This window comes from Artemia franciscana, chromosome 17 (assembly GCF_032884065.1).
Source record: "Artemia franciscana chromosome 17, ASM3288406v1, whole genome shotgun sequence".
Lineage (NCBI taxonomy): Eukaryota > Metazoa > Arthropoda > Branchiopoda > Anostraca > Artemiidae > Artemia > Artemia franciscana.
The window spans coordinates 39,476,998-39,549,086 of record NC_088879.1 but is presented as its reverse complement, the minus strand read 5'-3'; the positions used below and the strand labels follow the sequence as shown (position 1 = coordinate 39,549,086).

General features: G+C 35.1%; 2 protein-coding genes across 7 annotated transcripts in view; both read left to right on the top strand.

Annotated features, from left to right (window-relative positions):
* The window catches only part of LOC136038230 (KICSTOR complex protein SZT2-like), a 330,409-nt gene extending 326,319 nt beyond the window's left edge, over positions 1-4,090 (top strand). For all 4 annotated transcript variants that reach the window (XM_065721331.1, XM_065721332.1, XM_065721333.1 and 1 more), the window contains 2 exons: positions 996-1,256; positions 3,870-4,090. In XM_065721331.1, the coding sequence (XP_065577403.1) occupies positions 996-1,256; positions 3,870-4,013 (405 nt within the window). In that variant the 3' untranslated portion in view covers positions 4,014-4,090. The remainder of the gene's footprint in view (positions 1-995; positions 1,257-3,869) is intronic.
* Positions 4,091-21,001: 16,911 nt separating this feature from the next.
* On the top strand, positions 21,002-62,510 carry LOC136038229 (uncharacterized). 3 transcript variants are annotated; one of them, XM_065721327.1, is made up of 6 exons: positions 21,002-21,147; positions 48,642-48,842; positions 50,935-51,214; positions 53,389-53,617; positions 57,851-59,180; positions 61,598-62,510. In XM_065721327.1, the coding sequence occupies exons 1-6, from the start codon at positions 21,111-21,113 to the stop codon at positions 61,771-61,773; spliced, it is 2,253 nt and encodes a 750-aa protein (XP_065577399.1). In that variant the 5' UTR covers positions 21,002-21,110; the 3' UTR covers positions 61,774-62,510. The 3 variants fall into 3 exon arrangements, with proteins under 3 accessions (XP_065577399.1, XP_065577400.1, XP_065577398.1); XM_065721326.1 differs by lacking the exon at positions 21,002-21,147 and adding an exon at positions 21,271-21,403; XM_065721328.1 differs by lacking the exon at positions 48,642-48,842 and having other exon boundaries at positions 21,049-21,147.
* The last annotated feature ends 9,579 nt before the right edge of the window (positions 62,511-72,089 follow it).

The following is a 72,089-nucleotide window of genomic DNA, read 5'->3' as shown; positions in this document are numbered from 1 at the left end:
CAGATTTTCCCCATGAAGAAAAAGTCGGAGGGGGATGAAATTTGGCAGGTTTCTTAGTTGGAGCTCGGGCTACGAAATGCATCCCTCCCCATCCCTCTGCGACCACTGGAACCGAAGATCGCTTAACATTGTCGTGGTTCGCCTCTTTATAGAGGCACGAGTGTGCCTCCTTGATTGGTCTGAATGCAGTGGCGTATAATTCAAACAGCCCATCACACTGCTTTAGATCCGTGGTTTGATCCCGGGTTTCGGTATTTTTTTTTTTCTGTGGTGGCGCAATGGGTTTGACCTTAGCTTGGTAATACGGGACCCAGAGATCGAATAATGCTGCAGTAATGCACTGCAGGGCCGACGCAGGGACCTTAGTAGTCAAGAAGCGTCGGTACTCTGATACAATACAATTTATTGGTAAGTAGCATCTATTAGTTTGTATTATATGGCTATTTACTTTTCAGGCTAAATTGATCCAGGTTCTCAAAAGAGATTCAATATTTGATACATTTTTGTCTTCATTAAAAAAAAAAAAAAAACTTTTTTGCATTCTGACCAATGGTCTGCGTAGCGCAGGTATCGATATCCAGACTCTCTGCTTTCAGCTGGGAGTGCAATGTGTGGTTGGGATCATCCAAGGTGTGTCAATGTTACCTTCACTGCGTGTTTTTTTTTCTTTTTATGAGAACTGAGAACAGCTTTTATTTTTTCCCTTCCTAAAATCATCCTCGTTTCTTTGTTGTTGTTTTTTAATATGTTTTTGTTTCTCGTTTTTGTCAAATATTCATGTATAGTCAGTGTCATCGTAAAACTTATTTATTTTGTAATCGTGAGCATCACTTAACGTTTCGAGAAACTCCCGCTGAAATTTTTACCAGTGAGCTTAGTGTTAGCCTTTGACACAAATTAGCGAAGTTTGGAATAGTCTCCAATATTTTACCTGCCTGTGAATAATCTTTTCATATATACTATATCTAAATTTAGCTTATAATTTCTTTTTTCAGTCCGGATTATCGTTCACGGAATTTCAAGAAATGATGAATCTTTCCAGTATTGTCGAAATCGATGCCTTTGACCCTAGCTTAAAACATTTCCTCACTCAGCCTTATAGCTTTTATCAAGGACTCAGTAAATTAATAACTAATCGGTATGCAGAACGATGTCGCGCTTACAGTTCTGAAACTGTCCAATATACTGTTTTGCTTAGTCAAAAAGATCAAAATTGGTTCACTTGTATGGTTGTAGCTGTGGATTTAAAAAGACCGGTAAGCAGGATTTTATCTAAACATTTCTATGTGATTGTGCTATAATCTAAGTTGTAAGACCTAGAACTCGTCATAAATTTCAGTCAATGCAATGATGGATTTTAAGATGATTGTTTCATTTATCTAAAGTAATGTTCTCATTAACATCGGGTGTAGGAAAAACTTTATCCAGCTGGGAGAAAATAATCCCTAAACAAACCTTCGAAAAACTACTTCACTATAGAAACAGCTTCTAAAAAAATTATCCTTGGCTGGGCCTTAATGGTTTTTAACCAAAAATCCTGGTGGCAAAGTTTGACCTGTCTGATACCAATTGGCGGAATTAGCTCAGTTTAACCCAAAGCTTTGCTAAAAGCCCACGCGTGTCGTTTTAGCTGAGGATTCTAAAAGACGGATAAGCCTGCTTCACGTGACTGTAACTGTCGTCTAAGCTGTAAGGCCTAGAACTGTGCATGAATTTTAGCCAATCAGTGAAAAAATCAATTTTAAGTGCCTACCTTGAAATTTCTGCCTTTACTCTATTTGGTTAAAGTTTGTAGATAGTTCTAGGTCTACAACTTGGATGGAAACTATGGTTTTATTTGGCTAAAACGATATTTGTTACAGCACATAGCAATATAGTTGCTAGAAATAAAACTCCTGTCGATTGTTTTCCCAATCTGTCTTTATATAATCCTTCCTTTTCTTATTTTCAAGTTTTTATTGTGGTATGTTCATCTCAAAAGTCTAAAGAGTTTGATTTGACTGAAACACGTTTACTACGGCTGGGACAAACGAATCCCTAAATCCGCACCTTCGTAAATTCATCACACTGGAAATACAGTTAATAGAAAATATTTACCCTAACCTAATCGAAAGCTGTCTTTGACCAAGAAGATTGGCGACGAAATTTAAGTTCTTGAAACGATCGATAGAATTAGCTCAGTTAGACACAGATTTTACAAATTCGCTCGTGCAGCGTTGCCAATTCTTTGAAATAAACCGTATCAGTTTTCTGACTAAAATCGTACTGCAAAAGATTAATTGGTTCCACCTGAACAGCCGGCTAAAATTTGCCGTGACAAGAAGAAAATTTTAGATCTGAATCAGAAAGGAGCAAATAAGAACAAAATGTACCAAAAATTTTATCGTACCAAAAAAATTCCAAATTTGTCACACAATGCCAAGACCTCTAATTTGTACCAAAAACGTTATAATTGTACCTTGTTGGCAACACTGCACTCGTGTCGTTGTATCTGTGCATTTTAAAATACTGATAAGCCTTATATTATCTAAAGAGGCATCTGCATATGATTTTAGCTATCTTTCAAGTTGTAAGGCCTATAACTGTGTGTGAGTTTCAACCTGTTGATGAATGGAAGAATTTTAGTTACCAGCCTTGAAAATTATGCTGAGTGGTTTTGCGTGCAAGACTCTCAGTCATATGTCCCTCTGGAGGGGTTTAAGTCTCAGTGTTACCCATTAATTTGTTTGAGACGGGGAGGGGTCATCGATGTGGCTCTGGGCATAGTCAAAATCGACCAAGTATCAAAAGGATGCCTGGACAAATCCAGGGAAGGTAAACAGGAAAGGTGTGTGAAATGACAGGATGGCTGACCTCTAGCCCATCATTTTAATTCCTGGATGACTGGTCATGAAAAGGAGATCAGCACCACTGGTAGGGACTCCTTTTGCATCCTTTACCTTTTACTTTCAGATTTTCTCCTTTAGTCTGATTGGTTGGAATTGGAACATAGTTCTGGGTATTACAACTTAGGTTTTTGCTATATTTGTCAGTTAAAACGCTTTACCATTTTTTTATGACCTGTTTAAAATAATATTTTCTTACTATGTAACTTGTTTAGTAGTGCTTCCCAAAAATGAAAAGAATTGGATTTGACTCGAGCAGGTTTTTCACAGCTTGGAAAACAGAATCACTAGACACAATAAACGCTTGAGGCATCCCTAAGAATCGTTTTCTGCTTTTGTTCTTTATCTGATGGTGCAATCTTGTACCATAATCCCCCAACAAGCCAAGATGCTAACGAGTTTCGACTCCAGCTGAAGCGTCTTTCAAAGGGTTGCTGTCGTTGCGAACGCTGATTATGTCATATAGGAAATCCAACCTAATAATTTGACTAGAAAAGTAGTAATGTGACTAGGACGTATCTGAAGAAAGAATTACTTAAACTGACTACTAAACATCAAAGCTAAGACTCTGGGACCAAACAACTGTTAGCACCGTTTATTAAAAATATTCTATTATGAATAAATTGACTGGTATACTATATATGTTTCTGTTTCTTCTTTTAAACAGGCTATAAAGCCTTTAAGGGATGTGTTATTAATGTAATGGTTTATTATATATTCCAGCGGAAATAAATTATAAATTCTATAAAACAGTGTCGACGCATTTGGGTATTGGAATTCGGTGACAAAATTAGAACCGTGTAAACTCAGTCGGTATGAATTATCTCAACATTCTATAAATGTTAAATATGTGAAATAAAAAATAAAATGCAAATATAAAATATAATTACAAAATACATAAAATATAAAAAATTATAATATAATTATATATATATATATATATTTATATATTATAATACTTGTCTTATTTCTAACATATTTCAGACTATTTTCAACTTGTCAAGGGACTCTGATGGTATGGTGGTCATAGCTAAGAATAAAATTGAAAGAACTTCTCAAAGAGATGCTCTGATAAAAGAGTTTGTCAATCTATGCTGTTTTCATACATGGACAGGGCTTCTCGGATGATTTATTGATGATTTACCGATGATGATTTTATTTTTGTTCAGGTTTGTTATTGCGAAATAAAATACTATATATTTTCATCTTTTGTCGTCATAATTTTGGAGTCATTATAATCTTGGAAACATAGGCTAGTTCTAAGAATTTCAACTTTTTGGAAATTAATATTTTATATTCAAAAATTATATATTTTGAAACATAGGCCAGTTCTAAGAATTTCAACTTTTTTGTATATTGTAAGCAGGGCCATATCCAGGATTTTTTTTTCGAAGGTGGGGCTACAAAAAAAAAACTTCATAAAAAGTATCAAAAATTTGTTTATATTCATTTTTGGTGGTTATTTTAGTAGTTGGACAAACATTTCGGGAGGGGGTTCAAACTGCTAACCCCCCCCCCCCCACTCCTGGATGCGGCCTTGATTTTAAGTAACTTATTATTGAACGTCATCATGTTCCAGGGCACCTTACACAACTTGTCTTAATTTTGAGAAGTGTAAGGGTAAAGTAGCCCAGTCCCGCCAGTGCAGGCAAGGGATCAATAATCCATCTAAAGTATAAACAAAAAGTGTTAATCAGCTTCTTAATGGACAGCAAGAAGTCCCGGGTACCTGCTGTCTGTTTGATACTTTCAAAGTATCAAAGAAGTCCTGGCCACTGTTTAGGTAGGACATTACAAAATGAATATTAAAACTTCTAAGTAACATTCTGTAAATAAAAGATGATTGTGATTTTTTGCAATTTAACTGGTGGGAAACAAAAGTAGTAGCGCCCGTTAAGCGGGCGGGAATATGTCATAAGAAAGATGAAAAGGAAGTGGGATTTATATTAGAGGTAGAAAAAATTGGAACTTCGAATATTGTGGGGTGGGGTAAAAGTTTAAAGGGAGTCAAACTTCTTATTACATTGTTATTGTGCTAGAGCCATAATTTTGGAAGCTTTGAGGCAAGAGGATATACTTCGGCTTAACAAAAGGGGCTGAGGGGAAGGTAGGCTATTGTGCATAGTATAATTTATGCCCGTTCTATGTTTTTACTCTTTACTCTCAATAAAAAAAAAAACGTCCTTAGGTTTAATATTTGTTTATTTTAATATCGTCTTTCGAGTTTTCCAAAGAAGGTGCCAAGGACGATTTCAAGGATGAAGCTGTTAACCAACAAATTCGAACAGATCAGTATTTAAGTGAGGATATTAATAGATTAAGTGAAATTTATCAATCACCAGGTAATATATTGACTAAAAAGTTCTGTTTAAAGCATCGGGGCAAAATTTTTAACAGAAATAAGAAAGCTGTTGCGCCAGTTATTCATTTACCAATAGCCATGACAGGCCCCTTGACATTCAAACCTTTGTATTATCTCATAATAGGGTGTTTTGTTTTTTATGTTTTTTTATCCAGGAAGGGCTCCAACTAGAAAGTTCTGTTTAAACCATTAACAACAAGAAAGCTGGTGCGTCTGTCATTCATACATCAATAATCATGACACGCCACTCGTCATCCAAACCTTTGTATTATCTTAAAATAGGTGGTATTTGTTACCCAGGAAGGGCTCCAAGTAGAAAGTTCTGTTATAACCAAGGGGTCAAAAATTTTAACAAAATAAGAAAGCTCTTGCGTCTGTTATTCCTTAATCAATAGCCATGACAGGCCCTTCGTCATTCAAACCATTGCATTATCTTGAAATAAAGTGTATTTGTTACCCTGGGAGGGCTCCAAGTAGAAAGTTCTGTTTTAAACATCGGGTCAAAATTAAAAAAAAAAACAAAAAAAAAACAAGAAAGCTGTTGCGTCTGTTATTCCTTTATCAATAGCCGTAACAGGCCCCCTGGCATCCAAACCATTTTTATATCTTGAAAAAGAGTGTCTTTTTACCACGGTAAGAGGGTTAACGGGCTTTGCAAGAAAGCCTCCAAATAGGAAGATCTTATTTAGCCTATGGGCCAAAATTTTTAGCAAAAATAGAAAATATCTTGCTTCTGTTACTCATTTATCTGTGGCGCAAATAGTAAATGGTCCCACGCAGCCTTTAAACAACTGAAAGCCATATTTTTGTACGTTTACTAATAGCAGTGATGATTCCAAACCCTTTTCATCTGTAGAGCCTTGAGAGAAATTTGATTTTATTTTTTACTAAATGAAATTAACTTTAGGAAGGATTAAAATGTTAATAACCCAGGAAGCTCTAAAAAGGAAGATTAGAAAACGCCCGGAATTTGTCTTGACAACTTCCTGTGTGGAAATGAGCCGGTAAAAGACAAATGGATTGATAAAGTTAAAAGCGAGACTGCATAATTACAACAAGCCAATGTCCTGATCAATTTTAAATATGATTTTATATGTAAATACTTATAAAAATCGTAAAAAATTTCTAAAACCCGTTTTACATTAGCTCTTATTAAATCGAGGATGTCAGACTAAGATTTTCGCCAACTGAATGGTTATTCTTTTCTTTTTTTTTTCTTTTTTTTTGGTAATATTTCTATAGTCGGCACTGTTTTGGTAGTAGATGATTTATAATATAAAATGAATTGCACAATTTACCTTGGTAATGGTTGGCAGGGTATCGTGTACCCCATCTATTTAAAATTAACAGAGATAAAGTATCGATTAATGCTTGAATAGTTTTTTTGTTTTTTTTTTACCCACAAAAAGTACAATTAATAATGTGGCACAGAAATGATAATAAAAATAAAAGAAAAGAAAAAAGAAACAAGACAAAAATGACGGAACACTATAAAACAAAGGCAGAACATCAGTTAACCAACTTTAGGAAGGAAAAAGCGCCAAAGAGCGTCATACTCAGAAGTAAGTCAACGTTCTCACATATAAAGCTTCATCAACACCCTTTAATTTTAGTGGTATAGGCTAATAATGATCGATTCACTGATATACTGTTTCGAAACCATCGTGTTAAACGAAGCAAAAATTTACTGTATCTGAAATACGCCAAACCTAGGGTACTGCAGTAGTGGGGGCTATGAAGGTCTCACCGGGGCCCTATCCCTTCGGGTCCTGTCTTGACACTTTTTTTGAAAGCTTCTTCAAGACGCAGGTGCATATTACGTCATAGGAAATGTTTTTAAAGAGATGGAGGCGTCTGTTACGTGATTGGAGTTGCTTGTTTACTTGAGGATTATCGTGATTGTCACGTCATAGCTTCTCTGAATTTCAAAAATTCTTCAGGGGTTGCAAGTGGATGACTTTCAAGACACTGGGCCCTAGCATCCAACTCCACTGGGGTCCCTTGCATCATATTTCACTGATCCCCATTGCCACCAATTTCAACGGGGAGGGGGCCTAGTAGTCAATTCCGTCGGAGCCCTTGCATTCCATTTCACCGGAGCCCCCTAACCTAACCACCTGGGCTCTAGCATCCAATTCCATCTAGGGCCCAGCCTCCAATTTGATCGGGCCCCTAACCTAACCACCGGGGGCGCTAGCGTCCAATCTCACTGGGGCCCATAGCATCCAATTTTTCCGTCAAGACATTTTTAAGACATTTTCTTTAAGACGTTTCAAGATTTCTTTTAAGATATTATTCTCAAAACCTTTTTCGAGATTTCTTTAGCTGTTATTTTATAGCGGAATGTTTGCTTGTGTCAAGGATGACGCAATTTCGTATGACTTGTTTCTTAAAGACCCGTGGGGAATCCGCGATTGTAACTGAGGAGAATACACACGTAGGGTGTTTCGTAGTGACGGTGTACATGCGTGTGTTACATGATGGCAACGCACACTTGGGTGTTACGTAAAGAAGGCGCATACGTGGGATGTTAGGTAATGACGGAGCACACGCAGGATATTACGCAATACTTTAAAGAGATTTTCTCCTTCGGAATTTCCTTTTTCTTTCAAGGTGTTTTTTTCTTCAGGATTTTATTTTCCTCCGCGGAGTTTTTTTTGTTTAAAGGCGTTTTTCATATGTTTTCGAGATTTCATTTTCTTTCAAGACGTTTTTCTTAGGGAACCTCTATATTCCAAAAATTTTATGTCCACATTAAGGTTCGAAAGGGATTCCCTCTCAATGGAATGGAGCCCTAACAAAACGAACTTGGTTCACCATATTTTGATTCGGGTAACCTTTCTACATGATAAGGTGTTTTCCGATCGAAGAATTCACTGTCTTGCATACTAGAATGTTTAAATGGATTGTGTGTTCCCACAGGGCTGCAATAACTGACACACACGGGGGAAAATCAATTACTAGAATGTGTTTACATTTGAAGTACACCTGCTTGTTAAGTAATGCTATAGAGAGTATTATCAGATAATATTGCGGGTTGCTCTTAGCTCATTTACTAATAGAGTCTTTTACTCTCTACACAACACTGAATTTAGCACTTATATTAGAGGCAATCTTGAACGAACAAAACCACAATTTGAAACGTTGATTGCATATTTTCTTAGATGTTCAAACATCAACGTCGTTACTTGGCAATCACTAAGAAGTGATTATTTTTGTTAAACAAATAATTATTGTGTTTTTAAAAGAGCTGTACGGGGTTTGAGAGAAGCTCGTGTCTTATTCCGTGTAGTTTTTTATTTACTTAACGCTCATTAAAAAGCACAGTATTTGCTAAACAAATAATTCTTTTATCTTTTTATTGTATGTACAGGTTTTATTACTAAAAACAAATTTACAAATGTTATTAAAACACAGAAAAGGCAGTTAAAGCACATCAACCGAAAAAACAAAACGTGATAAAAGACTTATAAAGGATAAAATATAAGTAAAAAAACATGAATTAAAGAAAGCTGGGAGCCATAACATCCAATTACAACGACCCCCTAGCAACCAATTCCAACGGGGCACTAGAAACCGATTCCAGCGGGGGCCCAACCAACCAATTCAAATGGGGCCCTGAGAGGCAACTCCAGCGGGGCCCCCTATCAAGTAATTCCAATGAGGGAGGGAACTAGCAAGTAATTGAAACAGGGACGGGACAGCTATTAGATGTAAATTCAATTCATTTTAAGAGTTATTTCTGAGAGGTTTTAATGAAAAATGCCTCGTTTCTATTGATCTATTTGATGCACCTGCCTGTTACATTCCATTAATTTAAATCTTGATACTAGAAAAATCATATTTTGAAAAATGAAACATGTAACGAACAAAAAGAGATACATTTTTGCATTCGGTTATTTCTGAGAGGTTTTAATGAAAACGCCACGTTTCTTTGACCCAAGACAATGTATATTAACACCACCGTGCCAATAATTGGCTAGACCACTCTATTAAGCAATTTTAAGAAAGGATTGGGTTGTTATTAGAGGTAAATTTAAGCCATAATAAGTGGCATATCTGAGAAATCTTAATGAAAATACCTCCTTTCTTTGACTGAGTCATAGATTTCAGTCCCCTCCGCCGAAAAAATTATTTCAAAACCTCCCACCTTAACTTTAAGCTGTAAAATATGTTATTCTAAGCAATTCACGTCAGCGCATTACACTATGGATGGCACACTGCACCCTCTGGTACCCTTCATCATTCTAAAGGCATTTTCGTGCATTTTTCTACAAAATTATTATTTAAATCCAATGATTCCTGTTTTTGAAATTCAAATTCGAAGTGATACACCATCTTAATTCATTCCACCATGCCACACTGTGACTGGCCCTCTAACACCCACTAGCACCTCTCATCATTTCTAAGACATTTTCAAGATGTTTTCTTGTTGAAAATCGAGCATTAAATCCAGTGGTTTATGTTTTCACAGCCTAACCCACTGTGATGCACTATGTCAAGTCAACCAACTGTGTCACACTATTACTGGCCTTCTGACACCCTCTGGCAGCCCCTCTTCATTCCTAAGACATTTTCCAGATATTTTTTTGCTAAAAATCATGCGTTACATCTACTGGCTCATGTTTTTGCAAACCATCCTTCCATGATACACCATGCCATTTCACATTACATTGCCACACTATGGCTGGCCTTTTGGCACCCTTTGGCACACAATCATCATTCCTAAGCCATTTATAATATTTTTTGAAATAAAGCGATATCCAATCTTGCTTCCCCAACTTTAGAAACCCTGGTTACACTGGTTCCACCTCCGATTCTGCTGGATTCCATCCTGATCCAACCAATTCCAGCTCCCACTATGCCTGCTCCAATCCCATCTTCAAATCTGGCTCCGGTTGCGTCAGTTCCAGATTCCCTACTTCTTTCCCCGGTTCCAGAATTTCGATTCCACTGATTCAACTCAACGTTCCGCCAATTCCAAGATTGTGTACACAGCTGCCTCTGTGGTAATTTTATGGATTACAAATGGTACTCCTCTGGTGCACACTGGCACGTCTAACGGTTTTTCAACCTTTTTCCCGCAGAAATAGCTTCATAAAGTGAAATTGGTCATTTTTCTTTATTTGAACAGCGGAAACGTGCCATTTCATTGTTAGTTTGCAATGATCCTTGGCCATTCCCAGTCTGTAGCACCTAATTGCTAGCATATGGCACCCTCTGGTGTGCATTAAAACACATAAAGCCTTTTCAGACATTTTCCTGCAAAGATATCCATTTACACTAGAATCGATCATTTAAACTTCATATATAAAAAACAATAGCGTCTCTTCTGATGACTTCTGGCAATTGAGGCCAGCGTGGCACAGTGTAACTGCCCTGTGACACCCTCTGGCGCACATCCTAAAAAATCATAAATTATTAATACAAAATACTTGTATCAAAACAAAATAAATAATTCTTACAAAACAAAAATACATTCTAAAAGATCATACATTTTTCTTAAAAAATACAAAATACTTCTTACAAAAAAATAGTTCTTACAAAACAATAATACATCCTAAGAAATCACAAATTCTTATTACAAAACAAAAATACTTCTTATAAAACTTAAAACAATTCATACAAATCAGAAAATAATTCTTAAAAATCTAAAATACCTAGAGAAATCAGAAATTGTTCTTACAAAATACAGAATACTACATAAAAAACCCAAATGCTTCTTATAAAGCAAAAAAACCTCAATAAACAAATATACATCCAAAACAATCACGAACTATTCTTATAAAATTAAAATACTTCCCCACTAGCAGCCCCTGAAGGTTTTCTTTTAAGAATCAAACAAATTATGACATAACAATCACAGTAATCCTAAAATACACATGCAACTCCAATTACCTAACAGACGCCGGCATCCTTTAGAAAATATTTGTTTATGACGTAACATGCACCTGCGTCTCGAAGAAGTTTTTAAGAAAGTGTCGGTACTGGGATTTGAAGAGATAGGGCCCCGGTAGAACCTTAAAAGCCCACACTGCTAAGTGCTTTACTTTTTTTTAGGCAAATGAGTAATACCAGAAAGGAAAAGTTTAACCGAGGCACTAAAACTGCGGTACAAACAACAAAAACCCTTTCCATCACATCTTCCTTTATTAGGCGCAATTATAGGCTTTTCTGAAGTTCTGGGCACTTCAATCGAAATTATCAAACACGTTTTTGTCATTGCCACTCCCTCCCCCCAAAAATGAAAATTCCTTCGTGCGTGCCGGCAAATGATGCTTTGAAAATTGTATTAATGTGAATGACACAGCCCGTTGTAATGATACCATTTATTTTCGATTGTATATTGTCTTTTTTCATCTGTTTTGTGTTTTTGGGCGTATATCATTCTTCTACGCTATTATTCGTTTTATTAGATTATTTAGTTACTTTTAGAAGCCATGTGACCCAAAGTCTTTTAGAAAATAATTATTATTATAGCAGTTGATAATTCAAATGTTTTTCATCTTGTTTGAAAAAAAAAAACAAATTTCCAAGCACGGATTACAACCAAATTTTTTAAATAGGCTACTGTTAAATTTAAAACATGATCGTTATTTTACATATGGGGAAAATTTTCCAAGTGGTAATTTTTGCGGGATGGGGTGTTCTGTTTGAGAATTTTTCCACGAGGAAATTTTCCACGGGGGAGGGAGAATTAGCAGCGGGAGGAATTTTACCTGGGGGAAATATTTTGTGGAGGGAGAGTGTTTCGTAAGGAGTATTGACATTTACTTTTCTTTCTTTCGAGATCGCAGCAACGTGCGATGGTAGGTTATTGAAAATAAAATACAAATATAAAATAATTTTTAGATATAAAATAATTGTCATTTGAATCCAATTCAGGAAGGACAACTATTACCCATATGAAACTAATACTTTCCCTCATGGAGGATTCCTCCCGCTGTTAATTCTCCCTCCCCCGTGGAAAATTCTCACACAGAATACCCCATCCCGCGAAAATTGCCCCTTGGATAATTTTCCCCGTATGTAAAATAACGATCATGTTTTTAAATTTAACAGTAGCCTATTTAAAAAATTTGGTTATAATCCGTTCTTGGATAATTAATACCCAGAAAGTGTGAATAACATGACCGAAAGCGACTGTGATGGATTTGTGTTCAGATCTATAATTTTAGTCAGTCCAAAAAGTATGTCAAGAGGGCTTTGGGGTGAGGGAGATTTTATGCTTAAAACCTTCGTAATAGTAATACTCAACAATACTTCGTAATACTTCAATACTTCGTACAACAATACTTACAACAATCAGTACATACTTACACCAATACAATACTTACATACATATTATCAGACAACATATTATCGATATAAACAGTACAATACTTACCACAATACAGTACAACAATATTTCGGAATACTCAACAATTTCTTAAAGATTCTTTGCGATCGGATTAACTGTGTAATAATGCATACAGGACAGAGAAAAATGACTGTCAAGAATTTGTGTTCAGGGGGCTATAATTTCAGTCAGCCCAAAACGTGTTAAGGGGGCTTTGGGTTGATGGAGTTTTTAGCTTAGAACGTTCCTAATAGTGTATTCAGCAACTTCTTAAAGATTCTTTGCGATCGGATGAACAGTGTATTAATGCATACAGGAGAGACAGACATATATTCGACTTTAATAATTTCCTGCTTATGGAGGAAAGAAGTTCATAATTTCCTCCTTGTAGTATTCTCGCAACTAACAAAAAATCATAGTCCCTTTCAGAAAAAACGTATCTTCTACTTTAAACAGAAAATAACTTTGCAGCAAATACGCACGGAATCAAACGGCAGCGTACGATGAAGTTGGGGCAGTCACTTAATAATACAATAATGGCTCCGTACAATAATGGCTCCGGCGTGATCATATTAGTGCTTAGCTGTGTGTTCCTTTTGAGGAAGAGCTTTTTGAGACTATGCCCCTCTTTTGCGCCTTTCATCCCCAATATAGGAAAGGCTGTACGAGTCTCTTGATCTTCGTTATGCTAATTGTTGCTGTCTTAGTTATTTTTTTTTTTGTAGTTCTTATTTCTTATAGTCGGTTTAAAAAAATTATCGAATTTAATACTTGCTAGAACCCTTACGCTAGGAAAACAAATAGTAAATATAGCAAATATGTAATAGTAAATAGTAAATATAAAAGTAAATAGTCGACACATCTCAGCTGATTTATTGCCTCCATACCCCCCTCCCCAAAAAGGAGATACAAAGTTATGAGGGCTAAACATTAATTTTTGCTAGGAAGAATCAATGAGGACTCTATTATATGTACCCTTATGTAATCATAACATGTTGTTGTGGGGCAGTTTTAATTGTTTTCTCTACCCCACCCCCTTCCAAACGATAAAACATAGCGTGCAAAAATACGAAGTAAACTTGCCTGCTACCAATGGCAAACGGAATTTCTCCAAGTAATGTTTGAAAACCCAATTTCATTGGTTTTCAAACCCCAGAAAATCACTCACAAGGGATAAATGTGACTTCACATACGTGCTTGTAAAATAGACAATGTATTACAAAGAATATCATTTTATTTAAGCAGGGAAATAATTCTTAGAAACGCGTTGGCCCCCAAATTGGATAATGTTACAAGTGAAACAAAATATAGCGAACATAGCTGATACTAATAGCTATTAAATAAAAAAAAACTATTTTTTTCAACGGAAAGTAAGGAGCGACATTAAAACTTTAAAAGAACAGAAATCATTCCGTATTTGAAAGGGGCTATCCCTCGTCAATGCTTCACCGTTTACGCTAAAGTTTGATTCTTTGTCGCAACTCCACATTTTAAAACAATAGAAACTTTAGCATAAAGAGCGAGGAATTGGGGAGGGGACAACCCCTTTCATATGCGGAATAATTTGTATTCGTTTTAAGTTCTAATGTCGCTCTATACTTTCGGTAAAAAATCCTTGTTTTTATTCAATTTCTGAACGTTTTTCAACTAGTTGTTGCCTTCCTCCTCAATACCTTGGTCTTTACGATAAAGCTATTAGCACTTAAAAAAAACTTCCTATTCTAATTTAATGTCCCTTATGTTTCAGTAGACGTTCTTAAAAAATTTGGACAAGCCGTCAAACTTCAGCGTAAAGAGCAAGGTATTGAGAACGGGGCAACACTTCATATATGGAATAATTTATCTTCGTTTTTCAAATAATGGTGGAAAATGTTGCTCACCCTCAATGAAATATACCCCTCCTCCTCACGGAAAGCTCCTCCGTGGAAATTTCTTCCAACGTAAAGTGCAACCCCCCTCCGTCAATTCTCTCCAAACGGTTCCATCTTCGCAGAAAATCCCCCCTCCCTGTAGAATTGCTTGCGGACGATTCAGCCTGAAAAATCATCTCAAGTATTCTTTCATTTGAATAAGAATTTAATCCTTAATTAGTTTCTCGATCACTCCAGAAATGCCCCCGGAAACCGAAACATGCGGAAGCAATTCCCTGGATAATTCCCCCGGGACATCTTCATTTGAAAAATTTGCTAAGACAATTTAAGACAATTCAAAAAAGAATTTCGTATAGTAATTATGTAAAATCCCCCAGTGTAACATTTCCCCTGGAATATTCAGCCCCCAGAAATATTCCTCTTCAAGGAAGGTTCTCCCTATAGAAATCAACCTCAAGCCTAACATTCCCCCCCCCAAAAAAAAATGTTTGTTTACTTCCCAATAACAAATACTACACGTAAACAATGGGCAAAATTCATAACTTACAGGCCTTTCCCCACGAACTGTAGGGGATCATTTTACACGTAAAGACGTAATTATTTGATCTTTCAACTATATCTCAAAATTTTTATCAGATAATTTTGGGGAAAACATGGGCGTGGGAGATGGTCAAGTTGCCCTCCAATCTTCTTATTCACTTAAAAAAAGGCACTAGAACTTTTGATATCCGTTCAAATAAACCCTCTCCTGATCTTCTAGGACCATTATTTCAACACAATCACCCCTGGAAAAAACAAACAAAAAACAACAAATAAACACACATTTTTTCAGATAGGAGCTTGAAGCTTCTAGAGTAGGGCTCTCTGGTACGCTGAATCTGATGGTGTGAATTTCATTCCTTTAATTTTAGGAGGGTTTTCCTCCTATTTAAAAAATCAGGCAAATTTTTACAGGCTCGAGACTTTTGATGGGTAACACTAAACTTAATGTATCTTATATATTTGGGATCAGCATAATAAGCTGATTCTTTTGATGTATCTTTGATACTAAAATTCTGTTTTTTAGAGTTTCGATTACTATTAAGCCGAGTCGCTCCTTACTTACAGTTCGTTACCACGAACTGTTTGATTAGCTGTTCAAATACCTTCAAGCTTCTTCGCATCGCAAGGCTCGTTCTGTGATGACAAATAATAGTAAAAATAAAAAAAATAGCACATGACATAAGATAAATGCAATCTCGCTGATACGTGCATAAAATAGACAATATGTCACCCAATGCATGAAACTGTAAGTAAGTAATACCAACAGATACACCAAAAGAATCGGATTTTTATGCTAATTTCAAATATGTAAGTTTCATCAAGATTAGTTTTGCCCGTCAAAAATTTACAAGCCTAAGAAAATTTGCCCGGTCTTTGTAATAGGAGGAAACACCAGAGAACCCTACTGTAGAAGCTTCAACTTCCTATCCGCAAAAATGCGCGTTTATTTGTTGTTTGTTGTTTGTTTGTTTTTTTTTTCCAGGGGTGATTGTATTGAAGTAATGGTCCTAGAAGTTCAGGAGAGGGCTTATTTTTTGGAAATCAAAAGTTTTACTGCCCTTTTTAAGTAATCTAAAAGATTGGAGGGGCAACTAGTTTCCGTCCACGTCCTATTTTTCCCCATGCATCCGATAAAAATAGACCACATCAAAATCCAATCAAAATCGTCTCATAGTGGCATCAGGGTGGACTATTTGATTCAGCATAGTTGAAAGGTCCAATAACTATGCCTTTGAGGATGTCCTATAGTCCCGCGGGAAAGGGCTGTAAGTTAAATAGTTTGTCCATTGTTTATAGGTAGTATTTGTTATTTGGATTTTCCGGGGCAAATTTTACACGGGGGAGGGCGGACGATTTCCTGGCATGTTTTGACAACGGCTAGAAATTATAAAAAAAACAAGCTTTTTCAACTGAAATTAGGGAACAGCATTAAAACCTAAAACGAACAGAAACTAATCTGTATATGAGGGGGGCTGACCCTTCCTCACCCTCACTCTGTATGTTAAAGTTTTACTTTTTGCCCTGATTCTTTAAGAAGCACTGCACACAAGAGCCGTTGAATTTGAGTGAGAAGTAGTTTTAAGGAAGCTAAAGACTTAAAGAGCAAGAGTTGAGAAAGGGGCAGCTACCCTCATATTCTCAATAATTTCTTTTCATTTTAGACTTTAATATTGCTCATGACTTTCAGTTAAAAAAAAGTCGTTTTTGTTAAGGTCCATTAGCCTACGGTTATTAATTAGTCTACTAATTAATACTAATGCTGAAATTATTAATACTTAGTCTACTAAAACGTATACTAATCAGGTACATAGAGTGGGAGGTGGAGAATCCAGGCATACACTCTAAAGTATAGATTTTTTCTGGCTTTTTTTGCTGCTGATTATGTGCCATTTACAAAAAATATAGCATTTTATTCACTTCCGATAAAATATACACTAATCTTGAACCTACACCTTCCCCCTCCCAAATTTCAATATGTTTTCACTATTTTCTTATATTTACCTATGCTTCGCCTAATTTCGGTCCTTTTTAAGTAAGGAGCGATCCGGCTCAATAGTAACCAAAACTCTAAAAAATTGAATTTTAATATCAAAAGCTACATCAAAAGAATCGCATTTTAATGCTGATTTTAAATATATAAGTTTCATCAAGTTTAGTCTTAGCCATCAAAAGTTACGAGCCTGAGAAAATTTGCCTTATTTAGGAAAATAGGGGGAAGCACCCCCTAAAAGTCGTAGGATCTTAACGAAAATGACACCATCAGATTCAGCATATCAGAGAACCCTTCTGTAGAAGTTTCAAGCTCCTATCTACAAAAATGTGGAATTTTGCATTTTTTGCCAGAAGACAAATCACGGGTGCGTGTTTATTTGTTTGTTTTTTTGTTTTTGTTTTTTTTTCCCAGGGGTCATCGTATCGACCAAGTGGTCCTAGAATGTCGCAAGAGGGCTCATTCTAACGGAAATGAAAAGTTCTAGTGCCCTTTTTAAGTGACCAAAAAAATTGGAGGGCATCTAGGCCCCCTCCCACGCTCATTTTTTTCCCAAAGTCAACGGATCAAAATTTTGAGATAGCCATTTTGTTTAGCATAGTCGAAAATCATAATAACTATGTTTTTGGGGATGACTTACTCCCCCACAGTCCCTGGGGGAGGGGTTGCAAGTTACAAACTTCAACCAGTGTTTACATATAATAATGGTTATTGGGAAGTGTACAGACGTTTTCAGGGGGATTTTTTTGGTTTTGGGGGTAGGGTTGAGGGAGGGGGATATGTGGGAGGATCTTTCCTTGGAGAAATATGCCATGGGGGAAAAAATTCAATGAAAAGGTCGCAGGACGAATCTGGTCACGTTAGAAAAAAACGTCAAATTAAGAGCTTAATATACAGTGCTGGGTGTTCGGAGCCTCTCTATTATGGAGTATAATTTGAAAATAACACAACTATACGAGCGATAAAACATATATACCACAGCCATAACTCAACTAACGAAAGAACTGCTAAGAGATAACACAACTATAAAGCGAAAACAGGTGAAAACTAATGGGAAAATAAACGAACTAAGAGGTGGAAGGGGCACAGAGAAAAAATATAATCCTTTTTCAATTTTGAGCCTAACTTCCGCAAAGGAGTAATAATGTCAGAAGCCCCGAAATACCGAATTATTTTCTTTTCAAACAGTTCGTGGTAAGGAACTGTAGTAAGGGGCGATCCGGCTCAATAGTAAACGAAACTCTAAAAAACGGAATTTTGATGCTAAAAGATACATCAAAAGAATCGAATTTTTACGCTGATTCTAAATATATAAGTTTCAATTAATTTAGTCTTTGTCATCAAAAGTTACGAGCCTGAGAAAATTTGCCCTATTTTGGAAAAAAGGGGAAAACATACCCTAAAAGTCATAGAATCTTAACGAAAATCACACTATCGCATTCGGTATATCAGAGAACTCTATAGCAAAAATTTCAAGCTCCTATCTAAAAAATGTGGAATTTTGTATTTTTTGCCAGAAGACAAATCACGGGTGCGTGTTTATTTGTTTGTTTTTTTTTTTTTTTTTTCCCAGGGGTCATCTTATCGACCAAGTGGTCCTAGAATGTCGCGAGAGGGCTCATTCTAACGGAAATGAAAAGTGCTAGTGCCCTTTTTAAGTGACCAAAAAATTGGAGGGCAAATAGGCCCCCTCCCATGCTCATTTTTTTCCAAAAGTCAACAGATTAAAATGTTAAGATAGCCATTTTGTTCAGCATAGTCGAAAACCATAATAACTATGTCTTTGGGAATGACTTACTCCCCCACAATCCCTGAGGGAGGGGCTGCAAGTTACAAACTTTGACCAGTGTTTACATATTGTAATGGTTATTGGGAAGTGTACAGACGTTTTCATGGGGATTTTTTGGTTTGGGGGTGGGGTTGATTGGAGAGTGCTTTGTGGGAGGATCTTTCCTTTGAGGAATATGTCATGGGGGAAGAAAAATTCAATGACAAGGGCGCAGGATTTTCTAGCATTACTATAAAAAAAACAATGAAAAAAAAATGTGAAAACGTTTTTTCAAATGAAAGTAAGGAATAGCATTGAAATTTAAAACGAACAGAGATTAATACGCATATGAGGGGTTCTAAAAATACTTTAGCATGAAGAGCGAGGTATTTAGGAGGAGATAAATACCTCGCTCTTTATGCTAAAATATTTTTAGTGATTTCAACTATTTATTCTACGGCCTTTTTGATTCAGGGGTCATTCTTAAAGAATTGGGACAAAACTTACGATTTAGTATAAAGAGCGAGGCATTAACGAGGGTACAAACCCCCTCGTACACATAATAAAAATATAAGAACATAAAAGTTTGTTATGTAAGTTAATTCTTAAGTTACGTATATTTTTTACTAATAAAAACGTTCGTTGAATATTAAAAGTTTTAGTAACCTTTTTAAGTAACCGAAAAATTGGAGGGCAGCTAGGCCTCCTTCCCCACCCCTTATTTCTCAAAATCGTCTGGTCAAAACTAAGAGAAAGCCATTTAGCCAAAAAAAAATTAATATACTAATTTCATTTCAATAATTTATGTGCGGAGAGGCAAAATCAAACATGCATTAATTCAAAAACGTTCAGAAATTAAATAAAAAAAACTAGTTTTTTTAACTGAAAGTAAGGAGCGACATTAAAACTTAAAACGAACAGAAATTACTCCGTATATGAAATGGGTTTTCCCCTCCGCAGTCCCACGCTCTTTACGCTAAAGTTTTTAATTGTTTTAAAAAGTAGAATTGTGGCAAAGAGTCAAACTTTAGCATAAAGAGCGTGGGACTGCGGAGGGGACAACCCATTTCATATACGGAGTAATTTCTGTTCGTTTTAAGTTTTAATGTCGCTCCTTACTTTCAGTTAAAAAAACTAGTTTTTTTTATTTAATTCAAAGCTCTATTGCAACACAAGGCTCGGTATTACAATAAAAAATTCATTCCAATCATAAAAAAAGGAATGATTCAAAATGATGAAGTCTGTTTATACGTAACCTCACTTACTTATAAACAAAATAGAAAGTATGTCACTCGTTGCTAAGAACGGCATTGTATCTGAGCAAAAAAGAAATTTTCTGGAGATGATTTGGACTATTGTCCATTTCCCCAAACATATACTAATCAGGAAGAGTAGGGGAAGAGGGTTCGGATCCGTACCTTCCATTTCTAAATTCTCAGGATTTATCCGTCAAATTCTTATACATTGTCTATAGTTGAAATATTTTGATGGTTTTCTTAATTCCTGCCCATAAAAAAGGAAAATGGGTGCACAAAAAGCCTAGTGATGTCCATTGGAGGTCAGGGGAACATGTGCCCTAAACTTTTTTCCCTCTGCTCTAGGTTTCAAAAAATTCCTTTTTTGGGATATTTGCATTGCAAAAACGTCTTTTTAGCTTTCTGATTTTAAAAAAATGGCAGATTTGCGCTCCCCTACATTTTGAAAACATTTTTTAGCCCCCCTCCCCCTTTTGAAATTTTCGTCAATCAACACTGCTTCGAAAGTCTAAATATTACCAGCTTCGCCAATTCACGAAAATATTTGGAGAAGGAGTTTTTTCTAATCTTTTCAATGAGGATATATGAAAAGTGATGTTTTGTCAAAATCATTTTTTTACTAAAAAAACATTTTTCAAAATCTGAAGGGTAGTTGCTACCACCTCTCAGTGGGGCTCCTGTCTAATCGCTCCTTATTACTAGTAGCTAATAAAGTTTTTTCTAAAGCTTCCTTGCAATAGAACCGTTGCTACTTCGATAGTCTATTAAAAAAGAAACATTCCCACAAGATAAATGTGACCTCGCTTATGTATTTATAAAATGTATCAACATTAGAAGAAACTGTATTGTATCCGAGCAGGGAATTTAATTTCTGGAGATGCATTGGTCTCCAATTATTAATTTCAGTAAAAATGGAATTTAGAACGGCACTCCCGCTGAGTCAAAAGGAACGCCAAAATGTGTGTGACGTGGTATTTGTCGGCTTTTTGTAGCGTTGGCAATTATCATACTTGTGCGTTGTATTTAATAATCAGTCTTTTGTTGACTGAAGTGTTTCAAAGAAGTCTTTTTTTACTTGGAATTAAGTATAGATGATATGACTTTGGATTTGACGATAGATGAATTGTTGGAGGGTGATTCTTATTTATTTTATTGTTTTTGTTGGTTCAACTTGTTCGTATCATGCATTCGAAGATTCTGTTTCTGAAGAGGATAAATAGTTTTACGGGCAGGTGTTGAAAGAAGAAAAATTGACAATTACAGTTCAAAATATGGGAAATTGGCTGGAAATTGTTAGGATTTTAAATTTTATTACTGGGTCTTTTTTTTACTTGGAATTAAGTATAGATGATATAACTTTGGATTTGACGATAGATGAATTGTTGGAGGGTGATGCTTATTTATTTTTTTTGTTTTTGTTGGTTCAACTTGTTCGTAACATGCATTCGAAAGTTCTGTTTCTGAAGAGGTTAAATAGTGTTTAGGGGCAGGTGTTGAAAGAAGAAAAATCGGCAATTACAATTCAAAATATGGGAAATTGGCTGGAAATTGTTAGACTTTAAATTTTACGACTGGGTTCCTCTGAAGAAAACATGTCAATAAAATATAAGTAGTGTCGCTGAATTTGACGATAGATTAATTGTTGGAGGGTGATTCTGATTTATTTTATTGTTTTTATTGATTCAACTTGTTCGTATCTTGCATTTGAAAATTCTGTTTCTGAAGAGGTTGAATGGTTTTAGGGGCAGAGTGTTGAAAAGTTTTTAAAGAAGAAAAATTGGCAATTTTAATGTAAAATATGGGAAATTGGCTTGAAATTGTTAGAATTTTAAATTTTACGACTGGGTGCCACTGAAGAAAACCTGTCAATAAAATATAAATATTGTCATTAGATTCCAAAATTTATTCTTTTTCCAAATTTCATGATTGCTATTCTGACAACGTACTATATGACAGCCCCCTCCCCCGTAACGGTCTCCATATATACTAGGGCTGGATCTAGAATAAAATCTTGGGGGGGGGCAATGTGACACGGGCAATAGTAATTGATTAACATATTTATTTTAAAAAAGGAATGAAAAACAGAAAACACAAGGAATAAGGGCACCAGAGAAAATTCGGAGGGGGGCGTCCCCCCGCCGACCCTGGATCAGCCAGTGATTTATACTTTTAAAATGAACAAAATATTACCAAAAATGGTACTGATGTATTATAGCGACCACACTCAACAAGTGAAGTTACGTTAATCATAATGAAATACTGGTTACCAAAATATGATGAAAATATAATGCTCTAGTAGCAAAATAATAGAAACCATAACAGAGAATTATGGAAAGAATTTTCGCCGCCCAGAACGCATTATATTAAATACCTAAGGTAATCAGCTCCATATATTAAATATATAATGAAATATACCTGCGTTGTAGTTTATCCCACCTCAGGCTAAGGTAATTATCTCCAAGTGTACACAAAGAAACCGGTTTTACAACAGATTAAATAAGAAAAACAAGTTTTTTAACGGAAAGTAAGGAGCGACATTAAAACATAAAACGAACAGAAATTACTTCGTATATGAAAAGGGATGCTTCCTCATGAACGCCCTGCTCTTTACGCTAAAGTTTGACTCTTTCTCTTGACTCTACTTTTTAAAACAGTAAAAAACTATAGCGTAAAGAGCGAGGGATTGCGGAGGGGACAACCCATTTCATATACGGAGTAATGTCTGTTCGTTTTAAGTTTTAATGTCGCTCCTTACTTTCCGTTAAACAAACTTCTTTTTTTATTTGATTTCTGAACGTTTTTGAATCAATGCATGTTTTGATTTTGGCTCTCCGCAGATAAACAATTAAAACGAAATTCGAATATTTATTTTTTTTTTTTTTGGCTAAATGCCTTTCTCATAGCTTTGATCGAATGATTTTGAGAAAAAAAGGAGCTGGGGAGGAGGCCTAGGTGTCCTCCGATTTTTTGGTTACTTAAAAAGGCAACTAGAACTTTAAATTTTTTTACGAATGTTTTTATTAGTAAAAGATATACGTAACTTAAAAATTAGCTTGCGTAACGAACTTCTCTGTTCTCATGTTTTATTACGTATATGAAGGGGGTTCATCCCCTCGTCAGTACCTCGCTCTTTACACTAAAGCTTAAATTTTGTCCCAATTTCTTAAGAATGACCCCTGAATCACAAAATCCGTAGAATAAATAGTTGAAATTACTAAAAATACTTTAGCATAAAGACCGAAGTATTAGGAGGAGGTGAGCCCATCATATGCGTAATAATTTCCGTTCGTTTTGAGTTTTAATGCTTCTACTTACTTTCAGTTGAAAAAACTTTTTCATATTTATATTTTCATTGTTTTTTTTAATAATGCTAGAAAATTCTGCGCTCCCTTCATGAAAATTTTCTTCCCCCATGACAAATTCCTCCAAGGAAAGTTCCCCCAACATATCCCCCTTTTCTCAACCCCCCCCCCCCTCCCTCCCAACCTAAAAATCCCCCTGAAAACGTTTGTACACTTTCGAATAACCATTACTATGTGTAAGCACTGGTCAAAGTTTTTAACTTGTGGCCCCTCCCACGGGGACTGTGGGTGAGTAAATCGTCCCCAAAGACATAACTATAAGGTTTTTTTGACTGCGCTGAATAAAAGGGCTATCTCAGAATTTTGATCTGGTGACTTTGGGAAAATAATTAGCGTGGGAGGGGGCCTAGGTGCTCTCCAACTTTATCGGTTACTTAAAAAGGGCACTAGAACTTTTCATTTCCGTTAGAATGAGCCGTCTCACAAGATTCTATGACGACTGCGTCGATACGATCACCCCTGGGGGAAAAAAATATAAAAAAAACAAATAAAAACGCATCCGTGATCTGCCTTCTGGCAAAAAATACAAAATTCCAGATTTTTGTAGATAGGAGATTGAAACTTCTACAATAAGGTTGTTTGATACGCGGTTGCCTGATGTCTGATGGTGTGATTTTCGTTAAGATTCTATGACTTTTAGGGGTTATTTCCCCCTATTTTCTAAAATAAGACAAATTTTCTCAGGCTCGTAACCTTTGATGGGTAAGACTAAACTTGGTTAAACTTATATATTTAAAATCAGCATTAAAATGCAATTCTTTTGATGTAGCTATTGATATCAAAATTTAATTTTTTAGAGTTTTGGTTACTATTGAGCCGGGTCGCTCCTTACTACAGTTTGTTGCCACGAACTGTTTGATCAAGAGCAACAGTGTGGTCACTATAATACGTAAATATCTAAAAACAAAGAAATCTGTTCCACAACTGATGAAGAGCAACAGTGTTGTCGCTATAATATGTAAATAACGAAAAATAAGTTTGGCGTTGTCGCTCTCCTCAGATCCCAGTATGGGCTAGTAGCAAAATCATAGAAACTATAACAGAGAATTATGTAATACAGGCCGCCTATTTAAGACTTTCTACTTGTAAAAGCAATACTTTAAATAAAAGATAACATTTAAAGTGTAATTAATAGTATGTAGCATTTAAAGGTAAACTTTATATCTGTTTGAAAGATTTGAAATGTTACACCACTGAGTAGTAGAAGATTTGGGTAGTAGAAGATTGGGTAGTAGAAGATTAGAAAATGATAATAACATTATAAATTTCTTTTTTTTTCTTTTCTAATTACATACTTGGGGCGGTACTAAACATGAAAGGAGGATTTGTTGCTACCTTTAGCCTCTGTTCTTTTGACCAGAATTGGAAAAACTTGAAAATACAGGCTTAAAAGGGAATTTGTTAAGTCTTTCGATCCCCTCTCTCCCACATAAAGATAGACTGGCCCTTCCCTATGTATTACTGTACAGCCATTGCTGCTATTGGAATAACACTGATTAAGTTTTACAGGGGCATACGATGGCGTGATGAAAAAGTGGGGGGCTCACAATCTGTAAATAATGATCCACAAACATTTATCTGGTTTAGATAACAAAGAACTGAAACGTGTAATATGATTACTATTAATAATTGATAGTATAATGGTTACATATTTGAATAAATACAACATAAAAAATTAACCATTTTTATTCTTACCACTCCGAAGGAAATAAAGAAATCTAAAAAATGTAAAACATAATAATTGATTTCTTGTGCTATGATAGATGTTAAAAAATAAAAATTTGATTAAATCCCTTTTTTATTTGACCAACTTTGATTTTTTGACATCCATTCACAGCACAGTCAATTAATTAATTAACCATTCAATTCTAATTTTTTTTTTTCGCAAAAACTGTTAGTGCAACTCATCCGCAATGCAAATTTCTATAGTTGGATCTAATCTTCTAATTTGTTTTTTTCGGGTTTGGGAATACGGTAGAAATGTAGCAGAAAAAAATCATAATTTTTAAATTAGTCAAGAAATGTGGGAACGAAGGGGATAACACATGAACGATTTTCTTCATGGTAACTGTGGTATACCACAAAGAAGCTTGTTCTATAACATTTACGTCGTTTTTCTCAAGGTGTTGCCCACTTCCTGCAACCTAGTGTACGTCTCACAAAACCATGTATGCTGCACGGTTGCGCCACGCTTGACACAGCCCCCAAGTCGCTTGGCATATTTCCTCCACGCTTAGCACCTGTCACCTGGCGTACATGCTTTCTGAGAGCAATCCAACGGTTTTTCTAAAAAAAAAAATTAAGAACGAACTAGTACAGCGTGGCTATGTTTTGATATAACAAAAGACAGCTTTTTCGCCTATATTTATTGATACCAGGAAAAAGACTTGTAAAAGTCAATGTAAATCCTGAAATTGATACAGATCTTAAACCCACCCTCAGGGCTGTATCCAGGATTTTTTTTTTAGGGGGGAGTACGAAAGAATTATTTTTTTGGGGGGATTGGGTTCAAAAAACGCATATAAAACTTGTTAATGTTAATTTTTGTTATGTTTTTATGAGTCGGATAAACATTCCGGGGGATGGGTTCAAACCTCCTAATCCCCCCTGGATATGGCCTTGCCCACCGTGTAATTTTCGATGTGATCTACGCTTAATCTGAGGAATCTTCCAAACCACTTAATAGTATTATAACGTTCACTCCCACCCCCAATCATGCTAACAGTTGCTCTTCATAATTTCTCACATACCCAAAGATGTTATCCTTAAATAAAGTAACATTTTTCACTCGCACAATGACATGGAATTAGACTTCATCAATGGTGCCAGACCCCCAAAAATGTAGGAAATATAACGTAGGAAAAACGTAGGCATATGCCATTAAGATATAATCAAGATATAATAGATATAATAATCAAGATATAATCAAGATATAAACAAGATATAATAATCAAGAAGCAAACAAACAAATTTTAATTCACTAGCCCACCTTCAAAAATCTTTTTCTAGACAACCTTAAAAATAATGGATTTTCACCTAATCTCTTTGCACCCTATTAAAGTCTCTAATAATAAAAGTAATGAAATATATAATAAGTAAAAAAATAATAAATAACAACAAAAACAATAATAATAAAAATCAATATTAAAAAATAATAAATCCGTAAATAAAAATGGGATACACAAATTAGATGATATCTGTGAAACATATATGCATGATATTGTGCTTATTTCAAGACGCTCAGATTCAAATTTTAGGCATATAGTCGTAATTAGCGACCTCAGAACCCCTTATATATCAACTTCCCTGCATATCAGCCTTCCTTTGAGAAATGCGTGTACACTGTGATACGGAGCTTTGAATAATCGCCCTATCTCGTCCATTATAAGATTTTTAGCTTGTGTTGCCACATTATTTATAATTGACCGGGCGATGTTGCCGTACATTTTATAGCTTGAATAAGAGATCCGAATAAGCGAATAAACTGAAAACCGACACCTACTTTTCTGGAAATGTTACAAACGACATTTTTGTCACGTTTTGTGCCAGAGATGAGATTTTCAGATTTAATGAAACTCGCATATTAAAAAAATGTGAATTTTGTTCAGGAAAGTTTAAAACCACCTCAAAAGAAGTATCAAATGCGGGATTTGACAGCATTGAGAGTTTTCTATTGTCCATCCTCCCTTCATTGGAAACCTTGACAATACCAATGTCGTAATGTTGTATGTACATTGAATAGGCAGCGGTTTACTGAACAGTTGTAAGAGATGGTAAGTTTCCGTTATTTAAAACTCTCATTACATTTCCAATTGATGCATTTAAGATCCCCTGTAAATTTTTACCGAAATTGATTTTGGAAGTTCCCTGTGGTGCTGAGAAAACTCGCTAATGGGTCATTTGTCTTTGAGGTGGTCAGCCGATGCCAAGACTCGCAAAATTATTTTTAAGGAATCGAATGACCTTAAGCTTTGGATATCTTATTGTAGCATTAGCCTTGTCATCAGCAAGCTCAAAGATCCTTGGACATAAACAGTGGGGGAATTCAGAAGCCAGTTGTGGAGTATGTACTCTACAGATTGTTTTGTTTCAGAACATTTGTTTTGCAATCCTAACCTTGCAATCATAATCAGTGTCTTCAAAGACCCTTAATCACCCGCTTTGAGGGTCATTGAATAAATATTTACAATGTATATTTATACTGTATTCTGATATAGCTTGGCCATGTTACAGTCTTAATGATGTCTAATATTAGGATCCAGTAATTTGAAATGATTGAAAAATTTCGAGTCTAAAGAGGCTTAATTTATCTCTAAGACTGCAATTGTGGGGGCAGGGGGGTTGTGCGTAGGTTTCGCCCCAAAGCCACATTCAAGGGATCTAGATGGTCCCGATATATTGACTGTACACCATTTTCTATAATGCATTTATGAAGCACCAGTTGTATATTGAGCTTTATATGTAATTTAGGCCTCTCGTCCCTGAAAATTCACACATTTTGTTACCCTTTTGATACATTCTTCAGATCCTATACCGTTTTTATTCAAATCAAGAAGTTAAAATTTGATCCTCCTGTGCCATGAAGAACTGGAGAGGGATTCAAGTGAATAAAGAATATTGGTGCCATCCATTCACTATGTTGGGAGCTTCAGTACCTTGGTAGTATTATTAGTAAAGATGGTGGGAACAGTAAATATGTTAAAAGTAGAATAGCTAAGGCTCAGGGTGTTTTTTCACAGTTAAAAAAAGTTTGGAAGAATAGAAAGATAAGTCTGCAAACCAAGATTAGAATATTGGAAGCTACAGTGATGACAGTGGTCAAATATGGCTCTGAAGCAGATGAAATTCTGATGCAGAAAGCAGATGAAATATGGCTCCGAAAAGCAGATGAAAATTTACTAGATGTTTTCCAGAGAAATTGCCTACGGATTGTTCTGGGTACCCGGCTGACTGACCGTATTTCAAACAGTAGGTTGTACGAAAAATGTGGTTCAATCCCGCTTTCTAGGGCTATAATGAAAGAAAGATTGAGATGGCTAGGCCACGTTCTACGGATGAAGGATGACAGATTACCGAAGATTGTCCCTTTTGGCCAACCGTCTGGGGCTACACGGAAGGCAGGTCGTCCTTGTCTGGGTTGGGAGGATGTCATAAATAAAGATTTAAAGGAAATGGAACTTCCTGGGAGGTGTAAAGAGGGAGGCTTTAAATAAATTAGGTTGGAGGAGGAGCGTGCGTAGCTGTGTTGGCCTCAGGCGGCTTGGTGCTGCAGTGAGTTATTAGTAATAGTAGTAGTAATCATTGTGTACGCCTAAAAAATCAATACATCTCAGATCTCCCGATTGAATGCCCCCTAGCTCAAGTCTTGGAAGTTCATCCGTTCTATAGGGGGAAAAACGTGTGAGGCACATAGCCGATAAATTTCCACCTCATGAACACGGAGCGCAACTTGTTATGCCATGTGTGATACACTCTAGAACGATCATAATCGCGCTCCAACCACGTAGCGTCATAATGTACACGATTTTGAAAGTAAAAACCCCTCGCACTTCACCACTGTATCAACATGATGTCTACACTATCAAATTGACTATAATAGTACTATCTTGACGCTGTAAACTTTCACTTTCCAAGTAAAACAGATTTTACAAGAAATACTATGTATTTTGACCATCATATTTGCATACTGAATGGTGTAGAAAATACCTAAGAATTGTTTGTCAAGGTCATAATTTTAAACCTGTTGTCTCCTTATTCTCAATGACTAAGGCCATGATTTTTTTCTCTACTAAATCTGCAGCAATGCGGCTTTTCATGGATTCGGAAAATTGCTGATTTAGAGGCTCCTTAACGAGAATTCAGGTAATTTTGCGACTGAAGTCGAGATTTTAACTAACGTTGGGCCTCTCCACAATTAAATTCTGATGTTGTTGTTGTTGATGTTGTTGTTGATAGAGCTTAGTCACATTTGAATTAGCATCACTGTCGAGGCGACGAGGAAATTTGCAGTTTTATTTGATTCGGTTCGTTAAATGTTTACATCATGTCGTATTTCGACGACAAAAAAAGAGAGTGGGTGTTTTAACGCCACCGCAGTTTTCCGCCAATCAGGAAATCTTGAATCATTAAGATGATTAGTTGCGTCAGAATAGACAGGATATGTTAGGTTAGCCTATGTCTATCTCTATGTCTGTGTCTATGTCTGTTCTTATGTCTATGTCTATATCTATGTCTGCTCTGACCTACTTGAATTAAAAGGTTTCGGGAAACATATGGTGGCGTAAAACCGCGGTGGCGTTAAAACACTATTACGGAAAAAAAGTCTTCTGTTTTCTTCGTTTACTTATAAGCTCAAACGGCATTTTCAAAATGAAACGTGAATTGACGTCAATTTTCAGAAAATATGATTTGTTTACGTGTAAGGATGATAAGGAGCATTAGAGCAAATTCATTAGCTGAATTAACTCTGACAGCTGGTTAATTCAGTATTGAATAGCATAAGAGTATTATATTTATAAGAAACAACAAAAAAACGTGTTCAATATGCTATCTCGAGGCGAAACAGAAAAGTAACAAAACACCAAAGAGCAAAATATCGACATAATTCGATGATGATATCGACATGAGTGTCTGTTGACTATGTAGTGCTAACTCAAACACACCTCTTCTAGGTGGATTGCCTTTCGCATGTGTCACCTTGACCTCACTATGACTTAAGACCTGTGACCTTACTGTGTTTTGTAAATGTAAATGTATGGGTAATTAACAATGCGGGAACAGGTACTAGTGTCGACAAAGAAAAGACCCTCAACACCATCTTGCGTTTGGCGAAGTTTGGCATTTTTCACTGTAATATTAAGTATAAAGAATTTAATTTATTTAGTTGGTAACGTTAATTTAGTAGTAAGTGTCTGATCTCAGTTCCTGGCAGAAAAACGACTTAAAAGCTTGAAAGAATGCCCTCACCAAACGCTAGATGGTTTTTCTACCAACACTTGAGCCAGTTTCCATTTTTATAAGTAGCCTACAGTCTTTGACCCAGACCTTTTTGACAACTATTGCCACCTTGTTACTCATTAAGTGGTGCTGGATCTCCCCTAAGATTATTCTTTAGGTAAAAACTAAAGAATTTTTTTTTTCCAGAGAAGCTTTTCAAGGATTTATTTTTTGTTATTTCGTTTATAGGGTCATTTGATATTGTTTTCTGTTTTCTTTGTGTCATTACATTTTTTTTTTGGGGGGGGGGAGGGTGCCAGAAAAAATTAGACTGTGTAACAAAAATCGAACTAGTGTGAAAGGGGCGGGGTTTGAATCCCTCGAATTTATGGTAAAATCTGTTTCATTTAAAAAACATATCTAAATTAGTTCTAGTTATTAAAGTATTGTAAGTGAAAAATTGCATCTTAATAAAAAGATTGGGGCAGGGAGGGGGTTCCCTTAGATACAGGTCCATCCTGAATATAGCACTACAAATAAACACAAATTAAACAATATATTTTTTTTTCAATTGGAAGTAAGGAGGTGCATCAAAACTTAAAACGAACGTAAAATCATGAGGGGAACTGCCACCCGTTCGGTTCGCCATTCATTATGCTAAACGTTTATTTATTTACCCCAAGCGCTTGAAGAGACAATCCTCTATCCCAAGAGAAATATATATATATATATATATATATATATATATATATATATATATATATATATATATATATATATATATATATATATATATATATCTATATATATAAAAATAAGTTGTCTGTCTGTGGATGGATGGATGGATGTGTCAGGTGACGTCACCTGAAAAAACTGGATTAGGTGACGTCAAAACTGAAAAAACTAAAAAAAGGCAAAAACTACAAAAAAAACTAAAAACTAATAAAAAAAATAAAAAAGCTAAAAAACTAAAAAAACTATAAAGGTAAAAACCAATAAAAAACTAAAAAAAAAAACTGAAAAAACTAAAAATAGGCAAAAACTACAAAAAAAAACTAAAAACTAATAAAAAAAGTAAAAAAGCTAAAAAACTAAAAAAACTAAAAAAACTAAAAAAAGGTAAAAAACTAAAAAAAATAAAAAATAAAAAAAAACTAAAAAAAAGGAAAAAACTGAAAAATAAGCTAAAATAAAGGTAAAAACCAATAAAAAACTAAAAAAAAAGGAAAAAACTAATAAATGACGACACTCAAAGAGAAAGCGACCAGGACAAAAGGAATGTTCGATTAGCAATCAACAAAGCACCGGGACACAGGGAGTATAAATGACGACCAGGACATAAGTAAAAAAAAAAAACTATCTATATATATAAAAATAAGTTGTCTGTGGATCTGTGGATCGTGGATCAGGTGACGTCACCTGAAAAAACTGGATCAGGTGACGTCAAAACTGAAAAAACTAAAAAAAGGCAAAAACTACAAAAAAAACTAAAAACTAATAAAAAAGCTAAAAAACTAAAAAAACTAAAAAAAAGGCAAAAACTACAAAAAAACTAAAAACTAATAAAAAAAATAAAAAAGCTAAAAAACTAAAAAAACTAAAAAAAGGTAAAAAACTAAAAAAACTAAAAACTAAAAAAAAACTAAAAAAGGTAAAAACTAAAAGAACTAAAAAAGAAAAAAATAAATGACGACACTCAAAGAGAAAGCGACCAGGACAAAAGGAATGTTCGATTAGCAATCAACAAAGCACCGGGACACAGGGAGTATAAATGACGACCAAGACACAAGTAAAAAAAAAAATTAACAAAACTAAAAAGAAGGTAAAAACTACAAAAAAACTAAAAAGAAAAAAAAAACTAAAAACTAATAAAAAAACTAAAAAATCTAAAAATCTAAATAAACTAAAAAAGAAAAAAAAAGGAAAAAAATAAAGGAGAAAAACAAAACTAAAAAACGAATGTATATACAGACCGGTACACCGGGATACAAATGACGACCGGGACACAGGGAATATAAATAACGACCGGGACACAGGGACACAACTACAACGAGGACACCGGGGGAAACAGGGGGATATAAATGACGACCGGGACAAAAAAACTAAAAAGAAATAAAAACTAAAAACTAATAAAAAAAACTAAAAAATCTAAAAATCTAAATAAGCTAAAAAAGAAAAAAAAAAGGAAAAAAATAAAGGAGAAAAACAAAACTAAAAAACGAATGTATATACAGACCGGGACACCGGGATACAAATGATGACCGGGACCCGGGACACAGGGAATATAAATGACGACCGGGACACAGGGACACAACTACAACGGGGACACCGGGGGAAACAGGGGGATAACCTGACAATCTATTTATATGCAAAGACAATGGGACAGCAAAGAATGTTGTATATTCGCAAGTTTTACGTAGTTAAAACCATATATATATATATATATATCTATATTCACAGGTGGGACATAGGGACACAACTACAATGGCGCGTAACTATTATGGCGCGTAACGACTTACGCGCGCGGGGGGGCTTGGGGGGGCGCGAAGCGCCCCCACCAACTAGGTGTTGGGGTGGCGCGAAGCGCCACCCCAACAGCTAGTATATATATATATTACATATATATATATATATATATATATATATATATATATATATATATATATATATATATTTCGTCACAATGAGTCGATAACAAAAAAAAAATCGACTTTTCAATACTTAATCTATGTAGTCGAAAAGTTTCAAAACAGCAAATTTTCAGTTTATATCTTTCGAAAGGCAATTGGTAAATAAAATACGTGCTGATGCCAACCAGTGTTGCCAACACTTCGAAATAAACTGTACTACTTTGCCGACTAAAACTGTAGCGTAAGAGGTTAATTTGTACCATCTGAAAAGCAGTTTAAAAATATTCCCTAATTAGAGGAAAATTTTCGACAAACTAATAATTGAACAGATATCCAAGTCAGAATAGAAAGGAGCAAGTAAAAACAAGATGAACCGAGAAATTCGATTGTACCAAAACATTTCCTAATGTACCGCATAGTACTAGGACCTCCAAATTGTACCGAAAACGGTATAATTGTACCACGTTGGCAACGCTGATACTAACTGGCCATATGTGATGCAAGGCTTTTGGCAAATCTTTGTTCAAACAATGTCGTAAAGAGGGGAGAGTTAACTGGATGGCAGTTTCCCTCACATACAGGGTAATGAATTTTGCTTAAGTTTTAATGCTGCTATTTTTTTGAAAAGGTTTTTTTTAATCTATTATGAGTCTGAAATACGATTGGTTGGAATATTAATGAATTTGTGCTACTTGTATGCAAGAGGGACTGTTTATGGATAGTTTTATACGGTTAGAACTCACTGTGTAGAACTGTAATGAGGAAAAGGGAAATATTTTAGCCTATACTTTTACGATGAAAGCATGATAGATTGCAAGCTTTTTTACTTTTTGGCAGCCCCGTAGGAGTCTAATGAAAAGCAGGAGGTCCCAATTGAGTGAGAAGGGCCATAAGATAAGATCTAACGGAAATGGAAACAAATTAGGGCGGGGTTAAAGAGTAAAGCTCTGAACACACTAGTTTTGAGGGAGCCTTAGGGAGTATTCATGGAAATTTGGGTATGGAATTTTTTTTAAGTGAAGATAAAAAAGGGGATTTGGTACCTATGTGTTATAGCGGTCAAACTATATTCTTGAAATGTGATAAATTGGGTTCCTTTGTCCACGGATATAATCAGCTTAGCCTGAGCGAGATAAAATACTATGCAGGTTGATTTTAATTAAATATTTAATACATAGAGGTTAGATATTTAATATAATGCGTTCTCTGCGGTCTGTTTTCCATAATTCTGTGTTGTAGTTTCCGTAATTTAGTTACTAAATCATTATGTTTTCGTAATATTTCATTAGGATCAACCTAACTTAACTTCTTTGGTTTGGTCACTATAACACGTAAGTACCGGGCATTTTTCAAAAATAGGTTGAGTTATATACACAAAAGTTTTTTTGAAGGTGTTTTCAGTACAAGTGCAACTGTCCGTCGTCCCCTTTCCCGTCCTCTAGTTAGCAGGGCTGTAAGAAGAAGAATTTTTACCTGTGCTGACCTCAGATTACTAGGTGATGCTATGGGTTGTCCGTAATAATATTTCAGCATATATTTGTACATAGCCGCCAAGCTTTAATTTGAATTAAAATTAAGTCAATTTATTATTGTGAGTAACAGGGCTACATCTAAAGAGGCGTTGGTGAGGAGGGTCGTACTTGTTCAGTGACTACTACTTTGTTAGCAAGAGGCGGATTCACGACGATGAGACATTGAATTGCGCTTTATTTAACAATTGCTACTGAAAGTATGAAAATAATGACCGCAATAAATCACCCAAATACACAACAGTGAGCTTCCGGTAGCAGACCTATATTTGATAATTTCAATCTATTACACCTTCAAAATTGTGCATTGTTCCAGATGTAAAAAAGCGAGGAAAATTAATGATTTCAGTGCAAACGAATTGTTATATCCAAATCAAGTGATTGTTACAACCCTAGAGGATATCTATAACAACAAAAAATAGGAATACCATAAAATAAATGTATCATATAGTCCAATAGTTCAGCTTTAAACAGCAGCCTGATCGACAGAAGTGTCGCTAGGTAAAATGTTGGCAGGAGGGGCGGAGGTAGGTATAACCAACTAGAAATTAGATCTAAAGAAAAATAATCCTCCATATTTCCAATATAGGAACCTTGGTGTCCTCCCTGCTAGATAATACCAAACATTGGAGATTGATGGATTCCTCCGTGGAGGTGGGTCGACATTTCCTGGTATTATTCAAAAAACGATCAGAAATTAAATAAAATACAAATTTTTTCATCTTAAAGTAAGGAGCAACATTAAAACTTAAAACGAACAGAAGTTTTTACGCTTTTTAAGGGGATTGTCCGCTCCTCAACACCTCGCGCTTTACGCTAAAGTTGAATTTTGTCCGAATTCTCTAAGAACGACTCCTGAAACAGAAGTGCCATTTAATTAGGGCAATAAGAAACTTTTTTAAAAGTACTCAAAATTTTAGCGTAAAGAGCGGGGTTTTGAGGAGGAGGGCAATCCCCCTCATATGCGTAATAATTTCTGTTTGTTTTAACTTTTAATTTTGCTCCTTACTTTCAGTTGAAAAAACTTGTTGTAATTAACATAAGCGCGTTTCTTTCATACCTTATAACTTGCCTGGAGAAGAATCGCTTCTTGTACTTCTTTTAAAGGCAAATTTCTATTGCAAATTATCACAATTAAAGGTGCCTAGCAAGGGTACCTACGAATGAATGGCCATCTAGCAACAGTGCTGGGTAGTTTTTGATGCTTGAAGGGTATTGAATATTGAACCGGTATTGAATATTAACCTAAGTAGAGAGTTTTACCTCGCCAACTGATTCCGTGCTCTAAACTGATCGAATCATTGTATTCTTTATTTACAAACTTATCGATTCAAAAACAAGCAAGATCCTCAAGGTTTTCTGTCTAATGAAAAATTATTGATTTTGGCAGAAATAAGTCCATAAAAAGATGACGAGATTAGCCTTCACTTGTAAAAATAATACAAAGCTAGGGAGTTCCCGTAGCAGTTACTGATACGAGTATGTGGCTCAAAATACTTCAATTCTTCTGAAAAATGCGTATGGAAACATTCACTCTCAACAGGTGATCAACTGGATATCAATTTTTTCATTTACAAACACAACAATCTAGCCCTGAGAGACTGTGCCCTTTTCTGAAACAGCAGATGCACCAGCCACTTCTAAATTTTTTGCGTAAGACGCATGTGGGGGAAGCCACATGTTTGGTAAAGTGTGCCTATTGTGGCACAAAGACGAACGATATGACGGAAGTGTTCCTCGCGTGGCGGAGCAGGTGACGCTTTGACATGCGAGCCATTGACGGTGAGTGGACACCCCTCTGGGATTAAATCTGTTTTCCATAAACAAACAAGTTTGTTTGAATAAATTGGCTGATTTGTTTATAGTGTACAAGAGTAAGACATTCATCAATAATGATCAATGCTAATAAATAATGCTCGATCATCCAAGTACTTCATCATAAAAATAGCCTATCTGTCTTGGCACAGAGAGAGGTAGATTTCTGCAATTTATTCAAAATTGTTTAACAAGACGGGAAGGCAATAGGAAAAAAATTTTGAAATTGCAAGGAATTTGACTTAGGATTGAAGGGTATAACAAAATAACAAGTAGAAAAATACATTAACAATAAAATAAAAAAATATTAATGCATTTTCAAAATCTGTTGCAACTCCTAACCCCCTATTTCCATCGATTCAACGCTCAAGATCACAAAATTACTAAATCTATGAGTTCTTGGCTAAAAGAAGGAATACCCACAAAATTATACAAATCAAAATTTCAACTGCTACAAAATTCAAACCAACAAAATAAAGTTCTGCGAAATTCAACCTGGTTAATAAAACTTGCGGATCTGCGCTCCCTAATACTTAGGAGCCTCTTATTACAACCAACTACACCCAGGGGGAACGTATTGGGAGGGGACATTGCCCCCCTAGATTTTGAAAAATATCTTCTTTTTGTCTGTATTTTCATTGAAGGCAATAAAAAAATTGCCACCCTCCTAGGAAAAAATATCTTCTTTTTTTCTGTATTTTCATTGAAGGAAATAAAAAAATTGCCACCCTCCTAAGTATAAAAGACATTATATCTCCGCATAAGAAAGAATGAAGAAACATTTTCGACCCTTGCCCCTACATTGTCTTGAATTGGCACCTCTGATTAAGCCTATGTGAGGCCCCACTATCGAAGCATGGTTTTATATAGAAGTCAGATTTTAGACTAAAGAGAAGGAGGGGTATAGTATGCTAAAACCGGACTAAAATCAATTAAAACAGTGTTTTTTTTTACAAGTACAATTGAAGAGAGATGCTAAAAAAAAGAACTATTCAGCATATGAGGGATGGGCGATACCTATTTTTTTTCAATACGTCAGTAGTGACTAATCTTAAATAAGATAGAGAAATGAAATTTGAGTTCAAAGTGCTTTGAAAATGATAGTGCTCAAATAGTCGTGTATGATTTTAAAAAATATCATTTGTTAACACTTTGAAGGACAATCAGTAAATAAAACAATTAACCATTGATTGAACTTGTTTGGTCTCAAACTTTTTTATGGAAAGCACTAGTCAAACTGTATTATAAAGGCTGGTTTTCCCCATCATAGCGTTTGATTTATATTAAAGAGCGAGCTAAGGTAAGCTACTGACCTCACAACCAGAGCCATTTTAGGGTTGATTCTGACCGGGGAAAATTAGTCACAGCGTCCCCCTCCCTACTCAAATTTAGAATCAAAGTGAAAAATTTGATCAAAGTGGGCAATCCCTAAGCTGCGCCCCCCTCAAATGCGGTCCCAGGATAGCTCACTCAGTTGGCACTCCACCGGGATCGACTATGCTCATACCCCAATCTCCTCTCTGTACTAAGGCAGAAAGTTTAAACTTCATATCACAGTGTTCTAAGAATCAAAGGTTCATTTAGTTGTGTATGCTTTAAACAAATAATTTTCACTTAAAATATTTTAAAAGGAAATTAGTAGATAAATCACTCCTTAGCCAATTGGTTAAATTTTCTGGGTTCTAAACTGTTTTACAAAGTATATAGCGCATAAATTTCGTAAACAATGCCAAAAACTGTTTTTCCCTGATCAGTTTAAACTTACGTGTTTTTCCTGATCAGCTCGAAACTTAATCCGTTTCAGTTAAACTTTACTGAGGGAGTGTGTAGTTCCCAACATACATAGTACGGTTAACTATTATTTTAAGCCTTAATGCTGGTCTTTACTCTCTTTTACAAAATTTTTATCATCTACAAAATTAGTAGACAAATCACTCCTTAGCCAATTGGTTAAATTTTCTGGGTTCTAAACTGTTTTACAAAGTATAAGCTCGAAACTTACTCCGTGTCAGTTAAACTTTAAACTTTACTGAGGGGGTGTGTAGTTCCCAGCATACATAGTACTATTATTTTAAGCCTTAATGCTGGTCTTTACTCTCATTTACAAAATTTTTTATTAAAATTTTTTTTAGTTTAGAATACACTGTTTAGGGCTTGAAAAAAAAACTTGTGCGTAAGTAAGTGCTAATTATATAGAAAATTTTATATGTCAACGCCCTGGGAAACAGCAAATAAGAAAACGCCTCAAATGCATCTTAGCAGCTTCCTGTGATGAAAGAGGCGTAAAAGAAAACAAAATGGTAGTAAATTTCTTTTCCTTGACCCTTATTAAAACTTGAAATAATAACACTACTAGTAGTACTATTACTGCTACTACTAACAGCAACTCACTGCAGCACAACGCCACCCGATGTCAACCTTGCTGTGCACACTCCTTCTTCTTCCCAATCTATTCAAAGCTACCCTCTTTACACCCTCCCAAGACGTTCCAATTTTCTTTAAATCCTTTCTTGTGACTTCTTCTCACTCCATTTGGGGACAACCTCCTTTTCGTTTGGACAATAGATCACCCTTGGTCGGCAAAACAGATTTTTTTTTTCCTCTAACCATACATGGATGACCAAAAAGAAAGAACTTTGGCAATATGTTATCCTTCACCCGCAGAACAGATTTACATTATTATTATTATTATTTTTTGGAGGGGGGGGGGGGGTGAAAGCCCCGGGTGCAACAACAGATTTGAAATTTAATGTTCAGAAAACTAAGTCGCTTAGACTGGGAAAAAGTGAAAGTGAAGACGTGATGTTAGGTAAAGTGAAAATCGATCAAGTGGATAGTTTCACTTACCTAGGTAGTATTATTAGTAATGACGGTGGGTGTAGTGGATATATTAAAAGTAGAATACCCAAGGCGAAGGGTGTTTTTTATTGTTGGAAAAAGTTTGGAAGATTGGAAAGATAAGACTGCTAACCAAGATTAGAATATTGGATACGACAATTATGATAGCGGTCAAATACGGCTCGGAAACCGGTGCTCTTCAGAATACAGAGAAGGATTGGTCAGATGCTATCCAGGGGCATTGTCTACGGATTGTTTTGGGTATCCGTTTGACTGAGTGTATTTCAAATAGTAAGCTATGCGAAAATGTGAAATAATACGGTTACCATCCCACTGTTTATAATGTAATGTAAAACTGATACTTGGAAATATTGGGTTGGGAGGCTGGGGGGGGGATTGGATTTTGGAAATTTTGAGAAATAGATCTCTCTTAAGTATAAATAATATTGGAAAGTTTGTCCGGGTAGGTCTGAGGTAGCGTGATGATTTTCTTACATAATTAGTTTTAGTGTCTTTTCAGTCTATGTTTTGTTGCTGGATTTTATCGCTTGTTTTGTGTATGTCACCATGGTGCAATTGGACTTTAGTGTGAATAAATCTATTTATCTATCTATCTATCTATTATGGTTCTTTCACACTACACCGTAGAAACCTTTACACTAGCATAACTGCATGTTACATTATGCTTGCTGAGCAAATTTTATCCGTAGTGTAGGCGGTGTCACGTAGACTCGAAAAGTTTACGTGACGGTGTCAGAAAGTCGACATAGTAGCAGCATAATGGAATTAATGGATAATCAATAAATTAAAAAAAACAGTCAATGCAAGTTTCGTAGAAAGCGTTTCACGTTTGACCAGAGCTTGAATATCCATCTAGATCCCACACTAGATTCCATCTAGATTCCGAAACCCTATAGGCAAGTGTGTATTCTCCTGATGAGCCCTTGTGTTGGGTTGTTGCCTCTAAATTATTTGTCTTTTTTTACTGTTTTTAATATTTGGTAAATGACGACTTATACTTACTTACGACACGACTGCCTGTCCATGGATTATTCTTTATGGTGTATTGTTTATGGCAATGCTGTTTGACCTATGTAATTGTATGGATGAGTAGGGTTAAGGCCTCATTCAAGTACTGATCTATATTAATTACTAATGTAGGAAAACAGTCTTCCTTTTTTCCTTCTGTTTTCTTTTTTTTACGTGTTTGTGCTGTTGCATTGGTGATTTCTTTTTTCATTATACTTTGCTTATAATGATTGTAATGATTTTAGATGATATTTAAGTGTTAAATGTTATACTTAAGGGCCTGACGCACGTAGTTTTTTGGGCACCGATTTCACCAACTCACTGGGCAAACCATTTTGACAAATTTTGTCTTCAAGAAGCAAAGGAAAGGAAATGGGAGACCACGGAATCAAATGGGAAGGAAAAACTAAAAACTCCCCTGGACTTAGATTACGCTGATGACTTAAGCATCCTAGATGAAAGTGTGAACAAAATGAATGAACTTTTAGACGTTTTGCGAATTCAGAGTGCTGGAATAGGTTTGGAAATAAATTTTAAGAAGACTAAGTCACTAAGGCTAGGAATAAGTAAATATGAAAAGGTGATGTTGGGTAACGAAAAGATTGATCAGGGGGACAGCTTGACTTACCTTGATAGTATTATTAGTAAAGATGTCAAAATAGACTACCAAAGGTTCAAGGTGTTTTTTTCCATAGTTCAAAAAAGTTTTGAAGAATAGGAAGATAAGTCTGCAAACCAGGATTAGAATATTGGAAGCTACAGTGATGACAGTGGTCTAATATGTCTCTGAAGCTGGTGCGCTCCGAAAAGCGGATGAAGTTTTGTTAGCTGTTCTCCAGAGAAAATGTCTACGGATTGTTATGGGGTACTCGGCTGACTGACCGTATTTCAAACAAAAGGCTGTACGAAAAATGTGGTTCAATCCCGCTACCTAGGGCTATAATGAGAGAAGGATTGAGATGGTTTTAGCGCGTTCTGCGGATGAAGGATGACAGATTGCCAAAGATTGTCCTTTTTGGTCAACCATCTAGGGCAGGTTGTCAGCGGTTTCGTTGGGAGGATCTCAGAAAGAAAGATTTAAAAGAAATGGGAACTTTCTGGGAGAGTGTAAATAGGGATGCTTTGAATAGATTGGGATGGAGGAGCAGCGTGCATAGCTGTGTTGGCCTCAGAGGGATTGGTGCTGCGGTGAGTTGTTAGTAGTAGTAATGGTAGTTTATTATGCAATATTTAGTTATTATCATTACTATTTACTTCTTTGGATTCTTCTGCTGAAGAGAAGGAAACAATTGAGTATTTCTTTTTTTTGGATTATCAGGATGAAATTTGGGGCCGTTTTCGTAAATTGGCACCGAAAACTAGAAAATTTTTCATGCTAAAATTGACACCGATTTTCTAAATTGACGGCGAAAAAACCCACATGTGTCCAGCCCTTTAACGCAGCTTAACATCTTGGAAATTACTTGCGCAGTGGGAAAGCGGCTTTAACCTTTTACAGTTGGCGCTATTTTTCTTCTCTTTGACAAAGTATGTCTGAAATTTATATTAAGTGTAACTATTAACCTTTCAAAGGACTTTCATTAGTGATTATAATGATTTCATTGAGCTGTTTTTATATGTTTTTGCCCATTTGTAAGTTGTTTTTGTTGATGTGACAAAAAACCTTTGACCGACCAATTCGGCCTGACTTGACGTTCGGCTGAAACCTGACGTTTCAAAAGGCACTGTGTTACGCTCGTATACCCTTTCTTTTATTTTTAATTCTTTTTTTTTAATCCTGAGGTGTACAAAGCACTACAAGATCAACAATTTTAACTGACAAGCACCAGCCGTTATAAATTAAACCCCTAATAACCTTAAAAAACTTCCCCTCAAACATAATCCTTTATGCTTGACCTCTATACGAAGAAATTTACACAACTCTTTAGTAGCACACGTGTTCTTCTCAGAAATCCGCTCAATTAACGAACGCTCACTCCCACACACTCTTCCAAAACATTTGTTCCGCAACTCAGACAGCTCTTCAAATTCGGACACAAAATGAGGGATTCTTATTTACACATCCACACATCGGGCAACACTAGGGGCCGACCGTCAACCTAAACTTCCTCAAAAATCTCCCCTCGTCAATAACAAATCTTTTTAATCAACCCACATTCAAAATAAACCTCTTCCCTTCAACACTCTTTAGCTCGGGAGTAAAACCTCAAAGACGTAGATTGCTCCTTTTGGGCTTACCACTCTTGGATTTCTTGGTCATTTAGGGCTTAAATTTTCATTTAGGTCATTTTGGTCATTTATATATCTTTTAGTTGTCGGCCTTTGACAGCCCTGCCTATTTGTGTGTCTTGCGTATAAATTATGCCTAGGAAGCTTAAAAAACGAGATTGTAAGCGTTGCTTCGTATCAAAGAAAATACTAAAGATGTGGAAACCTGTCCATGCATAATTTTTCATTCATCTAAATAAATCGTGACTATTGATAGACAACCTCCTGTGTCCCAAAAAACACTTGATGCAAGCTAGTGTGTGAAATTGACTAGCATTTCACACGCGTTTTACAAAAATGACTCACGAAAAAAAATTAGAATTTTCAATGTGTCTGAACTAGGGCACTAGAAAAAAAAGGTTATAACACTGGTCAAACATGAACCGAAGCTTGAAATTCGGTAGTTTGAAATTTGGTAATTCGAAAGATGCAGCAAGAAACGCTAATCTTTTTTCAAAGGATTTGTTCATAGGGTATTTATTAAGGGTAGTTCTAGGAATTCATTGGAATGAATAAATAACAAGCAATAAGCGATACGAACGATGTGAGCCTATTTCTTTTTTCGCTAAGGGCTATGGGTCTAAATGATGAGCAGAGTGTCCTCCAATGGAATGAGAAGAGTTCATAAGAAAGCATATAAAAAGGAACTTCATGAGAAGGGTAAAAGACACGAGCGCCAAAACATGGAAGCATTAGGGGGACAACTTTTTTCCATTTTTTCTTTGTTTTGTTAATTAAAGTACAAAAAGGATGTTTTGAAAAATTAAGGGGAGACAAAAAAACTAAATAAAAATAATAAACAAATGAACCTCAAAAGAGATAAGGGGAAAGGAGGAGTGGGTGTGGCTGTGTTGGTCTTCGGCAGTTTGGTGCTGCGACGAGGTATCAGTATTAGTAGTAGTAATACTGGACAATTGAGCCTTCCAGGGCGGACCAATCGTACTGTTTTATGTCCCTTTAATGTTAAAGTTTTGTAATAGAGTCAAGTACTTTGACTCTAGTCAGTTTCTGATTGTGCGATAGTAGATAATGTTATACAAATGGTATTCAGGCGGGTAGGCGAAGTGATTCTGGAGTGTGGATGCATGATAAAGTTTTGGATAATCTATGGACTGTTATTACTGACAACATTCGAATGCAATTAATTGTGAGGGCACTATTTTGTGTCATTTGTGATATCTTTAAGAAAGAAATTGGAATGTATTTTTTTAGTGTCTGTTTGCTGAATGCGATGGCCTAGATATCCAAAATCAAAACAAATACGGTTATAGTATAAAATTATTAGATTGCGGAAATGATGTTACCTCCTTTGTCTGGATTGAAAAAATTATAAGAAGGCATTTCGCAGTTTCTCTACGTAACCAATCGCTAAAGCAAGGCTGAAATTTATAACCATCCCGAAACCAAATCGATCAGGCCAGAATTAACTGAGAAAAATAAAGAAAAGACACTTCGGCGATTGAATTTTTATGAACCAATTATCAGCTGGAAATGTTATTCTGGTTTTTTTTTTTGTGATCTGCCTGAGTTTTGAGAATACGCCCAAGTACGGTGCATCATTCTAATGGGCCCTATTAATCCTTATGAATATTTTATCCGCACGAACATCTTTATGAACGCACACAATGGAGTCAGTCGAATATTGTGCCACCGAAAAGCTAAAAAAAACAGATTTAATCAATTTGACCTCTGAAGAACTACAGTATGTCTAACTTAAAATCGTGTAGAATTACGTAGAATCGGGTACGACACATCGGCGTTTGTCTCCCCGCCACGGTTGGATCCGCTTGTTTTATCAATTTTATTATTTAATTTTAAACTGATTTTGCTGAGTCTCACGGGTATTTTCTAAACATATGATAAATGTTGAACAATTTTGAAAATTAAACTGCCCTCAAGTGCTGAAGACTTTTTTTTTACAAACCCATTTAACTAACTGTGTTCTAAAATGCGCACCCATCTAAACCGACAAGGAAATGCAATTTCTGGAGAAGCAAATAACTCCACCCTAAAATATCTGAATGGCTGTTTTGCAGAAACATTCAGCTAGTGAAACAACCAAAATTTTTCTTGTTCTGAACATTTCATGCATACTTTCTGCTTTTTTTGTTCTTTCAGTATTAATTTCGAGGTTCTGGATGCACTTTACAAACTATGTTCCTTTTTTTATAGAAGGCCTACTCATAAACTTAAAACTCTAACTTTAGCCTTAATTTTATGCAGCCTAAGCAAAGTTGTAAATGAAGTAATTACAAAACATTGTAATTGGATAAGCAGTTTCGCATTATTTAAAAGTTTACAGGATCTTTTGCTTTTTGTGTAATACCCCCCCCCCAAACAAAAAAATATGGATACATGTGCTCATGAATGTTTAGTTTGTGTTTTTGAACTTCAATTTTTAGTTTTAAAACAAGCAAAACGATTGAACTAAGCCTGTTCTAAAATACCCTTACGAATATATTCCTAAGTTTCAGTTTCTTCATTTTATTTTATTAATTTGAAAACGCTTCGATAACAACATAGAAAAGACGAAGCAACGAAGAAAAAAAATAAGAAAAACGAACATATGCCTTAACAACCCAATGAGAACAACATGTGAGTTGAGCCAATCCAAAAAAAAACAACAAAAAACAAACAACAAACTGACTAAAGTTCAATTAAATCACTCAATGGCGGTGCCATGGTACTTCCTTATTGTTTTCAACAATCGTAGGGGGACAACATTGTCAATCCTGGGGGGGGGAGGAGCAGAGTTAGAGCAAATTTTCACAAATCAAGTGAAAATGACTGTGAGAAATGAAAAATTAGCCATATTATATCATAAAGGCAAAAATACACTAAAGAAAACTGACCTGTTTCTCTGGATGCTTGAAATATCTTAGTTTAAACTTAAATAAATTTACATTAAATTTTGAGAATTAAAACTAAATAATGTTTTTAGAACATTTAACGTAAGTTAAATGTAAGTTTTACTAAATTCTCACAATTTAATGTAAGTTTATTTATATATACATATTTTCTCTCTTGCTCTCGTATTGTGCTGAAGACGGCCCTTGGACACAGGGCCGAAATATTCACAGAACTGATTTCCACTGTCTTGAAAAGATTTTCCCTATTGTTTCCACTTTGTATTTGTTTGTTATGAGAAGGCAGTGTGGTCTTCGTCGGCAGTGTGGTCTTTGCCAAAAAGATATTTTTTTTTTAGCAAGAATGGAAATTCCACTTAAATATTAAAGGTAATTATATTGCAGATAACATATTGCTTAAAAGAACTTTTGATTAAATAAGGACTTTAGATTAAGGTACAATAAATTAAAAACTAAGAATTCGAAGACAACACGCATTTTAAATTGACAGTACAATACGTACGTTTAAACATACGGTACTTCAATTACGGTACTTCAAATTTTGTTTTTATTGCGACATCCTTTTGCCAAAAAGATAATTTTTTTTTAGCAAGAACGAAAATTCCACTTAAATATTAGAGGGAATTATATTGCAGATAACATGTTGCTTAAAAGAACTGTAGATTAACTAAGGACTTTACATTAAGGTACAATAAATTGCAAATTAAGAATATCGAAGATAACACGCATTTTAAATTGACAACACAGTATGTACGCTAATACCCAAAGGCGTAAACTTACACAAGGCACTTTCACATTTTTGTTTTAGAAAGGGGAGGGGATAAACTTTAAGAAAGGGCCAAAGATAAGAAAGTTAAACGAGAAATATGAAAAGTGATAAATTGTCACACTACCAAAGGGCAACAAAATCGCAGGCCCTCTTCCGCACGAGCCTGCTGACATGATCGCCAACATCAACGAAGAAATAGCTAAAAACCAATGCAATATCCATATTTAACAGAGTGCAGGCTTGGTCATGGCTTTTCCTTAAGTAAACGTGAATATTGTAGGAACAATATCTGCTGAAAGAGTTTGACTCTTTTTCTTAACTCTTCTTTTTAAAACAGTAAAAAACTTTAGCGTAAAGAGCGGGGCGTTGATGAGGAAGCAGCCCCTTTCATATACGAAGTAATTTCTGTTCGTTTTAAGTTTTAATGTAGCTCCTTACTTTTAGTTGGAAAAACTTGTTTTTTTATATTTAATTTCTGAACGTTTTTGAATCAATGCATGTTTTGATTTTGGCTCTCCGCAGAGTCATAATTAAAACGAAATTTGCATATTAATTTTTTTGGCTAAAGGGCTTTCTCATAATTTTGATCGAATGATTTTGAGAATGGGCGGGGGAGGAAGCCTAGTTGCCCTCCAATTTTTTGGTTAATGAAAAAAGCAACTAGAACTTTTAATTTTTTACGAATCTTTTTATTAGTAAAAGATATACGTAACTTATAAATTAGCTTACGTAAAGAACTTTTGTATTGCTCATGTTTTTATTACATATATGAGGGGGTTCGCCCCCTTGTCAGTACCTCGCTCTTTATACTAAATCTTAAATTTTGTCCCAATTCATTAAGAATGACCCCCGAATCACAAAAGCCGTAGAATAAATAGTTGAAATTACTAAAAATACTTTAGCGTAAAGAGCGAGGTATTAGGAGGAGGTGATCCCCTCATATGGGTAATAATTTCTGTTCGTTTTAAGTTTTAATGCTGCTCCTTACTTCCAGCTGAAAAAACTTTTTCATATTTATTTTTTCATTGTTTTTTTTAAATAATGCTAGTAAATCTTGCGCTCCCTTCATGGAAATTTTCTTCCCCCATGACAAATTCCTCGATGTAAAGTTCCCCCAGCATTTCCCCTCTTCTCAACCCCTCCCCCCAACCAAAAAATCCTCCTGAAAACGCCTCTACACTTTCAAATAATCTGGTACTTACTATATGTAAGCACTGGTCAATGTTTGTAACTTGTAGCCCCTCCCACGGGGACTGTGGGGGAGTAAGTCGTCCCCAAAGACATACTTATAAGGTTTTTTGACGACGCTGAATAAGACGGCTATCTCAGAATTTTGATCCGTTGATTTTGGGAAAATAATTAGCGTGGGAGGGAGCCTAGGTGCCCTCCAATTTTTTGGTCTCTTAAAAAGGGCACTAGAACTTTTCATTTCCGTTATTTTCCCACTGTTGGGGAGTAAGTGAGCCCCAAAGACATAGTTATCATGTTTTTTGAGTATGCTGAACAAAATGGCTATCTCAAAATTTTGATCCGTTGACTTTGGGAAAATAATTAGCGTTGGAGGGGGCCTAGGTGCCCTCCAATTTTTTGGTCACCTAAAAAGGGCACTAGAACTTTTCATTTCCGTTAGAATGAGCCCTCTCGCTACATTCTAGGGCAACTGGGTCGATACGATCACCCCTGGAAAAAAAAAACAAAAAATCACGCATCCGTGGGTATCTTTGGCCTTCTGGCCAAAAAAAATTAATATACTTGTAGATAGGAGCTTGAAACTTCTACAGTAGGGTTCTCTGATACGCTGAATCTGATGGTGTAACTTTAGTTAAGATTCTGTGACTTTTAAGGGGGTGTTTCCCCCTATTTTCTAAAATAACGCAAATTTTCTCAGACTCGTAACTTTTGATGGGTAAGACTAAACTTGATGAAACTTATATATTTGAAATCAGCATCAAAATGCGATTCTGTTTATGTAGCTATTGGTATCAAAATTATATCTTTTAGAGTTTTGGTTACTATTGAGCCGGGTTGCTCCTTACTACAGTTCGTTACCACGAACTGTTTGATAGTATAAGAATCATCTTTTAAAGATAAACTTTCAGCTTCAAGCATAAACATAAAACCAAATTTTAATAAGAAATTATTACTATTTTAAACAAAAGTAAAAATATTTGCTTACATTCATGTGCATTATAGATAAATTTATGGAATGTTTCAACGCTGTAGTGAATTTTATTCATATTATATTCCATTACTTATCTCTTATACTCACCACACTCAAGAAGTGAATTTAGGTTAATCCTAATGAAATATACCTACGTATAATGAAGATAAAATGCTTTAGTAACAAAATTATGGAAACTACAACAGAGAACAATAGAAATCAGGCCGACCAGGATGCATTATATTAAATGGTTTCTGTTCTAACTAACCAAAATACCAACTAAAATATTTAATTAAAATATACCTACAATGTAGTGTATATACACTCTTTCACGCTAAGCTGAAAGAAACTACAAGAAAAAAAACGGTTCTGTCAGACCAAGAACTTGAGTGTGATGGGTCCTAACCTAAACTTATTTTTCAGAAATCTTGAACTTTTTGGAAGTGACACTAAAAAATGTGTTCTGCCCAGCAAATATATTAGAGGAAAAATTTAGAATTTCAGCTGAAGTATCTAAGGCTCTTGACAAACGAAAAATAATTAAGGAGGATGCAATACCACAGGAACAATCAAGAGCAACCCCGACCTCGTCTAACACTCAAAGGGATGAAGCAATATTGCGATGTAAGCTTTTTATTTTAGTACATTCGATAGGTGGATCGTACCCTAGCCTGGTGCCCTTACATGAAATTGCTACCGCAAGTCTCCTTCATTCTTTTCCTAAAGGACAACTTTCGCACTTAAAACTGTGAAAAAAACATAAAAAACTTTTATTACTGCTAAGGAGTGGCCCAAATAAGACTAACGATAAAAAATATGACTATATTTATCATTTTAATTTCTTATTGATTTTTTTTATTCAAATATATAAAATAAAATATATATTCAATGGTATGTATATTCAATATATAATATAAAAATATATTCAAATGGTAAAGTGAAGTTTTCCATCATTAAAATGACGATAATTCGTTGATTTGAGATAATAGAACTGCCAGAATAAAAATATAAAATAACAATTATTCTGACATGCTCAGGCGTGTCATACTGCAAAAAAGTATAAACAAAATAACATAAAAAAAAGTTATGAGTACTTTTAATAACTCAGTCTCATTTAAGCCCCCCTCCCTCTACTATGATTAACAACTCATTGCGGCGCCAACCCAACTTGTCAACACAGAGACAACAACAGGTAAGGAATTCATCTAAGACAGTAAAATCTTTTCAACCTTAAATGAATATAGTAAAATAATATATATTATAAGTAAAATAAGCTATTGGCTATTGGTTTTGTAATATAATTTGTTCCATCATTTTTAATTAAATTTGTGCATAAAGAATTGGGCGAGTACTCCACCAAACTCTTACTTAAAGAAGTATTATTATTCAGCATAATTCCAATTTCTATTGCCTCACGAACAACTTCTTAAATGCCTAAACCATTACCAATGAGGGAGATGTTTTCAAAAAGGGTTACATGGCTGGGATTTTCAAAAACATGGCCACTTGAAGAAGAATGAGAAGAATTATGAACACTATTAGAATTGAAAGCCTTGGATGCTGTTGTAGGTGTTTTTTTTTAATTTTGGTGGGTTCTAACCATATAATAATTGCCGCGGCACATGGTATTTGATAAACTCTTTGACCAGGTTTAATAATAACCTACTCTAAAAAAAAACTCTACTCTAAACTCTACTCTAAAACTCTAAAAAAAATAATTTTGATATTATTAGATACATGAAAAGAATGGATTGTTATGCTGATTTCGAATGTATAAGTTTCATCAAGTTTAGTTACACCCATTAGTAGTTACAGCCCGAGAGAAGTTGCCCTTTTTTGGAAAAAAAGAGAAAAACACCCTGAAAGTTATAGAATCTTAATGAAAATCACACCATCAGATTCAGCGTATCAGAGAACCCTATTACAGAGGTTTCAAGCTCCTATCTGCAAAAATGTGGAATTTTATGCCAGGAGAGAGATCACGTTTTTTTTCAGTGGTGATCGTATCGACCCAGTGGCACTAGAATATCACGAGAGGACTCATTTGAGCGACAATTAAAAGTTCGCATGCCCTTTTTAAGTGACCAAACAATTGGAGAGCAACTGGGCCCCCTCCCACGCTCATTTTTTCCGAAATCACCGGATCAAAATTTTGAGATTGGATGGGGCATGCGCACATTGGGGGCATGCGGTCCGCATGCAAAATGTGTTAGCTACAATTATTCTGCATATTATGAAGTAACAATTGTTTTCTAACTTCACGCTGTCCAAAGACTTTACCCCCCCCCCCCCCTAATGTGCAAGCCTAAATTATAAAAGTCTAATGTATTCTGTCACCCGCCGCTTGTTTTCCACCGAGTGGAAGCTTATCATAAGGAGCGACCCATGTTTTCTTGAAAGAATTTTGTTACGTTTTGCAAATTTTTTATCGTTAACCTAAAATCTGTTGTACCTAAAAACTACCCTTCCCAATTTGTTGAAGATTTAAATTACACGCAAAATTCAAGTTTGCTCAAAATGGCATAAAACTTCTGTTGAGCAAAGACATAGTTGTACGGACATTAGGCCCAAGTAGGTTGTCTCTGTCCACCCTAATAATAATTAATCCCGAACTTCCTCCCCATTATACTTTTCTTGCTTCACCCCTGCAGTTTAGGATATGTTTATAAATTCCTAAACATATTCAGAACCTAGTTTAGGACTCATTATTTTGCAGCTGGTCATAAACACAGAAACGGAGTATTTTTGAATAAAACAGAAGAGGCAGAACAAAAGTGCCTGGCTCCCAACCAGAGTTCAGAATGTCCTGAAACTCTATCCTTATCAAATGAAGAAGTGCAAGAATTGAAGAGAACGAGCTTGAACTCGAGTTCTTCAAGTGAATCAAATATTACCCGACGAGAGGATGATGCCACATCGATACGAAGCTCCACCAGCACTATTCATATTCAGGGATATGGAGAAATACTTCCAACATATGAAGAAGCTGAGAGTAGGTAAGAACTCAAGATTTTTTTTATCCTCTATTTTTTCTTATCTTGAAGATTGTTATAATTTCTGTAAGATTGAGGATCCTAAATCTAACGATCACAGAGATACTTTTGGACTTACTCTTGGATGCATATTCATCAGGGAAGGGTTTTATTTAACGATTGCGTTTCCAATACAAGCCGGAAGGGGCAATCTTCTTTTGGCACAGGGCCAAAGGGTCTAGGGCTGGAGGTTCAAAGAATTAATATAGTAATGGATCACGCATTTGCACTGGGAAGCTTACGGAGATCCCTACAAAAATCATGACCACATTTACCCATGACTCCCTGCATTTTTATGTTATTAGTCTTTTTTCGCATTTTGTTTGTCTAACCTCAGCCCCCCCCCCTTTAAAAACTGTGGACTAGCTAAATTAGTTCTTGTCCACATTTCTCTGCGGAAGAAAATAGTAATCTTTCGTTGGTTGACCTTTTTTTTTCTATTTTCTTTATTTTGTGAATTTCATTTCATGTTTGTATTTAATGTTGTTTTTTTATTTCTCTATGGTTCGTTTTTTTTTTTTTGTGTGTGTGTGTGTGTGTGTGTGTGTGTGTGTGTTTATTCAACTTTTTGTGTTTATTTAACGTAAAAAAAAATCCTAGAGTCATTATTTTTCGTTTTTTATATGTTTTGCATTTTTTGTGTGTATTTCATTGTTTTTACTCCACATTTTAATACTTTTATAGTGTTTTTGTGGGTAAGAAATAAATTATTATTTTTATTCATAATACAAGAATACCAAAAATAAAACAACAATATGAAGCCAAGAAATGAACTGGCTTTAGCACCAAAACTATCATTTTGAAATTAGTGCAGGATATTTGTTTTGTAACTTCTATTGTTTATACGTTTTTGGTTCTGGTGTTAGGCTGCATCAGCTTGCTATGTCTTATGAGGATTCACTGGCCTTGTTAAAATATTTTAACTGGACAAACATATTTAAAAAACAAAGTAAAATATAGCTTAAAACTAAAAGAAAGAACTATAACTGAATTTCAAAAATGCATGCAATAATGATAAAATGCACAGTAATCACACAGTCCAATTTTTTTTTACATTTTTAGAGTTCATGGCAGCAAAGAGTAACTAGCTACAATACAGCAACAATTAAACTGCATCATTTTAATCATTTTTATCCAATCTCTTTTTAAACCTTACGGATATATTATGACTGAAGTTATAAAAAATTAAAAACTGAAGTAACGTCTCATTACATTCCTAACAAATAAATATTTAAGTACTAAAAATATATAAATAATTACTAAATAATAAGTACATATTTAATGATTAATAAATAAATAACAGTAAATAAATAATAATAATAATAATAATAATAATAATAATAATAATAATAGTAATAATAATAGTAATAGTAATAATAATAATAATAATAATAATAATAATAATAATAATAATAATAATAATGTAATAATAAATAGATAGTAATAAATTTATAAATAACGAGAAGAAAAAGGGGGAACGTCTTGTCTTGCAAACCAAATAATAATTGTTAATTCAATCACTTTGCCCTCTAGCTTGATGCAGCGGAAAAAAGATGCTACTATCACTACTACTAACATTTCACAGCAGCAAAAAGCTGTCTGAGGCCAACACAGCTACGCTCACTGCTCCTCCATCCCAATTTTTTTAAACCACCCTCTTTACTCCCTCTCAAGAAGTTTAAATTTGCATTAAATCCTTCCTTACGACCTCCTCCCAGCCAATTCGGGGATTCCCTGCTTTTCGGTTGACCCTAGATGGTTGGCTAAAAAGGACGGTCTTTAACAATCTGTCATCGTTCATCTGTAGAATGTGTCCTACCCATGTCAACATTTCTCTCATTACAGCTCTAGGAAGCGGAATAGATCCATATCTTTCGCACTACTTACTGTTCGAAATACAGTCGGGCAGACTGGTGCCCAAAACAATCTATAGACAATTCCTCTGGAAAGCATCTAATAAATACTTTTTTTTAAATGCAGTCAATATAATGTCAGTTTATACCATAAGCTGTTTGTGGATAGGATTACTGACTGACTGTTTTCTATATAAAATTGGTTTGTTTCTAAATATAATGACAAATCAGAAATCTCTACTCCTCCTCCTAATGTGTTATTGTCTCTAATGTTTGTAATTCTAGATGCGTATTTGCGGCTGCACTTAAACGTAAAGTTGGCATTGTTCCAGGGTGGAAGACTTTTGCAGGAATTCTTTGTGATAATAAACTACTGCTTTATTGTCAAACTAAAACTGGGCCTCCGAAGCTATCCATCTCTCTTGAGTCTTACGAAGTGCGAGCTGCCAGCGTTTCAAAGAAGAAGAAGAACTATGAGTTTGTGATTGTTGGTGCAGGCAAACAAACATATAAGGTTTGTTTTTTTGTTTTTACTTGTATGCCTATCACAAGATGAACATTTTTTGTGCAGTATGTTGAGTCACAAACTATGAGTTTGTGATTGTTGGTGCAGGCAAACAAACATATAAGGTTTGTTTTTTTGTTTTTACTTTTATGCCTATCACAAGATGAACATTTTTTGTGCAGTATGTTGAGTCACAAACTATGAGTTTGTGATTGTTGGTGCAGGCAAACAAACATATAAGGTTTGTTTTTTTGTTTTTACTTTTATGCCTATCACAAGATGAACATTTTTTGTGCAGTATGTTTCTGCTCCATAATTATATTTAGCTGTCTTAACCCTAAAGGCTTAGATCTATAACCTTAAAATGCTTTTGACAGTTTTTTTTACAATCATAAAGTAAAACCTTGTTTCCTGCAACCTTGATTATGATCGTATTTTATTCTTGTTTTGGTAAAGAATCAACACAATGTTCAAAATACGTGCATAGTTTTCAGTAAAGCGGAAACGACGTTCTGGTCTTTTGAGGGTATAGACGGGAGTGATAGCGGTGTCAATCCACAGAAATATAGAAAGGGGAGGAATTTTTCGTTTTCCCAATTTTTAAAACTAAAATACAAAAAAAAGACGTTTCCCAATAAAGATACCACTAAAAAGCATTTCTCAAAATCTAAGAGGGGATCTATGGCGACAAAATCCTTCCAACTCCAATTGACGTCCCTTTAGGCCTACTGTCATTTAAGGGAATTTATGTTTGTATTAACTTTCACTTGATAATTCATTTTGGTTTCAAAACTGTTTTATAAAACTGAATATCATCGAATAAAAAAGTAAAAAAAAAATAAAAGTTGTAAAAATTGTTGAATAAAAGTTGTAAAAAAAAATTTAATGGAAATTAGGCACTTCATGGGAAGTAGTAAAAATGGAATTTTTGATCACATTGGAGTGAACGAGAAATGTGCATAGCTAAGTTGTCGTCAAGCGACTAGGTGCTTAGTTGAGATGTTTGCAGAAGGAGTAGTAGCAAATGTAACCAGTGGATCCATCCGAGGAATCGGCAACTGAGATTCATTGGAATTTAAATACATCGGAAACTTATTTGGAGTGTAAAGAATTGGCACTGAATATTTAAAAAGTGAATTGGTACGGAATTCCAAAGTCAATTCCTAAATGTTTCTAATAGTTTGTTGTTTTTGTGTTTTATAAAAGCCTAAACCTTCCCAAAATGTTGCCTCTCCCAAAAAGAAAAATTATGTGAACGTTCCTGTGTAGTATATTTGATTCCAAACAATAATCATCTCCTGAAAATAATTAGCTAACTCTATCTTTTTGGTTTAGAATCAGTTACGAGTCTTTTTTGTCTTTATTATTTTATTTAATTGTTGTTTCTATTTTTTTTCAATTACATCCTGAAATCTTTGAAACTCAGTTCTTCTGTTACCTTTTGAAATTTAGGACCTAACCTATAATACTATAATTGTTAAGTCCTAACCTGTTTAGGACTTGAACTTAGAAAGATTTTCTTTGAAGATGTTTGTCTGCACGAATGGCAGTTTCACTCCCTCGATTCACGAATGGTATATTTCCTTCAGAAGCATATTTTCATTCTTAAAACAGTAATTTTCAAAAAAGTTTGATGAAAGTAAGAGATCAAAGTTTAAACTTGAACGAACAGAAATAACTGTTTGGCTATTTATGCAACATAAACGTGGAAAACTGTTTAAAATAAACTGTCTCGTGATATTTACCTATATTTGTACTTTTCTGTGCTTTACTGAAAACAGAGCTCGCTTTAATTTCTTGGAGAGTTAAAATTACATTGTAAAATTTATTGATTTGATGGTCATTAAATAGTGAGGTAGTGAGAAAGGGGCAACCCGTCATATACGTAAAAATTTCCGTTCGTTTTAAGTTCTTATGCTGTTCTTTACTTTCGGTTTGAAAAAACCCCTTTTTCATGTTTAATAATAACCACAAGCCGAAAACACACAATATCTTTGGTTTATTGTCACAAAAATTATAGTTAAGAGGCTGCTTAAGATAATATTAAATGCTAAAACTGCCCGAAAAATAACACAAACCAATTATTACTTATATCGGCCATTATTTAACAAAATTCTAATTTTAGCGTAAAGAGCGAGGTACTGACGAGAGGAAGAAACTCCCTTATATTGGCAATATGAGGGGGGTTCGCCCCCTCGTCAATACCTCGCTCTTTACGCTAAAGCTTGAATTTCGTTCCAATTCTTTAAGAATGCCCCCTGAATGCCAAAAGCCGTTTAATTAGAATAAACAGCTTTATTGAAATTACTAAAAATACTCTAGCGTAAAGAGTGAAATACTGAAGAGGGGGTGAACCCCCTCATATACGTAATAATTTCTGTTCGTTTTAAGTTTTAATCTTGTTCCTCACTTTCAGTTACTTTTATTGTTTTTTTTTTTTTAATAATGGAGGGAAATTCTCTTCCCCTATGAAAAATTCTTTCAGTGGAAAGATTCTCGCACGCGACCTTCTCTCCTTGACTCCCCCCTCCCCACCAGAAAAAATAACCCCCCTTCCCTCTCTTCGAGAATGTCTTTATACTTTCCAATAGCCAATACTAAATATAAACAATCGGCAAAGTTAATGACTTGCTGCTCTTCCCCTGGAGACTTTGGGGGATTAAGTCGTCCTAAATGACATAATAGGCGTTGCTTAGTTGCCCTACAATTTTTTGGTCACTTAAAAAGGGCACTAGAGCTTTTAATGTCTGTTTGCATGAGCCTTCTCGCGACATTCTAGGACCACAAGCCTGTTACGATCACCCCTGGGAAAAAAAACACACCCGTGATTTTTCTTCTGACAAAAATACAAAATTCCACATTTTGTAGATAGGAGCTTGAAACATCTATATCAGGGTTTTCTGATACACTGAATCTGATGATGTGATTTTCATTAAGGTTCTATGACTTTCAGGGGGTATTTCCCCCTTTTTTTGAAAATAAGGCAAATTATCTCAGGCTCGTAACTTTTGATGGGTTGGACTAAACTGGATGAAACTTATATATTTAAAATCAGCATAAAAATCCAATTCTTTTTTTATGTAGCTATTTGTATCAAAATTCCGTTTTTTAGTGTTTCGGTTACTATTGAGCCGCGTCGCTCCTTACTTACAGTTCGTTACGACGAACTGTTTGATTGGCATTTTTGAAATTCAACTGACGCCAAACAAAAAGCACGATGTCCTCGAATTAAACCGGATGGGGTCATAAAATTTTTTTTAAAGGAAATTAAACTTCCTTGGGATGGAGTAAACAGTAAAGCTAAGAACAGAATGGGATGAAGCAATCGCAGCTATGTTGGCTTCTTGGGATTTCCTGGGCAGCTATGTTGGCTGTGATGACTTCAGTTAGTAGTTATAGTAGTTATAATATCAGTAGCATACGCTAATTCACCAATTTTCATTTATCAATTACACGGCAGTTTAAACGGTTAAATGGCAAATATATTTGTCAAATATTAGAATTTTTTCTTTTACAAGGGCCTTTCAGCCAACAGCACTTCACATGCTTGCTACCACTTGTGGATCCAAGGGGTGGGGGGCCAGGCCTCCCAGGATTTTACCTAGCGCACTCATTCCTTGTTTTTTCACTCTTTTTTTAAGTAAATTTGTTATTTTTTTCAAATATTGGCGCCGTTGTCACATTTCCACACCCCTTTATTTTGCTTATTGGCGCCCTTGTAGCATTCCCCCCTCACAGAATTTTTCTCTAGATCTGCCCTTGAAGACTACTCTACTATTAAGCTACGATGACACCATTTCATTAATTTCATCCAAAAAATCTTAAAGCTTCACCAGCAGAAATAACCTTACCACTTTACTGAAATAGGGTAGTATTTGAGTTTTTCTATTTTGGATTAGAAATCAGGCAAGCTTCGTGTCCGTGCCCCCTTTCCTCTTAAATCTCGACGTGTTCACAGATTTCTTATAATTTTCATGTTTTCTCCATAATCAACAGCCTGCCACCTGTTAATTCAACTGATTGAAACTTGTCTTCATTTAGCCTTACTTTGAGCATAATCGTAATTCCTGAAGTGGTCTTAGGCGCATTGTACATAAAAGTTTTATCTCCCCCGAAATAAGTGCGTGCGCATGTACCTAAGTTGACCTCTATTATGATCCATGACAGCTGGATGAATAGAAAAAGATCCATGTTTGATCGAAATGTGTATGATCAGCTTTAATATCTTCTCTCCTTTTTCAGTTCAGAACAGAAACTGAAAACGATTTGGTTGATTGGATTCGCTCTTTAGAAAATTGTATAAAATCTATAACTGCAATTAACTTAATTGGGGTGACTGAAGACGAAACGTCTGACTGCTTCGTATACGAAAATGGCATTTCTTTTCTTGACGAAAAAAACAACGAGACTGCAAATTGCGAAATATATGTGCAAAATTACAATATTGTAAGTGATGCAAAGAGAAATAAGGAATATGAATACGAAAGAGCTTCGACAAAACAAATTGATGAACAAAATTCCTTTCTAATTGAATTACGTGATTTACCTTCTCTTCCAAACGATCTGTATGATGATATAGGCAGCATTGCAAGTGAAAACATATATGATATACCGATAAAGGAAGCAAAAGAAGATGTTTATGATGTCCCACTTTCTCATGATAGATCTAGGAAGTCATCTGGTGGTACTATGTATGACTCATTTGATGATTTTATTTACGAGGCACCAGATATTTCGTTTGACCCATCGGAGCTTTATGATACACCCAGGCCTTGTGACATGAAAATTAGTACGATATCCCTTAGTGGTAAGTTGAATAGTGAAAAAAAAGACGAGCCCCCTCCATTGACCTTGAAAAATAAAATGCTTAAAAAGAGTCAGATTATTAAAGAGCCTTTATATAATATTCCAAAAAGCCTTTTTGATGAGGATATATACGATAAACCTAAGCAGCAATCTAAAGTAGCACCGGGAATACAAACCTTCGGAAAAGACTATATTGAGACTACCTCAAAACTAGAAAGTGAAAAGTCCAAAGTAACAAGACAGCTTTCTTTTACAAATGGATCAAAAATATTTAAGGACGAACTTGAACTGAAGTTTAAGAAACTAAATTCGGATACCCCAATTTTAGGAAAAAATAAGAAAGAATTTATGGGGCAGTTACTATATGATGCGCCAAATGAGGGACGATTTATGGCTTATCCAGCTATTGTTGAGCCGGTCTCTCCAACAGAAAGAACTTACCATAAGTCACCAAAACCTTCCTCCACTACTAAATCTAGTCCACTTTCTGAAGTCTTTCATAATGCCAGGAATGTTTTCCTTCAAAAAACAGATCACCTGAAGAAGAACCCAGCAAAACTGAAATTAGACCTTCAATTTTTGGGTAGCATTAACGATGACAGTGATAAGTCGAAGTCAGCTCCCGCTACTCCCACGAAAGTCGTTCCTCCAAGACCCCCAGCTCCAAATTTTAAGAAGGACGAAGATGCAGTCAATCCTCCATTAAAGTCGTCACCTCATTCTATGGAAGATATATACGAAGATATTGATTCAATAGAACATACCGGTAAGTTAAGTCGCTTTGCTTTCGAATGATGTTTAAGACAACTTATTCTAGAAACCTTAAGATACCATAATATGCACTTTAAGACACTTTTTTACTAACCTGCACTCTTAAAAATTTTGAGTGAACTTTCAGTGTTTTTGAGTGTTCAAGGCTACTCCAAATGTTAAATTTTCTTTAATGAGTTGTACCAATGAAAAGATCGAGATTGCCTCACATGCGTCATTATGGAAGATATGTATGTGTACTGGTTTGCTAGAACATATGGATATGTTAAGACATCTTTAATTGACGTTTAAGACATTTTAATTAGGAACATTTTAATAAAGGAGGTTCCTTTATTTGTATTATTTTGTGGAAGACATGTATGTATGTTTATTCAATAGAGCATATTGGTATATTCAGCCATCTCAAATTGGTATGTAAAAGAAAATACACTGTAAATTTTTAGATATACATAATATACATCTTAAGACTTTTTTTTATTTATCTGCACCAGCAACAGTTTCAAGGGTGCTTCATATGTCCCATTCTATGCAAGAAATATGTGAAAAAGTTAATTCAATAGAACATCTTGGCATATTAAATGCTTCAAAATTGTGTTTAAGACTACCTCATCTAGAAGCCTTTTTTTCAATGAGCTACCCTATCGAAAAGCTCGAAGTTGCTTCATATGTAGTATTTTACGGAAAATTTCTCTCCAAAAAATTTTTCTCAGGAGATTCCCCCGTGAAATTCCCCCACAATTGATTTTAAATTTAAATATCTTGGAAAAATTAGGTTAGTATTATAAACTAACCCGTCCGCTGTTGTTGTATAACCAATATCCGAAAAATGTAAATAATGCGAACGAAAGCACATGTCAAATATTTGTGTTCAAGTGTCTCAAAGTTCAGTCAGCACAAAAAGTATTCAAAAAATTAATAGGGCCTTGTATGTGTGGGGGGGGGGGCTATACCAAAGACCTTGCGAGTGTAATCAACAAATTCTTAAAGTTTCTGGGCGATGGGATGAACACTGCAGTAATGCATACAGGTCACAAAAACACATTCAATTTTATATATAGATATATATTTTTAATGATTCAATAGAACATGTCAGGATGTTAAGACATCTTAAATTGGTAATAAAGAAAAAATAATTTGAAAACCTTAAGATAGTGTAATGTGCACCTTAAGACACTTGTTATTAATCTGGGCCCATAACAAGTTCAAAGGTGCTTCATATATATCATTTCAAGAAATATATTAAGGTATTATTAATCATTATATATATATATATATATATATATATATATATATATATATATATATATATATATATATATATATATATATATATATATATATATAATATAAGGTATTATATAAATATATAATATATATATAATATAATAATATATAATATATAATATAATATAATATAATATATATATATATATATATATATATATATATATATATATATATATATATATATATATATATATATATATATATATATATATATATATATATATATATATATATATATATATATATATATATATATATATATATATATATATATATATAATATATAAAATAACATAAGGTTTTATAAATATATAAGGTGTTATAATTATTACTATAAATACGAAATTATCTAATTTAGTATATTATATTCTCTTAGTGTCACTTTCCATTCTAAACATTTTTTTGAAAAAACTGTTTTTTTCCAATGCTTAGCCGTCAAAAATCAAAACACGTTCCTTGCAAAAATCAGGGTTTGAATTGGATGTTTCATATATTGTAATTAGCCTAGCTCTTTCAACTGGTTACGTTTTCAAAACATCTAGACGCTGTTACTAACATTTATTTTTGTGCACAACATAATATTAGCTATCACTGCCCACGTAATACAGTAGCTTCAATCAGTAAATTTAAATTACTAAAATTACAAAGAACTTCAAATTAATACTAAACCTGCTTATGTAGGGAACGTGATTTGGTTTGGACAATTTGTGTCATACTATTGATATTTGCCATTCAATTAAGCCTTACAAATAAAGGTTCAAACGGGGATAAATCCATTTATTTAGACAGCGAAAACATGTACAAAAGTCTAATTTTTTTATCACATATACAGCGATCATCATCAGTATTTCTACTGGTGACGATCACTGTATATGTGATGGAAATATTTAGACTTCTGTACCTATTTTTGCTGTCTAAATAAATGGATTTATCCCCATTTACACGTTTATTTGTTCGTCATAGACGGGCAGTGTGGCCTGAGAAAATGATACCTAAATTAAGCCTTATGACCTTTTTTCTTGTGTTCTAAAGATATTTCCTAGGAGGAACGACTAATTTACAAGAATCTCTTTCCTCTGTATTTTTAAATAAAAAGTGGTATTTTAAAATGGATGAATTTTTCAGAGCCGGAGATCTACATAGCCCGGTGGGCCTACATTGCCACCTCAGAAAAGGAAATGAACCTACGAAAAGGTGAAACTGTTCAAGTTCTAAATAAAAATAATGGAGACTCGTGGTTCTGCAAAACGTCTAGGAATCAAGGATACGCTCCATCTGCCTACTTGGCGAAAGTAATCTAAGAGAAGGGTTGCCAGATTTTCTAGGATTTTACAAAACCAAATGGTCTAAACTCATTAGCCCAAAATTATCCAAATGGGACCAAGTCTGTCAATTTGTTTTGTGATTCAGCTGATTTTTAATTAATTGTTTACAAAATTGGGCCAATTTTTAAACATTTTAATAGCCAAACTCACTTTTGACAACGTTGTCTGAGAGTTGATTATTTAACAATTAGCAAATCCTAAGGAAATTTATCCTGTGCCGGATGTCAGCATTTTCATACTGCAGAACGTCTAGAAATCAAATATACGTGCCACCTGCTTACTTGGCAAAGGTAATATGAGAAACTGGTTGCCAAATTCTCTTAGATAATAAGACCCAAGTAGGGAAAATTATCACCCCAAATTAGCCAAATGGGATTGTTTTACCACTTTGTTTTTCGTTGAATTAATTTCTAATCAACTGTTCACCCAATTGGGCTAATTTTCACACAATTGAATAACCACATTCAACTATAACTGGTGGAGCCCACCCTGGCAGTGTCTAAGGGTTCCATAAATCATTATATATAAATTCTAACGGAATTGAGACGACACCGGATGTCAGTGTTTTTATGCTTATTCTGAAACTTGAGTTGAAACAACCGCGTCAGTTTGAATGAGATGACTGTTGCACTTTGTTAATTATTTAATTTATTTTATATTTCCGTTTGCTGTACAATAAGTTTATTATGAAAACATTAAATCTTTATTCGCTATTTTTCTTGTTATTCTTTGCCAGGTATGTTTTTAATAGTGCTGGATGATTATGTTTCTTGGAACTCTTAATACCATACACGTAAAAATTTGTAACCGACCCATACAGAAGACAACATAGATAACATGTAGTAAGGTAAGCTCCTTCTGGTTTTTCCCTCCAAGCCATCAGCAAAGGTTTTCTTAAGTCTTTGAGGCAGGTAAAAATTTTCGGTCAGTTTCTGTATTACCAATGATTGTGACCATTCCTTTTAGCTATTAAATAAAAAAAAACTGATTTTTTAGCTGAAAGTAAGGAGCGACATTAAAACTTAAAACGAACAGAAATTACTCCGTATATGAAATGGGTTGTCCCCTCCGCAATCCCTCGCTCTTTACGCTAAAGCTTTTAATGGTTTTAAAAAGTAGAATTGTGGCGAAGAGTCAAACTTTAGCGTGAAGAGCGAGGGATTGCGGAGGGGACAACCCATTTCACATACGGAGTAATTTCTGTTCGTTTTAAGTTTTAATGTCGCTCCTTACTTTCAGCTAAGAAAATCAGTTTTTTTTATTTGATTTCTGAACGTTTTTGAATTAATGCATGTTTGGTTTTGGCTCTCCGCACATAAATTATTAAAATGAAATTTGTATATTAATTCTTTTTTGGCTAAATGGCTTTCTCTTAGTTTTGATCAGACAATTTTGAGAAATAAGGGGTGGAGAAGGAGGCCTAGTTGCCCTCCAATTTTTCGGTTACTTAAAAAGGCTACTAGAACTTTTAATTTTTAACGAACGTTTTTATTAGTAAAAAATATACGTAACTTAAGAATTAACTTACGTAACAAACTTTTATAACCGTATATTTTTATTATGTACACGAGGGGGTTTGTACCCTCGTTAATACCTCGCTCTTTACACTAAGTCTTAACTTTTCTCCCAATTCTTTAAGAATGACCCCTGAATCAGAAAGGCCGTAGAATAAATAGTTGAAATTACTAAAAATACTTTAGCATAAAGAGCAAGGTATTTATCTCCTCCTAAATACCTCGTTCTTTATGCTAAAGTATTTTTAGAACCCCTCATATGCGTAATAATTTCTGTTCGTTTTAAGTTTCAATGCTACTTCTTCCTTTCATTTGAAAAAAAGTTTTCATGTTTATTTTTCATTGTTTTCTTATTGTAATGCTAGAGAATCCCGCGCCCTTTTCATTAAATTTTTCATCCCCCATGACAGATTTCTCCAAGGAAAGATCCTCCAACATAGCCCCCTCTCCTCAGCCCCACCCCCAAACAAAATAAAATCCCCCTGAAAACGTCTGTACACTTCCCAATAACCATTACTATATGTAAACACTGGTCAAAGTTTGTAACTTGCAGCCCCTCCCCCAGGGATTGTGGGGGAGTAAATCATCCCCAAAGACATAGTTATTATGGTTTTCGACTATGCTGAACAAAATGGCTATCTCAAAATTTTGATCCGTTGACTTTGGGAAAAAATGAGTGTGGGAGGGGGCCTAGATGCCCTCCAATTTTTTTGGTCCCTTAAAAAGGGCACTAGAACTTTTCATTTCCGTTAGAATGAGCCCTCTTGCGACATTCTAGGACCACTTGGTCGATACGATGACCCCTGGGGAATAAAAACAAATAAACACGCACCCGTGATTTGTCTTCTGGCAAAAAATACAAAATTCCACATTTTTGTAGATAGGAGCTTGAAACTTCTACAATAGGGTTCTCTGATACGCTGAATCTGATGATGTCATTTTCGTTAAGATCCTACGACTTTTAGGGGATGTTTCCCCCTATTTTCCTAAATAAGGCAAATTTTCTCAGGCTCGTAACTTTTTATGGGTAAATTTAAACTTGATGAAACTTATATATTTGAAATCAGCATTAAAATGCGATTTTTTTGATGTATCTATTGATATCAAAATTCACTTTTTTAGAGTTTTGGTTACTATTGAGCCGGGTCGCTCCTTACTACAGTTCGTTACCACGAACTGTTTGATTTACCTATCACTTATTAAAATGCTCCTTTACAGCGCCTATAGCACCTTTTCTGGTAATTATTAAACATTCGTGGTAACGAACTGTAAGGAAGGAGCGACTCGGCTCAATTGTAACCGAAACTGTAAAAAGAACTGTATTTTGATTAAAAGTATTACTCTGTCCCTTATCCAATTATTATGATGCATCAAAATGATTGGCTTTTTATGATGATTCTAAATGCATAAAATTCATTAAGTTTAATGTTAACCATTAAAACCCGTGAGTCTGAAAAAATTCGTCTGACTTTTGAAAAAAAAGAGTGAAACACCACTGATACGTTAAGTGATTTTACTGGAAATTACATCATCAGTTTCAACATATAAGAGAACCCTGTAATAGAGGATTCAAGATCCTATCTTGAAAAATTTTGAATTTCGCATTTCCTGTCAGAAGAAAGATCACAGATATATGTTTCTTTTTTTTATGGATGATTATATCGAAATAATGGACCTAGAAAATCGGGAGAAGGCTCATTCGAACAGGAATCAAAAGTTTAGTGCCTATTTTAAGTGACTAATAACATTTAAGGACAACTATCCCCCATCCCGCGCCTCTTTTTTCACAAAAGATATTGGATTGAAATTTTGAGATAGCCATATAACTCGGCACTAGTTGAAAGGTCTAATAGCTACGCATTCTGGGATTCCAAGATCCCCGTAGCCACTGAGGAAAGGGTTGTAAGTTATGCAATCAATTTGCTCATTGCTTACATATAGTATGTGTTCTTGGGATAAACATGGAATTTGTTTTGACAGAATTTTCTGCAGGGAGGGGATTTTGCTAGGGAAAAACTTTCCGTGTGGAAGAAAGTTCCCGGAATAGCTTTTCTGGAAAAATTTTGCACGAGGATGGGGGAGAGGAATGGGTTTCCTTGGCATGACTTGGAACACGGTTAGAAATTAAATTAAAAGAAATTTTTTTCAATTGAAAGTAAGGAGCAACACTAAAACTTTAGGCGAACAGAAATTATTCCGTATATTAGGAGGGCTGCCCCTTCCTCACCCTCACTCTTTACGCTAAATTTTGCCTTTTTGTCACAACGCTTTAAGAAAGACTGCTCAAACACAAGGACCGCTAAATTTGAATGAGTAGTATCTATAAAGATCTTTAAAACTTTAGCTTAAAAAGTGAAAGTCGAAGGAGGGGCATTCCCTCTGACATACAGAATAACATCTGTTCGTTTTAAGTTTTACTATTGATCCTCACTTTCAATTTTAAAAATTTGTTCTTTTTTTATTCCGATAATAAATCCATGCTTAATGCCCTTTCACTATGATATTTAAAACCCCCCAAGATGCAGCTTCAATTACCAAGAACTCTGCTGCTAATATTACTACTTCTAACAGATTACTACAGGACCAAGCCACCTGAGGCCGAAACAGCTAAGCACCCTCCTCCTCCATCCCAATCTACTCGAAAACCGCCCTATTTACACCCTCCCAAGAACTTTCCATTTCCCTTAAATCCTTTTTTAGGACATCCTCAAACCCCAATCGCGGACGACCTCCTTTCCGCTTAGTCCTTTACTGTTGACCGAAAAGGCCAATTCCGGTAATCTGTCATCCTTCATCCGCAGAACGTGCAAAGCCATCTCAACCTTAATCTCATTACAGCCCTAGAAAGTGGTATTAACCCAAAATTTTTGCACAGCCTACTGTTTGAGATACCATCAGGGGGAAGGTGCCCGGAACAATGCATCGGCAATTTCTCTGGAAAAAAAATTTAGCAAATCCTACTTCGTTTTTTGGAGTGGCCACGCTTCAGAGCCATACCTGACCACTGTAATCGCTGTAGCTTCCAGTAATACTAGCTGGAATAGCCAGCTGTCCATTCGATCGATCTTCTCTTCGCCCAACATCATCTCTTCAGCTTCACTTATTCCTATGCTTAGCTACATAGTTTTCAGGAGAACAGGAGAAAAGCCTTACCGCCTTCGAAAATAACTGTCTTAGCTAAATCTTTAGAATCGGCTGGAGAGACCGTGTCACCAACGACGAGATCCGTACCCGCACAGACCAGCCAGATATCACAACCGTTGTACGACAACGTAGATGGCGATACCTTGGAGACATCCTCCGCATGCCAGATCAGTATTGGTCTAAGAGTCAATACACCTAAAACGGAGTTTATGGAATTTTGTCCCGCGGCAAGAAAGCAGCAAAGCAGTGGCCCTACATACGTGACAGTTGAGGAAATGAAAATTTTCCCTGGAAATACCATGAAGTACCTGGGAGTAACGTACGGCCAAGATGTCAGAAGTTCTCACTTATAATCGAGAAAATTACAGAGACTATTAGTTCAAATTACGGGAAGCTAGTCACTCGAATTTAGCTTAAACGAAATTTAGCTTAAACAGGAATATTCTTGCAAAGCTTTACGTGGCGGTTGCCCTCCCTCACGTAATTTATGCATCACTACTATGGGAGCGTTTCACACAAACTGACAGACTAAAACTCCAATCTGTATACTGCAAATACCTCAAGCTTTTGCTGTGATACCCGCTCTACGAGAGGAACATATTCGTTCTAAGATTTCAAAATATGCAGAAAAAATGGGAAAAAAAGCGTTGCAAACAATGTTTGAGTTTTTCCTCTACATCTGATCTACCAGTAAAAATGAAGAAGTGACTACTTAATTTTATTCTTTGATGCTGAGTGTTCTTCTTTTTCCTTTTCTTCTTTTGTATTACTCCGCTTTTCTCTGTTTTTTGTATGAACGGGCAAAAATAAAATTATTATTATTATTACTACTTTCAACAAGGAGCACAAAAAATCAATAACACCTTAAGAAGCTCTACACATCAGTGTTGCCTTCATGGTCAGTTTCTAAAGCCCTACAATTGCAAAATTGGGCATGCTACACAACGATTTTTGGTGCTATAGTCAAAAAATGGACTGTAATAGTGCTAAAATAGCACTTTCGCGCTATTTTAGTACTATTTTAGCAACCATTAGTACACGGCACACATTAAAATAGTGCTAATACACCACTTTCGTGCTACAGGTGGCAATCCCAATGACAAATGATAGAAAGGATCTTTTAATGAACCTATCGATAGAACTTTGCACACTTTTGACAATACCAGTGACATAGGACAGTGGTCCACAGTGGTGAGCGAAGGTTTGGCAAGCTGTAGTTAATAAAAACTTATTTCCGCGGATCAGTATCGTAATAGAGATTAAACTTCTTGGCAATTCTCGCCATTGAGAATGATAAAATAAAAATCCTTAATTAGGACTTTATTGTAATAAAGCTTTATATATATATATATATATATATATATATATATATATATATATATATATATATATATATATATATATATATATATATATATATATATATATATATATATATATATATTACAAAAGTGTTTTATTCTTGTTCTCTGTGGTGCATTCAAGCAAAGCTTCTTGGACCTAGTAACCTAGTTACTTTTGTAATAGTTTTTTCTTTTAGTGTCAATAAATTGATTGATTAATTGACATAATGTTGTTGTTCTTTAATCAGCAGTCTTTTTCTATTGTTTAAAATATCAAAACCTATGGTCTCCCCGATATTTCTAAAATCATAGACATAGTTGTTTTTAATTTAATTAAGAAAGGAACGAAATAATCGTAATAAAATCATTTCTATAATAAAATAGGAGAAATTTGATAAGACTGACAATGGTGACGATAATCCTGCAAGCTTGAAAGTAGTATTCTAAGTAACAGATACAAATTGCTGAGGTGAGATTAATGCATAAAAGTAATTTTTTTTAATTCATATTTGGGTCGGGATTAAGAGCGTAATAAATTTTGCCTCGGGCACCCCCTACTCTATGAGCAGCCCTAATGAAATCCCATTATGGATGGGACTTTCGCATGACAACATAGGTGCAGCTGCCCCTCAACTCTAGGTACAGTTAGGAGAATTCCAAAAATAAGGTACTTGTCCCGGTAAATACGTTCCATGACGCACGTGTGGTCGTAAGCCATGTCCTGGCATCACAACACTTCCATGATTTAAGAAAAAGAAAAGACAATGTAACTCTTGAAAAGATCAAAAGTTCAGTATTTAAAAATAAAGGCTTTACAAAAATGGAGCCTCTGGTGTTAGTTCACAATTTCTTACAGATTAATCAAACGTATCAAAAAAGGTCCAGAAAGGAGTATGTTATGCTATTTAGCACTTAGTAGCCGATTACACTCAGTGACAAAAGACTTCACTTTCCTAAACTTCAGTTTTAAATTCATTTTTTATCCTTCATGAATAAATTCTGAATTGATTTTAGTACGAAAAAATAACTTATGAAAAGAGCCTTTTTCAGCTGCAATATATTTTCCAAGTTTTATATATATATATATATATATATATATATATATATATATATATATATATATATATATATATATATATATATATATATATATATATATATATATTTAATTGTCTGTGCATATAAATAGATTGTCAGGCTTACCGACTCTTGAACATGCAACATATAATTGTCCATGAGAAAAACAATCCGTGTTCAGATCTATACCTCATTATTCTAATGATTGCCCTTGAGCTTTGTTGATGGTGATTGCTAATCGAACATTCCCTGCGTCCCCGTCGTCATTTACATATCCCCCCTGTGCCCCCCCGCGTCCCCGTTGTAGTTGTGTCCCTGTGTCCCGGTCGTCATTTATATTCCCTGTGTCCCGGTCGTCATTTGTGTCCCAGTGTCCCAGTTTGTAATTTCTCTTTGAGTGTCCCGGTCGTCATTTATATTCCCTGTGTCCCGATGTCCCGGTGTCCCGGTCGTCATTTGTGTCCCGGTCTGTAATTTCTCTTTGAGCGTCCCGGTAATCATTTATACTCCCTTTGTCCCGGTCGTCATTTGTGTCCCGGTTGTCCATGGGAAAAACAATCCGTATTCAGATCTATACCTCATTATTCTAATGATTGCCCTTGAGCTTTGTTGATGGTGATTGCTAATCGAACATTCCCTGTGTCCCGGTCGTCATTTATATATCCCCTCTTTGCCCCCCCGGTATATATATATATATATATATATATATATATATATATATATATATATATATATATATATATATATCTATATATATTTAACTACGTAAAACTTGCGAATATACAACATTCTTCGCTGTCCCATTGTCTGTGCATATAAATAGATTGTCAGGTTTACCGACTCTTGAACATGCAACATATAATTGTCAATGGAAAAAACCATCCGTATTCAGATCTATACCTCATTATTCTAATGATTGCCCTTGAGCTTTGTTGATGGTGATTGCTAATCGAACATTCCCTGTGTCCCCGTCGTCATTTATATATCCCCCTGTGCCCCGGCGTCCCCTTTGTAGTTGTGTCCCTGTGTCCCGGTCGTCATTTATTTTCCCTGTGTCCCTGTCGTCATTTGTGTCCCGATGTCCCAGTCTCTAATTTCTCTTTGAGTGTCCCGCTTGTCATTTATATTCCCTGTGTCCTCTTTACGCTAAAGTTTGACTCTTTCTCTTAACTCTACTTTTTAAAACAGGAAAAAAATTAGCGTAAAAAGCGGGGCGTTGATGAGGAAGCAGCCCCTTTCCTATATGAAGTAATTTCTGTTCGTTTTAAGTTTTAATGTCGCTCCTTACTTTCCGTTAAAAAAACTTGTTTTTTCTTATTTAATTTCTGAACATTTTTTAATCAATGCATGTTTTAATTTTGGCTCTCCGCAGATGAATAATTAAAACGAAATTTGCATTTTTTTTTTTTTGCTAATTGGCTTTCTCGTGGTTTTGATCGAATTATTATGAGAAAAAAAGGGAGCGGGGGAGGAGGCCTAGTTGCCCTCCGATTTTTGGTTACTTAAAAAGGCAACCTGAACTTTTTGTTTTTTACCAATGTTTTTATTAGTAACAGATATGCGTAACTTACAAATTAGCTTATGTAACAAACTTCTGTATTCTCATGTTTTTATTACGTGTATGAAGGGGTTCAGCCCCTCGTCAATTCCTCGCTCTTTACACTAAAGCTTAAACTTTGTCCCAGTTTCTTAAGAATAACCCCTGAATCACAAAAGCCGTAGAATAAATAGTTGAAATTACTAGAAATGCTTTAGCGTAAAGAGCGAGGTATTAGGAGGAGGTGAGCCCGTCATATGCGTAATAATTTTGTTTCGTTTTAAGTTTTAATGCTTCTCCTTACTTTCAGTTGAAAAAACTTTCTCATATTTATTTTTTCATTGTTTTTTTAAACAATGCTAGAAAATCCTGCGCTCCGTTCATGAAACTTTTCTTCCCCCATGACAAATTCCTCCAAGGAAAGTTCCCCCAACATAACCCCACCTTCTCAACCCAACACCCCCCCCCCCCCACACCCCGACCTAAAAATCCCCCAGAAAACGTCTGTACAGTTCCCAATAACCATTACTATATGTAAGCACTGCTCAAAGCTTGTAACTTATGGCCCCTCCCATGGGGACTGTGGGGGAGTAAGTCGTCCCCAAAGACATAGTTATAAGGTTTTTTGACTACGCTGAATAAAATGGCTATCTCAGAACTTTGATCCGGTGTCTTTGGGAAAATAATTAGCGTGGGAGGGGGCCTAGGTGCCCTCCAATTTTTTTGGTCACTTAAAAAGGGCACTAGAACTTTTCATTTTAGTTAGAATCATTCCTCTTGCAAGATTCTAGGACCACTGGGTTGATACTATCACCCCTGGGAAAAAAAAAACAAACAAATAAACACGCATCCGTGATCTGCCTTCTGGCAAAAATACAAAATTCCACATTTTTGTAGATAGGAGCTTGAAACTTCTACAGTAGGAGTAGGGTTCTCTGATACGCTGAATCTGATGGTGTGATTTTCGTTAAAATTCTATGACTTTTAGGGGTTGTTTTCCCCTATTTTCTAAAATAAGGCAAATTTTCTCAGGCTCATAACTTTTTATAGGTAAGATTAGACTTGATGAAACTTATATATTTAAAATCAGCATTAAAATGTGATTCTTCTGATATAGCTATTGGTATCCAAATTCTATTTTTTAGAGTTTTGGTTACTATTGAGCCGGGTCGCTCCTTACTACAGTTCGTTACCCCAAACTGTTTGATCAGTTATTTCTGTATAGGAATTGTTCTTAATATTAATTAAGCCTTCTTTTTTCCCTTTTACTGTACATCTTAAAGACTAATGACGGAGAAAGGAGAATGTTCTTCGGGTTCAATAGCACTTCCAGTCATGACAAAAATATATTTATCAATCTATTTGTTTGGAGTCTTAGATAAACGATAGAAAAATAGATAAGGTTAGTGACTAAAACTCTAAACTCCTTACCAGTTGGGTATTTAGCAGTTCCCAGGACATCAAAATGCAACCAACAAAAACAAGAAGAACAAGAGGGAATTCTTTTCGCAAGACAGTGGAAATCAAATTAGAATGAATATTTCGGCCCTATGTCCAAGGCCTGTCTTCAGCAAAACATAAGTATATAAAAAGAAAAACTTACAACAGGATACAACCAATATAACTAAAATGAAATTGTTTTTCCCTAAAACCGTCCCAATGTCCTTACTTCAGCTA

Bases quoted from the DNA above. Each gene is read 5' to 3' on its own strand.
- LOC136038229 (XM_065721326.1), top strand. From the start codon at position 21,286: ATGGGAAATTGGCTGGAAATTGTTAGGATTTTAAATTTTATTACTGGG. The intron at 48,843-50,934 runs GTAAGCTTTTTA...ATTATTTTGCAG, and splicing joins GGATGAAGCAATATTGCGAT to CTGGTCATAAACACAGAAAC. The intron at 59,181-61,597 runs GTAAGTTAAGTC...TGAATTTTTCAG, and splicing joins TGATTCAATAGAACATACCG to AGCCGGAGATCTACATAGCC.